Here is a 62,447-nt window from a genome sequence, read left to right on the forward strand (position 1 = left end):
TATGATAGTATGAGTATTATATCGACAAAATTTATATTTTGAGGTCTTTATGAAGAATATGGCTTTAGATATTATCTTTTCAATAGAACTAGGATAAGATGAAACAAAAATCTAGAACTTCAAGTTATGACTGCCTTGGTGATTAGAAATTTAGTAAGCACTGAATTTATTAGTGGTGATATTTGAATCTTTAGCTAAAGAGATGATCTCTTGGAAATCTTATGTCTTCATAAAGAGTTGTAGCTTATTCACTTAACTTTCGTTTGAGATAGGTTTGAAATCACTTGGATGAATACAACTCGGTTTGTCAGGTAGATATATGCTATCATGATATTTTGAGTTGTTAGGCATAAAAATAGATTTAAACTAGATTGTCTAAGTATGAATTTGGATTGTATGAGGTGAGTATTTTAGACCATGAAATTTCTTGCGGAGGAAGATCTACTTAAGTTGTGCTTAAGTGAGAGATACTTGAGTCAATTAGTAAAATCAGGAGTCTTGTTTGATAGTTTATATGAAAATTCAGTGAGTAATTTTTTTTTTTTTTTTTAACAACTGTTCATGGTTTAAACTGCTCTCACTATAAAAATTGCTTTTGCCTTCGTTTCTTTGGTTATTAAGATGTTTCAGTTCACTAGGTTGTTTCTTGCCTACCCTTGGAATCAACCGTAAGGATAATCTATATCAGGAATTCTTGAACCTGTGTATATTTTTAACTACCCAAATCATTTCGTTGCTTACTTCTTTGAATTACTTACTATTACCTTTGACTGAATTGACTAGAAAGGAGTTACATTAGTATGGGATAACAATTGAGGAAGTAGTTTTCAAACTCTTAAGGAAAGATTGACTAGTGTTAATATTACTAGATTTTAGTAAGATTATTGTGATATATAAATATGTCTCTGAAAATAGGTTTAGGAAGAATATTGTGGCAAGAAGAAAAGATAGTAGCTTATGTTTCTAAGAAATTGAAAATTCATGAGAGAAATTACCTTACCCATAACCTTGTTAGCGACTTTGTCATTTATATTAAGATTTGGAAACACTAACTATATGATTCTATGGTTGAGGTATTTAGTGATCATAAGAACCTTAAATATATTTTGACCAAAGGGGTTGAATACGAGATAAAAGAAATAGTTGAAATTTCTTAAGGAGTAAAATTTTGATCTTATTATTTGGCTAAAGCCATTGTGGTGATTGATGTTTTGAGGAAATCTTTATCTTTCATTATGATTAGAGAGATGAATCTTTTTGGCTTAAATTAGAAATTTAAGTTTGGATTATAAGGTTACTTCTAGTATTGTGAGATTAAGTATGAATAGCGAATGGATTGCTGAAGAAAATTATAGGAGCATAATTAGTTGATTTATTTTGGTAACAAGTTATAAGGCTATAGGTTAAGGTGATGGATATGATTATGACTTGGGTGAAGATGAAATGGTGAAACTTGAGAACTGATATGGATATCGAGTGTACATTATGCTTAGGTACCTGATCTTTAGAATTGATCATAGAAGAGTTTGAATTGGTTGTAGATAGAGTAGTAAAATTAGTGATCTGATATGTGTATCTAATGCTTAGGTGTTGATGTTGTGGCAAATATCTGGATTACAATGATAACCAAATTATTATTTTGATGATTTAAGGATTGAATTTGATTGCAGAATTTAGAAACTTATGCTTGATGTGTAAGATTACCATAGTAGCATTGAATTATTTATGTTGGAAGTAACTAATAGATGAGATTAGAGGAACTAGGAGTTAGATCCTTTATTAGTGACCCAAATAAGCAAGAGATTAGAAAGGACACAGTTGGATGTTTAGTTGTAAAACTTGAAAGGACATAAGAGTACTCTTAACATTTATTTAGGAGTTACTAAAATGTATCAGAGTGGCGCAAGGGAAGCGTGATGGTCTAATATGGAAAGCGAAGTAAAGAACTTGAATCAAGGTATGGAGAGTGAGTTTAAATTTGGAGTGGATGGAGTTTTGAGATTTAAGGATAAGTTGTGCATTCCTAGTGTGCTAGAATTTAATAAAGCAATCCTAGAAGAAGGTCATAAGAGTATCTTTAGTATCCATTCAGAAACTACTAAGATGTACCAAAATCTTAAGAAGATATTTTGTGACCTAAGATGAAGAGAGGAGTAAAGCAATTGTATATTTATGGCTAGCATACTAGAAGTTTTTAAGAATCTTGTAGCACTTAGATGCTCCATTTTGGAAGTAAGATGGTGAATAGATAGACCCTAGTGGAAGATTTGTCTAAGACGCTTAAGAAATTGATTTTGTTTGTGTTTAAGTGGATAAATTATCATATGCACATATTACTCCAGGTGTGCCGCTGAGGCCGCATACCCACGACTAACAAGGTGTACCTTTGGGTCACCCACGATATGCTAACGAGGTGTATGAACACCAATGATAGGTGTACCTTAGGGTCACCGACAATTGTATAGGTGTGCCTTCGGGTCACCAGTGATGAATTCTGCAACTTCCGTATGGCGCCACATGCATACATTAGTGAGTCAAGTCAAGAAAATCATTATACATAAGCATATATGTGAGATTGATTATATATGTGAATTATATTGCGTGTGTGTGTGCTATTTAACTTTTATTTCTATATCTGCAACTGAGTGAGGATAATTAGCATGAGGCTGAGGATGTTGGTGGTGAAGCTTATGCTTCTGTTTGGGTTTCGCTCTGATAGGATGTGACATCGGGATTAGCTAGACTAATTGTTAAATTATTATTATTTTTCTTTTGTAATTTTTATGTTATTTATGTTGAAAGTGTGTATTTTTGTCATATTATAATTTTACTAAAAGATTATAAGTTAATTCCTAACTAGGAGGCCCTGCCACCTTTACTGGGATTAATCTATAATCTTTATTTTATTATTTCTTGACAATTTGATACTTACAGTTGAAAATTATGAATGTGCATCTTTTACCCAATGATACTTGAGATAATTATTTTATATTAGACTAAGAAAGAATTTATATATAGATGGTTTATATCTATTGTAATTATGTTGGGGTAGAGGGTGTCACACAGAGAGAGAGAATCACACAATTTTCCTAAAAATCTCAAAACATGGTTTTCACGGCATCCTTAGATTCCCGTAACCAACTTCACAAGCAGTAAAATAAAAATAAAAAAAAAATAAAAGTTTCCGTCGTAGCCATCGTACCAAACAAAAAACCCCAAATCCCAATCAAAGCGAACGAAAACCTTAAGTTGTGGAGCAGTGCGGCGGGGCCGAGATAGGACTTAGGGTTCCACCAGTAGCTGGGGCAGGATCTCCTTCCCGGGCACCGGTGGCGGCGTCTTCTGCTTCAACCACGGCTCAATGCTCTTATACTGTCGACGCCGCGCTCTCCGCCGGAATCTTCGTGAGGCACACCAGGCCGTTGCACCCATAGATGTTCATCGCGTAGGACCCGCAGATCCCCTTGAGGCACGAGGGCCGGAACGTGAGGAGGCCCAGCATGAACGCCGTCGAGGAGGGGACCCTCTGCGGTGTTCTGTTGCGGTGTGTTGTGTTATTAGGGTATAGGGGAACTTGGGGGGGGGGGGGGGTTATGTCCAAAAAAAATTCAATTTGAAATTAAGTTTTTTTTTAAAAATTAGATAATACTTTTTAAATTAGTTAAGAAACATAACATATGGAAATCGAATTATCATATTCTTACATATACTTATCTATATGTGAGTAAAAATACAAAAAAAAAAAAATTTGAGAGGAAAAAAAATTATATCAAATATTCTTAATGATATTTATTTCAAATAGAGTTTTTTTTATTAAAAGAATCAAATAAAGTTTATTTAATTAGATTTGCCTATATTTTAGTAAAACAAAATTAAGTATTTTTCTTTTTACCTATTTGTATGTTTAAAGGGAATAAATAATTATGTATAGTAATCCAATATTAAATCAAAAGATAATAAAAATTATAACTAAAATCATAATAAATATTATGATATTAAATTTAGTATATATTAAAATTAATTAAATATTTGTATTTAAAAAATTGTTACAGATTTTAGATATATATTTTAAAGTTTTTATTTTATTAAATTAATTAAAAATTAATTATATTTTATCACTTTTTAATAAAGTAAGTGAATGATAATTAAATATTATAATTATTTTACAATAATTTAAAATAAAAAGATAATAAAATATGTTAACTTATGTTTCAAATAAAATGCTTTAAAATATTATAATCAAAAGAAATCCAATATTAAATCAAAAGATTATAAAAATTATAACTAAAATCATAATAAATATTTTGATATTAAATTTATTATATTTTAAAATTAATTAAATATTTGTATCAAATAAACTGATACAGATTTTAGATTTTGTTTACTATGTTTTATAATAAAAAGAAATTCAATATTAAATCAAAAGATTATAAAAAATTATAACTAAAATCATAATAAATATTCTGATACTAGATTTTTAAAATATATTTTAATTAAAAATATATTTTTGGTTAATATGATGGTTAAAAGTATTTTTTATAAATAATTATATTAAAAATAAATTTTAAAATCTTATAATGGTGTTTTTTAATAATGTTAACTTAAATATTTCCAAGATTTTAGAATAAATTAAAATGAAAAGATAATAAAATATGTTAATCTGTGTTGGGATTTTATTTCAACACGAAACTTTAAAATAAATGTGCGAATAAAAAAAACTCCGGTCTGTTTGATAGTGAAAAAAGTAAGGAAGCGCATTGTGATGTATTAAAAACTAATCAAAAAGAACAAGTAGGTGGTTTGTCCAATTAGTTATGGGGAAGACTTAAGATTTTCTCCACGTAAGTATGTGTGTGGATTCGAGCTCTACTGTCAGTAATTTTAGTCTTTTTAAACAAAGGAGGTGTAATTGTAATAAAAAGGAGGTGTATATATCATAAGTTAAATACTATGAACATCTTCGAGTAAATTAAAATCAAAAGATAATAATTTTTTTAAATTACTAAAAAATATTTCATTTTTTAATTGTTTCACAAATTCTTACTAATTTTTGTATAAATCAATTGCTTTTAAACAATGAAACTAACATGATTATATTAATTGAATTGAATGATTAAGTCTAACTTTTAAAATAATAATTGAAATAAAATAAGATTCATGAAAATAATTTTAAAATATATTAAGTAAATAATTTTTATATATAAAGACAAGGATTAAAATAATCAATGAAATTAATGTAATGTTCATTTATAAATATTTAAATAAATTATAAGTAGCAAGATATTATTTAATTGATGTTTAAAATAAAATATTTTATAATATCTGAATGAATTGATTTTTAAGATAAACTATTATATACATATTTAATTAATATAATTTTAATATATATATATATATATATGTATATTAGATATATTTTAAATATATGTTTTTATATTAAAAATTATTTTATCATTAATAAAAATATTTCAAAATATGGCTGTTGTTGAATCAGTTTTCCATGGTGGGATCATATTCATATATAATAATAGAATCATGTCTCTTTAAAGAAGCAATATCTACCTCAAAGTAGTACGAACATAATTGAAAATAGATGATATAACGTATTCTAAATAATTGATTTCATGTGTTATTAGTGTATATATTTATATATACATTTTTTATTTTATAATTTTTATTTATTAAACTAATGGAACATTAATTATATTTTATCAATTTTAGATTTGTTTGATAAATTTTTATTAATCCTTATATAAGCCAATTATTTTTAATTTGATCGAACTAGCATGTTTATATCAATTGAACTAGATGTTTAAGTCAATTTTAAAAATAATAATTAAAATAAAATAAGATTTATGAAAAGAAGTTTATTTACCTTAACAATATTGGAAAGAACAATAAATTATGTATTTTCATATTATCTAATAATATAATAAAACATTAAGCATGATAAAACACTACAAGAAATTTCAAGATTACAGACGGCCAAAATCCGTGGGTAATAAAAAAAATCCGTGGGAAACACTCAATTTCCGACGGATTACAGACGGACAAAAATCCGTCGGTAAATTGGTCGTCTGAAATATTTACCGACGGATTTTAATCCGTGGGTAACTTCCCACGGACTAAATCCGTGGGTAATTTCTCACGGACTGAATCCGTGGGTAATTTCCCACGGACTGAATCCGTGGGAAATTACCCACGGATTCAGTCCGTGGGAAATTACCCTGGATATCCCATGATACATTACCTACAGATTTAATCCGTGGGAAATTCTTTGGGTATTATTAAATTTTTTTTAAATAAATTAAAAATCATATTAATAATAATCCTGTTTAAAGATATTAAATGAATCATAATTATGTGAATTAAAACAAGTTTAATCATTCAGACAAAATAAAGTGTCATACATAAATAAAGTTTAAGGTTCAAATTTAAAAACAAAATGCAGTACAACCAATAGAATTATAACATAACATAATATATCTAATAATCTGAATATCCAGGTGAATGTTGTTGATGTTGGTCATTAGCTTGTTCATCCTCTGTTGGTTGCCGATTGTCTTGTTGTTGGTCTTGTTGGTGTCTGTTTGGTTGTTGCTGTTGAAGAGTAGTCTGCATAGTAGGTGGTAGGAATGGGAGTACAGCATTGAGAAATGTGTTGAACTGAGTCTGATACTGGGAGGTCAAGGATTGAATCTCAGTCTGATATTGGGAGCGCATCCGACGCATCTCTTCCTCATTAGCTAAAACTCGTTGCGTCAACTGAGAAATCTCTTGTGTATTCTGAGACTGACTTGAAGATGTCCCCACAAAGCTGCTATGTTCATTCTCATAAAGATCTCCCGTACCATAACGACGTCCCTTGTATTTTTTACCGATAGCTGCATTCCAACATTGACTCCTAAGTCTATCCTCCTCAACAGGGTCTAAAGGGGTGCATTCTGAGGTGCCAGCAGTGGATCCAACCTCAGATATAGCTTGAGAAAATCTAGCTTCAAAATCTTCCTATTATCATCATAAACAGTACGTAAAAATAGTGTAAACATTAATAAAATTAACGACCAATGAAATAAGTAACATAGACTCACATGTGTCCGCCTAGATCTTTCATCAACAAACTAACCAGTGTCTTTTCGTATATGAGTTTGCTGAAAGAGTTCATCATGGTGTACAGGTCGACCAAGCTCCTTTTCCTACAAATAAAAACATTATATAAATCAAAATTTAACATATAAAATTAAGCATTAGAAGAATGAAGACTAAAATATAAGCATACCATGCGAATGGCATGTTCATTCATGCTAATGGAGCCACATGTGTGCATACTTCCACCCTTTTCAGATGCTCTATTTTTTTGTGCTTGTGTACACTTTGTACGATATGTAGGTACATTCCAATGTTCTAATAAAGAGTTCCACACACGATCTCCAATCCAATCTGGTTTCTTATTTTTCTTTCGGGCATCCATAAACATCTCAGAAAGTCTATGAGAAGCTTTTGCATTGAAATTTTTTTTGATATTACTTTCATGCTCAGGACTCCATTTCACCATCCTCTATTAACAACCATATATATTAATTAATAACCAAAGAAACATCTCAGAAAATCTATGAGAATAAGCAAGTATTTAACAATAATATATATTTTCAATGACCAAATCAATCTATGAAAAATACTCTTATATGGTTTAATACAATTCAATACAATACAAATCAATCAGTCATTGCAACAATCCAATACAATTAATCAACAAACTCCTATAGAATTTATAATAGCTTATTTTTGTAAAAAGAACTCTAGAAGTTACATTTTTTTTATTAAATTAAATTTCTTATGATAATATTTATCTTTATTAAATTATCTATTAATAAACTAACAACATATATAACTTTTTGTTTTAATGTAATAGTAATACATATACAATCCAGTTTTAGTTTTTATTGAAGATATTAATATCATAACTTTATATTATAACTAGAAGTTAATTGTTATCTTTGAATATAAAGAATTGGAATATCAACACCTAAATCAACAAACAAACCCACATCTATATCAACAAACTAATACCTTAGATTTAAATAGACATATAAATTTATATTTCATAAATCTTTAATTTACCTTGAAACGTTGAAAGAAAATATCTTTATCAGCCTGGGGAATTTCTCCCCATGTGACCCAAGGTGAATGATATTGCTGCTTAATGGTCCGTGTGATAGCAGTTGATGCAGTCTTTGATGGGAGAAACCTAAACAAGATAAAGACATAAAATTTTAAACCTTAATAAACTTAAATTTACTTATAATTAAGAAATTAAGTAAATGTTAATTTATTCTTACCCATTACAAGTAGGTTTAATTAAAGGAAGATCATCAAGTGGCGGGTCTTCCTCATTTAAGTCTTCACTAGTAGGTGGTGGATTAACAATAGGTGTTCCTATAGCATTTGGGGATGGAGATGGTGTGGATGTCGCACCCGGGGATGGAGATGGTGTGGATGTCGCACCTGCGGATGGAGATGGTGTAGAACGAATAGCTATGGATGAGGATGACATACAACCAATGACTGGGAATGGGGATGGTCTAGATGCCACAACTGGGGATGGGATAGATGATGTGAAGTTGTCTCTACGTGACAATACTTTAATCTCATATCGCTTCTTCCCCTTCATTACCTGTTTCCCCTTATTCCCGCTAGGCGACGGTGGACGGGGAGGGTCACAACCTCCTGATGACATATCTATTCATTGAAAATTCTACTTTTGAACTCCCATCTAGTAAGTTGTACTTATGAACAATTAATTCTTGACATTTTGGTATTAAAGAATTGCTACCAGAATATTAAAATGGGTTGAGCTTATTAACCCATCATAAAATACAGTTTGGGCTAATAAAATCTAAGACTAAAATTATTTTGCTCCAACCTGACATAGTCCAGAAATTTATTATCCAGATGCAAGCTGCTTATGTAGGTGGGATCAACCTATTGGCCCAAAATTTTAAAAATAATTATATAATTATTTTATTTTAAAGATAGAAATTTCAGAGAATATAATTATTTTCCAACAGCTACGTACCAACCATTTTTAAAGAGAAATTCACCATGAATCATACAGGAATCCAAATGTCATTGCATGGAACAAAAAAAATCTGAAACTAAATTAATAAAATTTCATACCATTCAAACGAAGGCTACAAAAGAAATATATTGCCCCAACAATCTTCACAACATAGATCAGGTTAACTTGTATAGTTGTATTTATTTCACATTTTACCTATTTTCCATGCTTTGAAAACAATGATAGATACCCATTAGTTAGTAGAATAATTGGGTTGGTTAGAGTTACTTAGTCAGGGGCTGGGATAACTAAGGAAATAAGGCATGTTGCCTATAAATAAGAAAAGGGGCTGAAAGTCAGATTTTATCTTGTGATTTGAGAGGAAATTTATGTTGGTATGGGTCAGTCTAAGCCTCTCAATAATCCTGGAAATTATTTTATAATTTTTTATTACTAGAAACTTAGCTTCCTACAATTCTGATTCACTTTCTATCACACAAAGGGATCTTGCATGCAAGATTGTGAAACTCTTATAGTTTTCATATACTCATGCATGGTCAGTAGACTTGACTTGCAATTTGTAAGAGTTTACGTAATAACAATTAATGCTAAGAAAGCCTAATGACAGTATCCAAACAAAATATAATACCATAAACAGCTACCTTCAACAACTTGTACTCTTGCAGGCAAATCAAAGACTTGGAGCAGGATGTCCCCACCGAATTCCTCTTCCTTCTCCTTGCTTTCAAATGCTAATTGGAAAAAATAGATCTTTTTGTGTCAGTCCCCACCAATGTTTCTTATAATATAAATATATTATTGAATAAAAATTTAAAAAAAATACTAGCTTTTGCACAAAAAACTGACTCTGTTTTTATATCAGAATCAAACACGAATGCAGGAGAAGGATTTCTCATCACAAACTGACTCTGTACAAAGTTTTCTCATCATCCAAAAAGTTAGTTTTATTCCTTTTGAATAAAAGTCAACATGCCAGTTTGTAAGGATTTCTCCCTACAATTTTCTTTCTTCGTGTGTCCTATGGGGTTCCAAAGAGTCTAACTTCCAGACACCATATAATACTAGCTCAACATTAACATCTTTGTAATAACAATAATAATCTTATTCCACTAGGTCAAGATATATATCTGACGACCCGCACAAATCCACTTTCAATTAATCCCATGTCAAAAACTTTCATTCCATTAACCAGGTCCGTGTTAATAAATATAAAACCAGGAAAAGGCATGGATTAGAAAGCAAAATTCCAAAGTCGCCCAAAATAAACACAAAATATAGGTAAAATGAACATTATCTAATAAAAATTTTGCCACATCTCAAATGTTGTATCCTTCCTAACTCAAATCCCTGTTAGTTTAGAAAAATCTCAACTTCATTCGAAAGGGAAAATGTAAAATTTCTTAAGCTACAACAGAAAGCTAGATCTTTCAGCCAAAGAGAGACAGAGAAAGAGAAAGTGGAAGAGGTCTTATGAATGTATCTATCTCGCAAGGATGAATGAATGCTTAATAATGTTAAAGGCACACACGAAAATACAGTGTACTCACAAAATCAAAATGCAATAGCGAAGAAAGTGTACCAGAACGAAGAACGAAGAAGCTGAACCCTAACACCCCACCAGTGGTTCAGAACGAAGAAGCTGAACCCTAACTCCCACCACCAGTGGTTCAGAGTAGCGAAAGGGAGAAACTGTGCTTTGGTGGGAATGCTGAATCCTAATAAATTAACTCAAATTTTAAAATATATTTTAATTATTTTATAATAAATTAAAATAAAAATATAATAAAATATATTAACCAATATTTCAAATAAAATACATTAAAATATTATAATAAAAAAAAATCTAGCATTAAATCAAAAAATTATAAAAATTATAACTAAAATCATAATAAATATTATAATATTTATTTTATTATATATTAAAATTAAATATTTGTATAAAAAATGATAAAGATTTTAGACTTTATGTATTATATTTTATAATCAAAAGAAATCTAATATTAAATCAAAAATTATAAAAAATTATAACTAAAATATAATAAGTATTTAGATATGAAATTTATTATATATTAAAATTAATTAAATATTTTTTTCAAAGAAATTGATACAAATTTTAAATTTTATTTATTATGTTTTATAATAAAAAATTCCAAGATTAAATTAAAAGATTATAAAAATAATAACTAAAATCTTATAATGGTATTTTTTAATGATGTTAAATTAAATATTCTAATCATTTTAGTATAATTTAAACTGATAAATGTGTGAATAAAAAAAATCTCGTTAAAACGGTCACGTATTCTGTTTGATAGAGAAAAAAAATAAAGAAACGCATTGTGATATATTAAAAACTTATCAAAAACAACAAGTGGGTGGTTTGCCCAATTAATCAAGGGGAAAGACTTAAGACTTTCTCCACATAAGTATGTGTGTGGATTCGAGCTCTACTGTCAGCAATTTTAGCCTTTTTAAACGAATGAGGTGTAATTGTAATAAAAAAAAGGTGTATATATCATAAGTTAAATACTATGACCATCTTTAAGTAAATTAAAATCAAAAGATAATAATTTTTAAAAATTACTCAAAAAATATTTCATTTTATAATTATTTCACAAATTCTTACTAATTTTTGTATAAATCAATTGCTTTAAAAAAATCAAACTAACATGATTATATCAATTGAATTGAATGGTTTAAGTCTAACTTTTAAAATAATAATTGAAATAAAATAAAATTCATGAAAATAATTTTAAAATATATTAGGTAAATAATTTTTATATATAATAAAATTAAAGACAAGGATTAAAATAATCAATGGAGTGAATGTAATATTCATTTATAAATATTTAAATAAATTATAAGTAGCAAGGTATTATTTAATTGATGTTTAAAATAAAATATTTTATATTATCTAAATGAAATGATTTTTAATATAAACTGTTATATACATATTTAATTAATATAATTTTAAAATTTATATGTATATTAGATATATTTTAAATAAACAAATTTTATATTAAAATTTAATTTATAATTAAAAAAATAAAAATATTTCAAAATATGACTGTTGTTAAATCAGTTTCCTATGGTGAGATCATATTCATATATAATAATATTAAAAGTATATTGATCTACTGGTATTATGATTAATCTATTAGTTTCAAGCTCTTAAATTTGATTAAAAAATATTGTAACTAATTTTTTAAAATAAAAGGGTATAATGGTCAAAAAAAGTGGAGACAAAGATAGTTACTGAAAAGGGTATCCTCTTTATATATTAGTATGAATTTTTAAAATAAAAGGTATAATGCTAAAAAAAAGTAGAGACTAACATAATTACTGAAAAAGGGTATCCCCTTTATATGTTAGAATAGATATACAATTTCTTTTAAAATTTATTTTAATTTCTAATATATTATGAATGATATATTTTATTATTTATAATATTTAATATTACATTTCAATCTACTAATTGAATTTTAACATTAAATTTTTAAAGAAAAGTTACAATTGACTTAAACACTTAAAATATATTCTAATATACAACTTTTATCTGTACAGATGAATTTTAGGAACTTAAATTAATAAAAGAAATTAACAATTCAAAAATAATAATTTTATCTTTATAGTAAAAAATTTGAATTAATAAAATATTATGATCATATTGTAAAACTTTAACTTTAAAATAAAAATATATTATATTCATAAAAAAATTATTTAAAGAACTTAATTTCTTACATTAATAAATATAATTGACATAAATTATTTAGAAGAGAAGTCTTGTTTGATTAAATAATTATCTAATTAATTACAATTTTTTTACAATTAATTCATTTTTTTATTAATTCTTGTTAGATATTTTAAATGATTTAATTTTAATAATAAAGTATGTAATCTCACCATTTAAATAAAATTAACTATATATAATATTATATATATATATATATATATTTTTTTTTTATATATAGTAAATTATTATTTTATGCTATCATTTAATTATAAATTTTATATATATAATAGTTGGTATGAAAAATTAATTAGTATTATAAAATTTATTAATATTTAATAATTTAATTTATTAATCTTTTATGATAATATTTTTTAAGGTTACTAACGAATATTTTTTAATTTTCATTGAGATTGGAGATGGATAAAATATCATAATTTTCCCACGGAAATAATCCGTGGGTAAGACCGTCTGAAATATGCATCCTACTTTTCCCACGGACAAAATCCGTGGGTAATAGCATCTAAAATTTCAGACGGAACATATCCGTGGGAAATATCAGTCTGAAACATCAAAATTTTCCCACGGACTAAATCCGTCGGTAAGGTTATCTGAAATTTCAGACGGAACAAATCCGTGGGTAATATCCGTCGGTAATGTCATTTTACCCACGGATATTTATCCGTGGGAAATAATCCGTGGGTAATGAGTATTTTTCTTGTAGTGAAAGAGAAATAAATTTCTCAAGAGAAAAATAAATAAATTTTCTAGATAAACTATTATTTAAATTAGTCTAATTTTTTTAAAAAAAGATTCAATTAAAAAGATTATTATTTAATTTTCTTTTATAGCATTATGTTTCTCATTTTTTAATACATCATGATATATTAATTGTCCATTTTAAATTATATATTTTTTATTATTTAAAAAAAATAATTTTATTGGGAGGATAATGATTTTTATATTTGCTTTCAATTAAGAGAAAAATATTTTTGAATTTTTTTAAAAATTTCTATTTAGCGACCGATTTTAATTTGGTCGCTAAAATTATTATAAATAATAATTTTTTTATTTTTTTAGCGACCGATTTTAATTTGGTCGCTAAAATTATTATAAATAATAATATTTTTTATTTTTTTAGCAACCGATTTTAATTTGGTCGCTAAAGTTATTTTAAATAATAATATTTTTTATTTTTTTAGCTACCAAATTAAAATCGTTTGCTAAAAAAATAAAAATATTATTATTTATAATAATTTTAGCGACCAAATTAAAATCGGTCGCTAAAGTTATTATAAATAATAATATTTTTTTATTTTTTTAGCGACCGATTTTAATTTGGTCGCTAAAATTATTATAAATAATTTTTTTATTATTATTTTAGCGACCAAATTCAAATCAGTCGCTAAAAAAATAAAAAAATATTATTATTTATAATAATTTTAGCGACCATATTAAAATCGGTCGCTAAAGTTATTATAAATAATAATATATTTTTATTTTTTTAGCGACCGATTTTAATTTGGTCGCTAAAATTATTATAAATAATATTTTTTTAATTTTTTAGCGACCGATTTATAATTTGGTCGCTAAAATTATTATAAATAATAATATTTTATTCTTTTAGCGACCGAAATCGTTCCGTCGCTATTTTAACCAATAATTATTATTTTAGCGACCAATTTAGCGACCGTTTATTGGCCACTAAAAAAATCGGTCGCTAAATAAAATTTGCAACTAAATTAGATTCGGTCGCTAATTATGTCGCTATTAGCGACGAAAAAAAATCGGTCGCTAATTTCGGTGGCTAAATTGGTTTTTTTTTGTAGTGTGCTAGCCTCTCTAGAAAGCATGAAGGCAACCAAAGTCACCTTCTGTATCAAAGGACATCCCATAGCTTAGAATATCTTTTCAACTTCAAAAATCCAGTCAGTAGCTCCATCAGGATTATAACCCCCATGGAAGCTTGGTGGATTATTTCGCTGGAATCTCTCCAGCCAATCTACCTCTGGTTGTTGGTTCATATTACCAAGAGCTTGAGTCATCGCTTGCAAAGCATCAGCGATTGCACGGTCGTTCCTACCTCCTGCCATTACTTTTCTGATCACCAAAAAAGTTAACAATTATACTATAAGTAAACAATAAACTTAATCAATCATAAGACTAACATATCAACAAATTCCACAATCAATCATTCCATCAATTATCTACCAAACAAGCAAAGTAGACTCATAACTCACGGCCGATTGGATCGACCTGCTCCGATATCACTAAATGTGACACCCTTACTACCCCAACATATATATTGTAATAATAAAAACTTAAAAATAATTTTTTTAATTTCGGTAAAAGGGTTCACATGAGAATCTTAAAAATTATCCTTCAATAACCACAATAACAAAAATGAACCGCAAGAGTTTTCAAATTATTTTCAAAAATAACATTTACAATAAAAACCTATGTTCTAAAAAATCCTTTGCCCCGATGTCACAATATCAGAGCATCCCGACAATTCAACCGTTCGCATTCTAGATACCACTCGTAGCCAGATCTTCCTCACCTAAAATATCCACAAATCGCACGGTGAGAAAAGAAAGCATCTATATATATAGCACATAAGAAAACACAATATATTATCTCATTATAACCTAATATTCATAAATATTTCAACATATCGTATTTCAATCAATCATGCATCGTCATCACGTCATAATTCTCAATCACCCAAATCATCACAAATCTTGCACTTCACACTATGCCAAGGTCACGCTTGTGACACCCTCTACCCCAACATACATATACAATAATTATAAAAAATATAAAAAATTTTCATCATTAAAAATCAAATTTCCAGTCACGTAAGGGTAAAGAGTTCACATTCATAAACTTAATCCAAATAACATGCCGGTAAAATTACAAAGAAATAAAACTGAATTTTCTAAAATAATTTAATAAGAACATCTTAAACTAATTCTATCTATGTCCCGATGTCACATGTCCTATCAGAGCAAAACCCAACATAGAAGCCTAAGCTTCATCACCAACATCCTCAGCCTCACGCTGATGATCACCTGTATAACAGTCAAAACAGAACAACACGAGAAAAGGGAGTGAGAAACATCTCACTCTGACTCACAGTGTAGAAATATACGCCGAATAACCAAACACAAACAAAATAAGTATAACATAGATAAATTAATAATAACATCACACTCATCCAAGACATAAACCATCACTTTATCATATAACATTAAGAATGCATATGCATGGACACGGACTACATATTATTATGCATGTGGCGCCAGTAAAACATCACATGGCATATTGCCGCTAGCAATACACGAAGAGTAGTCTAGGAGTACATGCCGGGTCACACCCTCTGCGCACTCTCACTAGAAGGATATACTACTAGAGTCTCGTCGGGATAGCTAAGCCGCGCAAGATACATCCCATGCACACAATGGGCGAGACTGGGACTTCCAAACCGAGCTATCCACAAGGACTAATCCCCAAAGCTTTTACACTAGGGGGCCTTCTCTGGCGGTGTATTCCATATCGTACCCTTAAAACACTTATGCAAATGATGCATGTCATTCAAGACTCTATGCATTCTCATATCTCATTATCATTTCTCATTCCCATATCACATTATCATGTCTCATTATCACTTTTCACATCATCTCATCATATTCACATAGTCATCACTTTTCACATCATCTCATCATATTCACATAATCATCATTTTTCACATCATCTCATCATATTCATATACTGTCTACAGAGCACTCAAAATCATATCAAAACTGATCTATTTTCAAGATTATATACATATTTACACTCAGCAAATATCAAGAAACACAACAGAAAACTCAGAAGGTAAAACAGAAAACATTTAAAATTTGCCTCTTACAATTATCAATGCATTCCCTTAGGGTTTCCCATAGGAACCCATAGAAATCTCAATTCATACGATTAATTACATATAAGAAAATAATAGGCAAAACAGATACAATTGGGAAAAACCCATCATACATAAGCATACAAAAAATGCAACAAACACAGGATTGGGGGCCAATCCCACTACCCAGCATATAATCCCACACCCAGAGCGAGGTTTCTCACTCCCCCCTTACCTGGATGAGCAGAAGACGGATGGTCTTGGTGTGATCTAAGATCGTTCCTGAGTACTTTTCCTTAGAGCTCTTTGTTTCTCCTTTTTTTTTCTAACCCCTCAGAATGCAAACGAGGCAGATAGGGTTAACACTACCTGATTCCTTTCTTAAAATTAATCTATTGGGCTGGGTCAACCCAACCCATTTTCCTTCTCTTCTAACCCACTTCTCTTTCTCCTCAAAATAATTAAATAAATTAAATACATGTATATTATAAAATATTTTTCCTCTATAATAATAATATATTTCTTACCCAAAATATAATAATAAATTTCAATAACAAAAAATCATATAAAATCAACCTTCTCTTAAAACATATAAATATTTATTTAAAAATACTTATTTAATACGTACAAAATAATTGTCCAAAATAATATTTCTATATAATTATTAAAATAATTATGATCAAATACCATATAATAATAATAATAACAATAACCTTTTTGAAAACTGGGGTGTTACAACGCTACCCATTTAACAATCTCAGGCCGTGCTCACCCCTGATATAACACTGTGCCAAGGTCACGTTATCCCTATCCCAGGGCCGTGCTCACCCCTGACATGTTAACCAAGGTCACGATACCCATTTAATAATCTCAGGCCGTGCTCACCCCTGATATAACATTGTGCCAATGTCACGTTGTCCCTATCCCAGGACCATGCTCACCCCTGACATGTTAACCAAGGTCACGATACCCACGTAACAATCCAGAGCCGTGCTCACCCCTGATATAACACTGTGCCAAGGTCACGTTACCCCTAACCTAGGGTCGTGCTCACCCCTGACATGTTAACCAAGGTCACGATACTCACGTAACAATCTCGGGCCGTGCTCACCCCTGGTCATAGGTGTGAAGAACCACAATCACATCTCATTCACATTCCACATAACATCTCATAATTCAATTCCATACGCACATCTCAAGCAATTCACATCTAAGTCATCAATTTTTATCAAGTAATATAGCAATAATATTCATAAATTAATATAATAATCAATTTTAATAAAATCTTAACATAAACGATAAAATTCTCAATTATTCCAAAACCTAACTTACAGGCACTTTTCTACAGTTTCGTTCTTCCTCTCAGGTCATCATTCTTACAAATTAAATATGTATTTCTAATCCTCAACACATACAGAATCTAATGGGATCAATAATTTCTCAAACAGAAATATTCTAATTTTTCCAAAACCTAGCTTACAAGACACTTTTCTATAATTTCGTTCTCTCTCCCAGATCATCATTCTTACAAATTATTGGCATATTTATAACCCTCATCACATACAGAATCTAATGGGATCATCCATTCCTCAAACAGAAATCATCCAACTTTTCACAACCTAACTTACAGGCACTTTTCTATAATTTCGTTTTCTCTCCCAAAGCATCATTTTTACCAATTAATCATATATCCATGTTCCTAAATACATACATAATCAAATAAGACCAATAATTCTTCAAACAGAAATAATTATAAAATTAGGGTTCTTCCTCTACCCAATTTCCTCACGTAACTCTACATATAAATAATTCTTTTTTCCCCCGTACCTGGATAAGAAGAAGCTGAATCTAGATATGTAGAAGCTGAATCTACACTAGATCTGGTTGATCTCCCTCGCTGGGTTCCCTTCGGTCTGAAGCAGAAAGTAGATGAAAGAAGAGAGAGAGCAGAAGAAAAGAAATTAGAAATGAAAGGTGTGCTTTTTGGGAGTGGCAAACAGCTCTATATATAAGCATTCTGCGCCGGAACGGCCCGTTCCAAATCCGGAACGGCCCGTTCTGAACCCTTAAACCATGACTAAAAATCACATCCAGAACGGCCCGTTCCAAAACCAGAACGGCCTGTTCTGGTGTGCATTAATTACACCCAACGGCCATAATTTTGGGAACGTCCCGTTCCAAGCCCGTTCCCATTTAGGGTTAATGGCATATTTAATAGTCCGGAACGGCCCGTTCCATCTTGAGAACGGCCCGTTCTGGGCTATTAACTCACATTCAATTTGGTAGTTTGGAACGGCCCGTTCCAATTCCGGAACAGCCCGTTCCAAGCTACTAAATCACCCCTATCTCCTTTATAAAATTACCAAAATACCCTCAATTAAAATAAATAAATAAAAAGTGAAATAAAAACTGGGGTGTTACAAAAATAGAGAAGACGTATTAGTAAATGAACAAGATTATATTAATTCTCATATACTCACAATGAAAATAATAAAGAAGAAATATTAGTTAATAAACAAGATTTTGTTGATGGTCATACCAATAATGAAGACGCAAAAGAAATTGAGAAATTAGAAGTAACAACTAAAAATATATGCAATCCAAGTCAGTGGACAAATGTTAGTACAAGTTTAAGAGACTTATTAATAGAAAAAGATCCTATTAAAGCTAACATTCTTATAAGTGTTGCATCGGTCGAAAGAAATTTTTTAAAATTAAAATTAATTAAATTTTATTTATGATCAACAATATCTCAACAAAAATTAAATAGATTAGTTTTAATATCTATGAAAAAAGAAATAATAAAAAATTAATTATAATATAAACAATTTTACATCTCTAGAAGCTCATAAAATAAACTTCCAATAAAAAGTAATTTTATTTTTTTACCAAAATATATTATTATTAATTTTAAAAAGACCTCAATTTAAAATCTACTTTATGCCTAAAAATACATTGGGCGGTACCATACATAATGAAATGAGATACATCCTAAAAATATATTAGGCGGTACTATATATAATGAAGTGACGAGATACATGTTATCTTATTTGAATGATGAAAAGAAGGAAGTACTTTATTTAGTGATGAGCATAGTGAAGCATATACGATATACCCATATATAGTCACATTAATAATATGTCTAGTGCATGGGAGCAACGTGAGAAAAACTATCGAGAAAGTCTTCATCTAATTCTAGTGCGCTCATTGCATTTGGCGAAATGACCACTTCCAAATCTATGCTTCCCCCTCCCTCAGCTCCTGCAGATGATGTCAGTCTGCCATCATGGTTATTGTTATACCCAGTTAGAATTTTTACCCCTTTCCAGAGCCATAGATCATTCCCAAACGGATTGAACCTGGGCGAACTTGACACGGTCACGTCAAAGGAATCTGAGTAAGAACCAAAATGGAATATCTTCGGTTGTTGTAGCCAATGAAGAACCTCTTGTCGCACCACTTTGTCATTATGGTTTGCAACAGCGAGGTTCAACTTCCTTGCTGCCCATCCTAGATCGTGTTCAAGCAATTCCCCTGCCGTGCTATCTGCACTCACCATACTAAGTGCGTTTCCAAAGTACTCATTTGGCAAAGGTGGTTCCAATCTAGATCGATTATCTATGGCCAATTTGCAACTTGTTCTTTGATCACGTGGTAGGTGGCGCGCACGTGTTATGCATCTCCAAGCATGTGCTGATAAGGATTGTAATGAACTAATTTCAGTGGTTTTGGCCTCCCAATTGGCCCTTGCTTTTAGTTTTGCAATAAACTCTCCTGAAAAGTGGAAGATTCTCTCTCTAAACTCGGTTTCTTCAAATTTTCTCTTAAACTCATCCGTGTCTTTAAAAGGTAAATTGATAAATGGGCCGCAACCATCTGGAAACCACCGATCATGAATTGGAGGGCGTGAAATGGGAACATTATCTAAAGGCCCTCCGGCTCGAACTTGAGCACGAGCGACTTCAAACCATGCACTAATGAAATTAAAAAAAGCAACCCCATCACCTACGGCATGATTCATTGAACAACCTACGAAAAGACCATCCACTAGTTTGGTGACTTTAGCAGAAAATAGTGGCATGGTGTGACCATCATGGTTGGATACTTTGTGGTGATCAAATAATGATTGAACAATGGTGGAATTGTCAGCAGAGGTAAGAATGTCTGATACACTCATATCCAATGTTGCGTGGATCAACCTAACTCCAGGACTATTGCTACAATCAATGAAAATGGTAGTAGAAGGAGGGTCTTTGGTCTTTTGGGTGACAAAGCGGCCAACCAACGGATAGAAATGAGCGAGGGTAAGGGAAATGGACTGCTTGAAAAGGTTCAAGAAATTTTCGATGGCATTTTGATTAACAAGGCTAGTTTGCTGTAATAGTATGCCAGTCTGAATGTATTGCATGGCAAGCAAAACAATATCCCAAGCTGCTAAATTATATATCTGCCTTGATTCTTTAGCTGGGCTTGGTGGCTTGACAAAACATTCTGAAACAACTTGAACAACATGAGAACTCATCCTCCTAACACTCAAAAAAATAATTTTTGATAAGTTGGATATCTCTAAACTGGGAGATTTTTATGTGAACATGAATGAATATACATACTTAATATATAGTCAAAAGAATAATTTATTGATAAGTTGGATATCTGTAAACAGGGAGATTTTTATGTGAACATGAATGAATATAGATACTTAATATTTAGTCATCGATGGAAACATTAACTTTCACTAGTGAAAAATGAGTCTTTTACGTTATCTCTTTCTCATCAGACATAACAAAAACCGACATAAAAAAAATGCGGTGACATTTTTGTAATTTTTGTAAACTTTTTTACGTCGGATCCTACCGGGTCCGACGTAAAAAAAAGTAGCAAAAGTGAATAAAAAGAGTGCATGGGAGGCATTTTACAACTTTTTTACGTCGAATCTTGGTAATGTCCAACGTAAATTTACGTCGATTTTCACAAGTAACATAAATTTACGTCTCCCGCATTGACGTCAGACTTTTTTCTGACGTAAAAAACTTAAAATAACAGACGTAAATTACCTCTTTTGTACTAGTGTTTCAAATAGTCATTGATGACGTGTAACTCATTTAATGAGTCTAATTGTATTTAATAAAAAATTAAATTGTTCACATTAATTAATATTATTTATTACACGATTTTTATAATTTTGATATTTAGAAACCTGATATTTATTTTATGATTTTTATAATTAAATATTAATTTTGTGAGTTTTGATATTAGGTAGTAACATTACATATTTTTAAAAATAGAAATTTAGAATATACTTTATGAACAATAGTAATTAAAAGAAAAAACTTATAAATATACTACAAGAAATTTTGAAATTACAGACAACCAAAATCCGTGGATAATCCAAAAAATTCATGGGTAACACTTCATTTTTGACGGATTACAAACGGACAATAATCTGTCGGTAAATTACTCGTCTGAAATATTTACCGACGGATTATAATTCGTGGGTAACTTTCTGACAGAATTATTTACAGATAAAATTGGTGGGTATTGTTGATAATATTTTTAAAAAATTATTTCAAAATTATATTAAATAACACCCTTATTTAGTGCAACATCCCTCATATCTGACCTTTTAATAGCTCCACTTCGCGACACTTCATGCAACTTTTCGTTTGTCAGAAACCTTCACCAATCAAAGATTGACCCCACAAATCCCACAAATCAACACAAGACATCTTAGCGTGCCTTGTCGTCACCCACACATTTTTTGGAAAACTTCTCAGAAGGTCACCCATCCCTAAATTACTCCATGTCAAGTACGCTTAACTGTGAAGTTCTTATAAGCTACCAAATAGTAGATACATCTCATTGATATAAATAGTACAAATTAATTTCTTTAAGTCATCATCATCTATACAGTCTCATACTTGTACAATCTTTGGATCCCTCTCATACAAATTATAATATAATATAATACTATAATTTTTATGTAAATTAAAAAAATACTAATATTTTATTTTGTGTATTTCACAAGTTACATTTTTATTATATATAATTAAAATTTATAATAAATTATATACAAAAATAAATATTATGGTTAAATCAATAAATCATATTTAAAATTTATATAACTATATATTAAATTAAAATTAATAACTAATCAAAGAATAATTAACTTCTATATATAAAGCATAAATATCTTTCTTGTCCATAATGTTTTTAGAGACTTTTCTTTAACTAGAAGAAATTTATATATTTAAATTTTTTTTATCTAATTTAGTTTTTGTTTATCATTATTACATATAAATTAATTTTATTAATCTTAACATAAATTACTAATAAAAAATAATTATCCACGAATTTATCCGTCAATAATTACCCACAGATTTATCCGTCGGTAATTACCAAAGGATAAATCTGTGGGTAACTATCTAATTTAATTTTTATTTATCATAATTACTTATAAGTTAATTTTATTATTTTTAACATAAATTATTAATAAAAAATAATTATCCACGGATTTATCCGTCGGTAATTATACATTGATTTATCTAACGGTAATTATTCATGGGTAATTACGCACGGATACATTCGTAGGTAATATTAAAATATATTGATAGTAAAATATTATTTTATACTATCATTTAATTATAAATTTTATATATATATATATATATATATATAATAGTTGGTATGGTAAATTAATTGCATGAAAAAATTAGTTAAGTATTTAAGAATTCAATTTGTTAATCTTTTATCGTTAATTTTTTTAAAGTTATCGACGATTTTTTTTTCATTTTCTATGAACAATGTTTTAGATAGATAATCCATGAAAATATCTGTCAAAAACACCACAATTTCGCACAAAAAAATCTGTGAGTAACATCTTTATGATATTTCAAACAAAAAAAATCTATGGGTAATATCCGTGGAAAAAAGTCCGTCAATAATAAGATCTAATTTAATTTATTGTAATTAATTATAATGAACAAAGAATTTAATTCCTCATTAACAATTTTTTTGGGCAAACTAATGTATCCTTCAACAAAAAATTAAAGACTAGTTCTTCTAAGTAGTGAGATCCATTTAAAGGGTTGACCTTTTTCAACAAATATTTTTTCACACACACAGGAATCTAATATTTTACAACATGCTTAAGAGAAAAACTTATCTACTAAATATATCACATATTGTTAGAATGTCACGCTTATTATAATTATTAACGGAGACTTAAACTTATAAAAGTCAAGATGTAATCAAATTTAATAAAATTAATTATATCTAATGAAAAATGTAACACTCCAATTTTCATAAATTATATTAAGGTATTTTAGAGATTATTTTGATATTTAAATGTATTTTATAAATATTGTAGACACCTAATTTCGTCCAAGGCATACAATCAAGGGAATGGACTTCTATTATCAAGGAAAAGAGTTCCCAAAACATGGAAATAACACGATATGACATCAGAAGGCCCAAAACCCAATAAGGGTGATTTAGTAGCTCAGAACAGGCTGTTCTCAAAACGAAACGGGTCATTCCCAAAATAGATCGGGTTGTTCCCCAAACTGGAACAGGACGTTCCAAATCACCAAAAAGGTCTAACACTACAAGAAAAAGTCAAATTTCCCACGGATCAAATTTCCGACGGAATTTCCCATGGATTTTTACATGAAGGAATTTCTGACGGATTTAAATCCGTGGGAAATTTCCGACGGAATTTCCCACGGATATATATCGGTCTGAAATTTCTGACGGAATTTCCCACGGATTTAAATCCGTCTAAAATTTTTGACGAAGTTTCCCATGGATTAAAATCCGTCTGAAATTTCTGACGGAGTTTCCCACATCTGAAATTATTAAATAAAATTTAAGCCAATTATTTTTCAAATGCAACCAATCCTAATCGCATCAATACACACAACAATGCACTATATAATATTTTCATTATTATATGGGTGTTTTCAAAATATAAATAAGATAAATATAAATCAAAGTGTGTGAGGTATGACTTATATTACCTATATATAATTATATGTTTAGGTTATTATAAATTATAAACTAATTAGCGTAAATGTGTTTTTTGTTACTTATCTTGAAAAATACCAACACATGACGTTCAAATTTAAGAATAACACATCTTTTCTTTAATTTTTAAAAATCACTCATCTCTTTGAAAATAACGTTATTAATTAAATAAGGGAAAAAAAAGTTAAATTATGTTCTGCAAATCATATATATGTATCTATCATTTATTTCTAAATTACATCCAATACTATGTCATTTTGATGAAAACTTTCATTGATCTTCAATTTTGAAAATAAGATTTTTTTCAATTCATTTTTAAAATTATTACTTAAATTTAATATATTTTTTTAAATCACAGTAAGCATGATATTTAAAATAAATTTCAAAAAAGTTGAAATAATGAAATAAGAGATCAAATCTCATTTAATTATTGATATTTGTATTAGTAAATTATTTTCTCTTAATAGTATATAAAAAGTATTATCTTATATAAGTAGTTGTATTATCTTACTTTTTATTTTATAAATATAATTTGGATTATTCATTTTATAATTAAATTAAATTTTTTAAATTTTTTATGAGTTTACATTCTAAGAATGTATTGAAATTCCTCAATATTTGATTATTAGATAGCAACAACATGGATATTCTGATTATTAGACATTATGTTATAATTCTACTACTGATCGTACTATATGTTATTTTTAAATTTGAACTCCTAAACTTTATTTGTTATGTATGACATTTTATTTTGAATGAATGAACTTGTTTTGATTTACATAATTATGATTGATTTAATATCTTTAAATAGGATAATTATTTAATAAAATTTTGAATTTAAAAATTTCACAGAATTTCCCACGGATTTTCCACGGATTTATCCGTGGGTAATTTCCCACGGACAAATCCGTGGGAAATTACCCACGAACAAGTCCGTGGGAAATTACCCACGGATTAGTCCGTGGGAAATTACCCACGGATAAATCCGTGGGAAATTCTGTGAAAAATTATTTTTTTAAAATTCAAAATTGAGGAGTTTCAATACATTCTTAGAATGTAAACTCATAAAAAATTTAAAAAAATTAATTTAATTATAAAATGAATAATCCAAATTATATTTATAAAATAAAAAGTAAGATAAAATTAAAGAGATTAAAATTATAAAATTTTAATAATGCTATAAAACATTAAAAAAGAAAAGAATTAATAAATAATAGAAATAAAAAATTATTTAAATTACAATATAGAAATTCAAAAATTTAAGACAAAAATATACTTAAAAAATAATTCAAATTAAAATATGGAAATTCAAATATTTTAAGTGAAAAGACAAAAATATACTTAAAAAATTATTAAAATTAAATTATTTAAATATATAATCATATTATTACAAATAAAAATAGAATATATAAAATAAAAATCAGTTAAGGGTATGATTATCTATTACTTTTTAGACAAAATTAGTTACAAGATGACGTATAACTTTATATTAAATGTGAATTTTGTAAATTCAACCGTTAAATTAAAAATATTTTACTCTTAAATTATATATACAAAATGTTATATTAATCGAAGATGATTTCTTATAAAACAAAATTAAATCTGTTGAAAAGTTTATATTTTCGATGAAAATTTTTTTGTAGGAAAAGCTATATTATTGATGAAATATTTCAGACAAATTTATATTTGTCGAAAATGTAAGAACTGGTTTTAAATTGGATATGAAAATATTATGATATTATTAGATAAGATTTTAAGTCAGTATTTTATTAATAGTTGATAATTAAAAAATAAAACAAGGATAAATACATTTTTTGAATTTTATATGTTTGATTTAAGATAACTTATAAAATAACTCTTTGGTAAAGTTATTCCGCTCAGTAACTCATGACGTGTGTTGAATTTTATCGATCTAATTAATTGTTAAATTAAAAGTTACTAACTTTTACTAATAATTAATATAAAAAATTAATTAGTTTTGGAATAAATTATTTGTGAATTAACAATATAATTGAAACATTAATTATTTTAAATTATTTAACTAAAATCTTATTGACAATTTACTATATGATCTTAATATTTTTGTATAATTAATATATGGTTTTACTATATGATCTTAATATTTTTGTATAACTAATATATGATTTTAAATTTGATATGAGAATATTATATATAATTAGATAAGATTTTAAGTTAGTATTTTATTAATAGTTGATAATTAGAAGAAAAAACAACAACAAGGATAAATACATTTTTTGAATTTTATGTTTGATTTAAGGTAAATAAATATATTAAATTAATTAATAATTTATTTAAAATATTAAAATTTAATTTATAAGTATGTATTAAATAAATATTTATAATTTTTTAAATTATATTATCATTATAAATTATAAAATTAAATAATTTAAATTATAATTTTAAATAAAAATAAGTAGACAATTATAAAAGTAAGTACATATAAATAAATAATAATTAAATATATTATTATTATTATTAATTATTATTATTTGTAATATAAAATTATTATATATTATTATTATAGTACAAATATGAGATTGTATATTTGAAGATGACTTAAATGAATTAATTTGTACAAGTTATACTGACAACACACATATACATTTCGGTAGCTTACTCATAAGAACAAATATAAAACACACTAAACAATGAAATATCGTGAAATAGAACCCTTGAGAGGCCAAATATGAGGGTTGTTACATTAATAAATTTATTAAAATTAAAAAAAATTATAATTTTCGGGTAATTTCCCACGGATTTATCCAATATTAAATTATAAGATAATAAAAATTATAAGCTTTTGTATTATATATATATATATATATATATATATATTACTTTCCCAAGAATACTAAGAAATCAAGTTGGTATAACGGTATGGCTGTTGGCTCATAACCCCCATAACCAAGGATCGAATCCTGGCTTTGTAATTTTAGTTAAAAAATGCGAAAAAATTTAGCTACCGAAATTTAATCGATCGCTAAAAAATTCAAATGTTCAGTATTAGCGACCGAATTAAATTCGGTCGCAATTGTTTGATAATTATTTTCAAAATTCAAAATTGGTCGCTAATTCCGTCGCAAACTATATTTTTATGAAACACAAGTAAATAGCGACCGATTTAGCGACCGATTTTCTCGCTACCACTCTAATCCGTCGCTAATTCGGTCGCAAAATAGCGACTGACAAATTTCAGTCGCTAAATCGGTCGCTAAACAGCGACTGATAAATTTCGGTCGCTAAATCTGTCGCTATTTTGTATTTTTCTTGTAGTGATTTATAAATATAAAATTTTGAATATATTATTATATTATAACTAATATTTGTGATAAATAAATATTTTTTATTGTATAAATTTGTAATGAATTTCTATTGTGTAATCATATTATTTTAACTATTGATATTTTTTAAGAAATATTTAAGTTTAATTTATGAATAACAAATATAATATATTAAACACAATTTTAAAAATTGAATCGAATTGGTTGGTCAAACCTGTGAGACCCCTATTTCCTTTTTCGTTCCCTTTTCTCTCCCTCACTTTCACTTATACTCTTTATGTTTCCATTCTCTCTTTTCCTTATTCTCTCAAATTTCATGCTCTCTAGCTGAAGAGGTAGTTACCTAGAGGTTGAACTTCTCAAACGCAAGCCTTGTGAAGCTAGCCGGAAGACGGATTCCTTCTCCTTATCTTCTCTTTCGTTCTCCTCTTCGTTCAAGCTTCTTAGTCTTCCCAGAGCTCGGATTCTCGCATCGAGGTAAGGGAAGTTAGTTTTGGTTGTGATTGATTGTTGGGAGTGAGCTAGAAACTCACATGATGGCTGATTGTTGCGGATTGATGGCTGAGATTGATGAAAATGAATTTTTTCCGGGGTTTTGATGAAAATTCAGGGATTTTCTTTGTTTGATGTTGCATGTGTAAAAAGCTGGGATTTTTGAGCTGTTGGATGAAAACGTGGAGTTTTGAACCGATTGCATGTGTTTGGATAACTTGATTTGTGCAGGTTTGATGAAATTTTCGCAGTAGGTAAGGGTTCCTATTTGAATTTGCGCTGGGCGCAGTTCTTCGCGCCGAGCGTGATTTGAAATGGGAAATCCCTGGGTGAATCGCGTCGGGCGTGGGGAGAACCACGCCGGGCCCAATAGACCTCTGTAGGTCTCTGGTTGAGAATTACGCCGGGCGCGCTTTTAATGCGCCGGACGTGAATTTGATTTTCATAATTTGACTTTATAGTCTTCATGAAAGTTGTAGCCTTGGATGTTAGTTTTCCAATGGCGCTGGAATCACCCAAAAAGGAGTTTTAAACTCTAGATATGGCTGTTTTAGTGAAGAGGGGTCAAGCTGCTAGCTTTGTTTATAGCTGTTGCGGTTTTTATCATTTTTAACAAGGTAGATGAAAGAACTTGGACTTGGTGTCTTCATGAGAGTTGTAGGAAATCTTCTTATCTTTCTTATGAGATAAGGATGAGCATGGTAGAAGTAGTATAACTCCTGATGTGCTATTTTCTGTGAAGGTTGCCATTTCGCATTTAGTGATTTGGTTAAGTTGAGAGTTGTTATAGGTGCTTAGGCTAATTGGTGTTGTGTGGGTGGGTAAGTTGACAAGATAGATGAGTTGTAAACAAGATGGTTGGGTCGTATTATGTGTTGATCATGTTGTTTTAAGCTGTTAATGATGAATGTTGTTGAGCTGAGCGATGATATTGATGTGCTGCGCTAACCGCGGACCTTGTCGCGCTGGGCGTGAGACTCCTTGGGAGTCTCTGCCTCGAGGGCGCTGGGCGCAATTTGGTTTGCGCTGGGCGCGAGACCAAGGGAGGTCTCTGCCTTACCTGCGCTGGGCGCGGGTTGAGGCACGCCAGGCGTGTGAGACTCCTTGGAGTCTCTGCCTGGCCTGCGCTGGGTGCAATTAGGTATTGCGCCAGGCGCGAGAGAGTTTTGGACTCTCTGGCTAAGTCTCGCTGGGTACAGGCACGCTTGCGCCGGGCGCGTTGGCCCCTGGAGCCCTCTGGTTGTGCCACGCCAGGCGTGACCATGAGTGCGCCGGGTGCGTATGAGGATGTGAAGTTATATGCTGAATTTGATGATAATATTGTTTTATGCTGAATGTTGTTTATGCTGATTAATGCTGCTAATGTCGTGTGATGAAAAGTTGTGTTATGCTATATGTTGTTAATGATGTAACGCTGAGTTGTGCTGTGTGATGCTAATGCTGAACTTTATTGTTTGAGTCAAGCTGAATCATATGCTGATAGTTGTTGAATTATGCTGTAATTGCTGAGCTGAGATGTAATTGATAAATATGTTGTGCTGACTAGATGTAAATGCTGAAAAATGATGTTAAGCCGTAATAGATGTATATCGCTGTGCTGAGCTGGGCTGTTATTGATGATTTTAAATGCTGATTTATAATATGGTTGTACTCTAGAATGATGAGCTGAGTTGTGAGTAGTATGCTGTGTTGAATACTACTTAGCTGTGTTGTATGTTGATTTTGCTGTGCTGTGCTGTGAGCTGTTTTGCTGTGCTGTTTATTGCTGAGCTGTATGATGTGTTTAGCCACTATTGTGGTGCTGTTATAGCCGCTATGTCGGTGCTGTTAGCCACTATTGTGGTGCTGTTATAGCCGCTATGTCGGTGCTGTCAGCCACTATTGTGGTGCTGTTATAGCTGCTATGTCGGTGCTGTTAGCCACTATTGTGATGATGTTATAGTCGCTATGTCGATGTTGTTACCCACTATTGTAGTACTGTTATAGCCGCTGAGCGGTGCTGATATTGCTGAATTTGCTGTGGTGTAGTATAAGCTGTACGGGTGTGCTGATAGTTGTAGATGCTTTTATTTTCATATTTATGTATGTATGTCGATTTCTTTACACTAGCTTATCCTTTGTTGTCTCCATGATGTTTGGACTGCAATGATCATACTATGTATGGGAGCAGAGCAGGGTTAGGTTGGTGCTGCTGAGGAGAGTCAGTAGCTAGCAGATGAAGTTTATTTCTGTTGATGTATTTAGCTACTTGGTTAGCAATTGATGGATGTATTTTGTTTTGTACACTCTAACTCTTGTCGGATTGGGGACCTTGTATATATATATATATATATATATATATATATATATATATATAGATCCTATATTTATATACTCGTTCTCTTCTGCCTGGTGTTTCCGGTGTGCTGTGTTGTGCGTGTAGTGACCAGCCGAGTCGTTACAAAACTGATTTGATCGAGAACTGGTTCTCAATCGGTTCTATTGATTTTTAAAATCGTTTGGCAATGAACTGATAGAACTGGTCCAAAATTAGTAAAAAATTGATTGAATTAGTTTAATTAATTTTTTATTTTTAAATTTTAATTTAAAATATCTTTAATAAAAATACATATTAAAAAATTATAAATTTGAATAACTTATTTTTAATACTTGTCATATAAATATAATTTAATGATTTATGTTAGTTTTATTTTTTAATATCTTTATTTTTTTTTACGATTTATATTATATTAATTTGATACTCTTTATTCTAAATGTAAACTTGTTATTATTATTATTAATAAATATTGTTATATTTTATTAAAATTTAGATATAAATATTATATTATATTTTTTTAAAACTTAAATATTATATCTCATTAAATGTTGAATATTTATAAATACTCTAAAATCATTTTCTTTATAGAAAAATAGCCACTAGTACTATTCAGATGCGCGTGGAAATTAGGTTGTTCGTCAAAACTTAAACTTTATATTAATAGTAAGTTTAATTAAGTTTATGTTACTTGATTATATTTAACAAACAATTAAATTTTACATTAATGATACTTATTACATAAATATTATTTTTTTAATCTATGGACATGATTCACGCAATATCCTAAAGTGTTGATAATCAAGAATTGATCTACACTCATAGAGTGTGACTTCCACCGGCTAAGAATTATTTTTTAACATAGATGGGAACATAAATATTAATTTAACACTTCTTATAAATGTTTTTGGAGACTTAAACTCTTTAATGAATTCATTTGATTAAACTTAAAAATAAGTGTTTTAGTTTTTTTTAAAATTAATTCTCTAAGGAGACGTTTGGTACACAAAATATTTTTATTTTTATGGAAATCTTGATTTTTCATATTTGATAACTATTTAAAAACATCTTAGAAATATAATTTTTTGGAGATCATTTTTATCTTATTTTTCACACAAATATTTTCGTAGAGGGTAAGAATCCATTTCTTGAGTTAGGAGAAAAGTTTAATGCATATAAAAATATCACAATATCATTTTCAAAACATAAAGTCTCTCCCTTTCTCTCTCCTATTTCTATTTCTATTTCTATTTCTCTCTCTTTCTCTCCCTATCTCACTCTCACTCTCACTCCACCTCTCTCTCTCCCTCTCTATAATATATATATATATTATAGATCGAAACTTTAACTTCCCAATAGTCATTGATTGGATGTATTTAAATTTAATAGATTTAATTATCTTTAATTATAAATTAATTTGTTTACATTAATGTTATTTATTGTACATTTTTTTATAATTAAAATATTATTTGTTGGTAGAACGGCACCAATTGAAAATTTAACTTAACAATATTCATCAATTGAATGTAGTTAAATTTAATAGATTTAATTGTATTTAATAAAAAGTTAAAAATTTTACATTAATGTTATTTATTTATACATTTTAAATAATTAAATATTACTTGTTTGTGTAATGGTGTCACCAACACTACAAGAAAATTGCAAATTATCGATGAAATATTTTCAACAAATTTATATTTGTAAAAAATATAATAATTTTTTTACGAAAATTGACAATCATATATTAAAAGAGATCAATAAAATTTTAAATATTTATCTATATATATATATATATATATATTGGAAGAATCAAATGACTTACAAAATAACTCCAACTGTTAAATTAAAAGTTATTAAACTTCAATAATAATTAATATAGAAAAAATTGATTATCTTTGGAATAAATTATTTTCTAACAATATAGTTGAAAAATTAATTATTTTAAATTATTTAACTAGAATATTATTGATAATTTACTATATAATCTTGATATTTTTGTATAACTAATATCTGGTTTTAAATTTGATATGAAAATATTATGATATAATTAGATAAAATTTTAAATTAGTATTTTAATAATGGTTGATAATTAGAAAATAAAACAAGAATAAATACATTTTTTTTAATTTTATATCTTAGATTTAAGATAAATAAATATATTAAGTTAATTAATAATTTATTTAAAATGTTAAAATTTAATTTATAAGTATGTAATTGTAAACACCAATTTTATTCCACTAACCTTTCTACTAGTTTCTTTCTCAAAATTTCCAAATCAATGATTCAAGAACGAGTAATTTACAAACTAAATTTTAACTCAAATAAAATATATACTATAATAATAAAAGAGAATCAAAAAAAGACAAGGGAAGAAGGAAACAATATCTTCCTCTGTATCAAAAATCCATACTGTAACAGCCCAATTTTCAATGGGCCTTGGGCCCAATTCGTTGCCCGGAACGGGCCGTTTCAAAAGTGAAACGGGCCGTTCCGGAATAAAGAATTTTTCTAAAAATCGTAGTTGAGAACGGGCCGTTCCGGTTGGAGAACGGGCAGTTCTGGTTTGGAGAACGGGCCGCTCTGGAATTGGAACGGGCCGTTCTACTGGGATTGAGAACGGGTCGTTCCGGTTTTGGAACGGGCCGTTCCAGTTGAGATTTTTTGCGTGGTTCTGGAGGGTCCAGAACGGCCGTTCCACTTTTGGAATGGGTCGTTCCGGGTTAGTGAGGCAGATTCCTATAAATAGGGGGCTTCACTTCTCATTTTTCACACACCTCTCATTCTCATTCTTTCTTCTCTTCTGTTCTCTCTTCTTTCCCTCTCCTTCTTTCTGAAGACCAAGAGGAATCTAGAGAAGGAGGTTCTACCCTAGTTTTAGTTCCGGTCCCTGTTTAAGGAAAAGAGGAGGAAGTTCTGCCCTAGTTCCTATTTATCCAGGTACGGGAAAAAAAAGAATTATTTATATGTAGAGTTACATGAGGGAATTGAGTAGAGGAAGAACCCTAATTTTATAATTATTTCTGTTTGGAGAATTCTTGGTTTTAAGTGATTCTATATGAATTTAGGATTATGAATATATGATTTATTTGTAAAAATGATGCTCTGGGAGAGAGCGAAATTGTAGAAAAGTGTCTGTAAGCTAGGTTTTGGGGAAAATTGGAATATTTCTGTTTGAGAAATTGATTATCCTAGTAGATTCTGTATGTGTTGAGGATTAGAAATACATATTTAATTTGTAAGAATGATGATCTAAGAGGGAGAACGAAATTGTAGAAAAGTGCTTGTGAGTTGGGTTTTGGAATAATTGGAGATTTTATCGTTTGTATTAAAATTATATTAAATTGCTAATTTATTGATTATTATTACATTTATGAATGTTATATTAAATTGATAATTCTATTGATTTAATATTGTATTAAACTGGGGAATTAACTGAGTTTTATATTATTGTTATAATGAGTATTCATGGTGAATTGCGTGAGGATGTGTAAACCCTTATTTTGTTAGACTTATTTGTTGAGTATGTGATATGAAATTGTGTATGTGATATGAAATCGTGATATGAGATGAGATGTTGTATGGACATGATTAAGGTTGTGATTGTGATGTGTTTGTGGTTCCTCACATTCATGCTTCAGGGACGAGCGTACTCCTGAGTGATCAGGGATGATACGAACCCTAGGTAGGTGATGCTTCAGGGACGAGCGTACTCCTGAATGATCAGGGATGATACGAACCCTGGGTAGGTGATGCTTCAGGGACGAGCGTACTCCTGAATGATCAGGGATGATACGAACCCTGGGTAGGTGATGCTTCAGGGACGAGCGTACTCCTAGATGATCAGGGATGATATACGAACCCTGGTATGGTGTGGGTTGAGTGAGGCAATTAACCCGTATCACTTGTGTCAGATGTGGCGAGGTCTTGGCATAGTGTTAATTGTAAGATTGGCTTGAATTATGGACGTGAAAATGATATTGTTAAACGTAAAATGGTGTGATGGTGATGGATTGATAAATTATGATACATGCTTATATATATGAATTATGATGAGATTTCATTATGATGTGGTGGTATGTACTTTGCATATAGATATTTCCTTTTCTCACCGTATAAATTGTGGATGTTTTAGGTGAGGAAGATCCGGCTACGAGTAGAATGCCAACAGTTGAATTGTGGGTATGCTCTGATATTGTGACATCGGGACAGAAGATTTTTAGGACATAGATTTGATATGGATTTGGAATTGTAAATATGATTTTGAAAACAATTTGTAAACTTTCAAGTTTTATTTTCAATTATTATGTTGGTTATTGGTAAATGAATATGAAGGTTTTATGTGAACCCTTTTACCAACGTTAAAAACTTTATTCTTTAGTTTATTTATATGATTAATATTTATATGTGTTGGGGTAGTAAGGGTGTCACATTTAGTGGTATCAGAGCAGGTCGATCCAATTGGCCGTGAGTTATGAGTTTACTATGCTTGTTTGGTAGATGAATGATGGAATATGTTTTGCTTTATGATGAGGATAATGATGATGATGATGATGTTTCCCTTGTGTTGTTAGTGTTGTGCTTACACTTATATTATTTTCTCATAGTTTGGCTGAAAGACATGATATAGCTTAGTTGATGCTATTCATAATTGCTTATTTTTTTTTATACTTCTTGCTTATGTAAGAAGTAGTGGTTGAGTGGTATCGCTCGTGTTGCGAGCATATGTGCTAGTAGTAGTGGACGAAGCCTTGTGCTAACCAACTAGAACTATTAGAACCTTGAATGTGGGCGAGACATTGATTTGTCGAGTGTATTAAGAGTTTACGATTTGTAGAGTTTCTGAAAGCTATAGTTCTAGTGATTGAATCTAAGAGGTTATGTGTTGAGCATTAGAGCTTTGAGTGTTCTTGATGAAAGGTCAAAGTTTTGGTGATTTCCTTAAGTTTTAGTGCTTGCATATTAACCTAGTTAGGGGTTAGGTTGCATGGGGATTTTACTTCAGATGTAAGTCTTTTGTGTGGAATATGTGAGTTGTTTTGGTTTAGGATTGTAGTAGAAAGCTTGAATATGAAGTTGAGGAGTGAGTTTGGAATGGTTGAGGTATTTTGTGGGATGTTAGTACACTATTGTTGTATGGTGTAGGGAATATTTTCGTTGCAGTCTTGTTGTGCCAATATCAGTACCGTATTGACAGATTTAGATTTTATGGTCTTCACAAAAGTTGTAGCCTTGGACGTTATCTTTCCAATGGAACTAGAATTAGGTAAAACGGAGGTCTAGAACTCCAGTTATAGCTACTTTAGTGATCAAAGGTCTAGCTGTAAGCGCCAAATATATCTGCTGAGGTTTTTAAAATTTTTAGCTAAGAAGATGATCTTGGAATCTTATGTCTTCATAAGAGTTGTATCTTATTTTCTTAACTTTCTTTTGAGATAGGTTTGAGATCATTTGGATGAGTATAACTCTCTGAGTGTCAATTGCTTTTACAGTTGTTGGAGGTAGGTATATGTTGTCATGATGTTTTGAGTTGTTAGGCATAGCAAGGATAAAAATAGATTTGGATATGATGTTTTGAGGTTTTGTCATTGAGAGGTTGTTTAAGGTGATATGATGTCATGTGGTAAGATTGATTCATGCTTTATGGTGTAAGCGATGATTGATTCGTATATGCTTAGGGATGGTATATATGAAGGTTTAAAATAGGTATTCTAATATGATTTGATATGCATGTATGTTGATATGAGGATAGATGACTTTATGGATCAATTAGTGGATGTTTGTGTTTTAATGAGATTGACCTTAGGATGTGATATCATCATATTAAGAGTTAAGTGTGAAGATATATCCAAGATAAATTTAGGATATATTATCTAAGTATGATTTTTGACTGTATGAGATGAGTGTTCTAGGTCTTGTAATTTCTTGCGGAGGTATAACGTAGATCTATCTAAGATAGAAGTTGTGCTTAAGTGAGAGATACATGAGTCTATTAGCGAGGTTATGAGTTTCTTGGATTAGCTCATTGTTGTTGGATATTTGTTGAGTAACTTTCTAAGATAGCGTTACCTTTGAACAGATTGAGTAAGAAGAGTGTTATTTTGTGTGAGATAGTAAGTGTGAGAGTAGTTTCCAAATTCTTAAGGAAAGATCGACTAGTGCGCTAGTATGAGCATTGGCCGATCTTAGTAAGCCTTTTGTGGTATGGGTTGATGTTTCTAAGATAGGTTGGGACAGAGTGTTGATGCAAGAAGAAACAATAGTAGCTTATGCTTCTAGGAAATTGAAAATTCATGAGAGGAATTACCTTACCCATAACCTTGAGTTAGCGATTTTGTCGTTTATACTAAGATTTGGAGACACTAACTATATGATTCTAAGCTTGAGGTATTTAGTGATCATAAGAACCTTAAACATCTTTTGACCAAAGGAGTTAAATATGAGATAAAAGAGATAGTTGGAATTTCTTAAGGAATAAGATTTTGATCTTATTTACTATTTTGGCTAAAGCCATTGGGGTGATCGATGTTTTGTGTAGGAAACCTTTATATTTATCTTCCCTTATGATTAGAGAGATGAATCCTTTTGGCTCAAATTAGAGATTTAAGTTTGGCTTATAAGGTTACTCTTAGTAGTGTGAGACTAAGTATGACTTGAGTAACGAATGGATTGTTGAAGGAAATTGGAGAAGCATAATTTTGGTGACAAGATATGAGGCTATAGGATAAGAGTTTGACTTGGGTGTAGATGGAGGGGTGAAATTAGAGATCTGATATGTATACCTAGTGAACTTATGCTTAGGTGCTTAATCTTTAGAGATGATCATAGAAGTAAAACCAATATTGTGGCAGATGCCTTGATTATGATGACCTCTAGTATATCATTTTGATGATTTAAGGGTTGGATTTGATTGGAGAATTTAGAGACTTATGCTTTGTGTGTGAGATTATCCTTAGGAGCATTGAATTGATTATGTTGAAAGTGACTAGTGAATTAGTGGATGAGATTAGAGAAGCCTAGGAGTTAGAGCCTTTCTTAAAGAATCAAGTGGAAAAGATTGGTAGAAGTGTAGATAACTTTTCGGAGTAGAATCGATATTGTTTTGAGGTGCAATAACAAATTTGGGTGCTTAGTAACCTTCAATTAAGAAAGATGATTTTAGAGGAAGGACATTCATTTAGGAGCTACTGAGATGTATCGGGACCTTAGGAGGATGTATCAGAGTGGTTCAGCAGAAGCATGGTGACCTAAGGTGAAGAGAGGAGTAGAGAAATTGTATGCTCGTGTTTAGTATGCAAGGAGTCTGTTGGAATTTTGTAGCACTTAGACGTCCCATTTTGGAACTGTAATGGTGAGTGGATAGACCTTAATTGTAGGTTTGTCTGAGACACTTAAGAGATCGATTCTATTTGTGTTTTAGTGGATAGACTCGCCAAGTCTACTCGTTTTACCTTTAGATATTCTTTGGTGAAATTCATAGAGTTGTACATCAATAAGGTAGTAAGGTTGCATAAGAATTAGAAAGTAAGAAGCGAGGAGTCTACCATTGTAAAATTTCGGGGACGAAATTTCTTAAAGGAGGGGAGTATTGTAACAGCCCAATTTTCAATGGGCCTTGGGCCCAATTCGTTGCCCGGAACGGGCCGTTTCAAAAGTGAAACGGGCCGTTCCGGAATAAAGAATTTGCCTAAAAATCGTAGTTGAGAACGGGTCGTTCTGGTTGGAGAACGTGCCGTTCTGATTGGAGAACGGGCCGTTCTGGAATTAGAACGGGCCGTTCTGCTGGGATTGAGAACGGGTCGTTCCGGTTTTGGAACGGGCCGTTCCAGTTGAGATTTTTTGCGTGGTTCTGGAGGGTCCAGAACGACCGTTCCACTTTTGGAACGGGCTGTTCCGGATTAGTGAGGCAGATTCCTATAAATAGGGGGCTTCACTTCTCATTTTTCACACACCTCTCATTCTCATTCTTTCTTCTCTTCTGTTCTCTCTTCTTTCCCTCTCCTTCTTTCTGAAGACCTAGAGGAATCTAGAGAAGGAGGTTCTACCCTAGTTTTAGTTCCGATCCCTGTTTAAGGAAAAGAGGAGGAGGTTCTGCCCTAGTTCCTATTTATCCAGGTACGGGAAAAAAAAGAATTATTTATATGTAGAGTTACATGAGGGAATTGAGTAGAGGAAGAACCCTAATTTTATAATTATTTCTGTTTGGAGAATTCTTGGTTTTAAGTGATTCTATATGAATTTAGGATTATGAATATATGATTTATTTGTAAAAATGATGCTCTGGGAGAGAGAGCAAAATTGTAAAAAAGTGCCTGTAAGCTAGGTTTTGGGAAAAATTAGAATATTTCTGTTTGAGAAATTGATTATCCTAGTAGATTCTGTATGTGTTGAGGATTAGAAATACATATTTAATTTGTAAGAATGATGATCTAAGAGGGAGAACGAAATTGTAGAAAAGTGCTTGTGAGTTGGGTTTTGGAATAATTGGAGATTTTATCGTTTGTATTAAAATTATATTAAATTGCTAATTTATTGATTATATTACATTTATGAATGTTATATTAAATTGATAATTCTATTGATTTAATATTGTATTAAACTGGGGAATTAACTGAGTTTTATATTATTGTTATAATGAGTATTCATGGTGAATTGCGTGAGGATGTGTAAACCCTTATTTTGTTAGACTTATCTGTTGAGTATGTGATATGAAATTGTGTATGTGATATGAAATCGTGATATGAGATGAGATGTTGTATGGACATGATTAAGGTTGTGATTGTGATGTTTTTGTTGTTCCTCACATTCATGCTTCAGGGACGAGCGTACTCCTGAGTGATCAGGGATGATACGAACCCTGGGTAGGTGATGCTTCAGGGACGAGCGTACTCCTGAATGATCAGGGATGATACGAACCATGGGTAGGTGATGCTTTAGGGACGAGCGTACTCCTAAATGATCAGAGATGATACGAACCCTGGGTAGGTGATGCTTCAGGGACGAGCATACTCCTAGATGATCAGGGATGATACGAACCCTGGTATGGTGTGGGTTGAGTGAGGCAATTAACCCGTATCACTTGTGTCAGATGTGGCGAGGTCTTGGCATAGTGTTAATTGTAAGATTGGCTTGAATTATGGACGTGAAAATGATATTGTTAAACGTAAAATGGTGTGGATGGTGATGGATTGATAAATTATGATACATGCTTATATATATGAATTATGATGAGATTTCATTATGATGTGGTGGTATGTACTTTGCATATAGATATTTCCTTTTCTCATCGTATAAATTGTGGATGGTTTAGGTGAGGAAGATCCGGCTACGAGTAGAATGCCAACAGTTGAATTGTGGGTATGCTCTGATATTGTGACATCGGGGCAGAGAATTTTTAGGACATAGATTTGATATGGATTTGGAATTGTAAATATGATTTTGAAAACAATTTGTAAACTTTCAAGTTTTATTTTCAATTATTATGTTGGTTATTGATAAATGAATATGAAGGTTTTATGTGAACCCTTTTACCAACGTTAAAAACTTTATTCTTTAGTTTATTTATATGATTAATATTTATATGTGTTGGGGTAGTAAGGGTGTCACACATACCATCCTACACTTTTATGTTGCACTTAAATCTCCTCCAACAAGCTTGTTGAGCTTCTGTCATAGCCACCAACAGATCCCTAAGATCACGCTTCTACCATATATGATTCCAAAAGCATGAACTTGAAACTACTTGCCAAAGAAGGATTAAACGATAGTGAGTCTATAGATATTGTAACATAACTTGAAGAAAGAGGATTTTTCAAAAAAAAAAAAAAACAACAAGGAAGCAAGAATAATATCCGGTGATCAAGGGTAAGTAAGCTCAAGCAAGAAGCAAGCAGAACGTGAAAGCAGAATAAGAAGTACAGGCAACATGCAATCAAATTTGGGTATCAATATTCTATCTAATCTTGTTCTGTATATGATCATTTTCCCTTTTTTGAAAATAATATGTATGCAAATCAATATTTAATCACATTGTAAATCAATCCTTTCCCCTTTAAATCAAATGAAACCCTCAGCCAAGGGTTTTCTACCCAACAAGTAAAAACCCAGTCACAATAGAAAAGGAGATGAAAACAAAATAAAAAGGGGCGTGTGAACAATACCAGGGGAACGTGACTGGAGCGTGGTTCCCATGAAGGTCGCCGTGCGCCGCCGTCGGAGACGATTTTTGGTGGTGGCGATGCCCTCCTTTATCTTCTCCCTCTCACCCTTGTTGTGCGTCTCTACAACAAGTCACAACACGGACAAACCATCACGAACGCCACCGTGCACCATCGTCGGAAATGATTTTCGGTGGCGACAACAACCCTCTACCTTTCTTCGTTTCTCTCTTTAGCCATCTTCTCCTTCTCCTTTGTACGACTGACTAGCCACCTTAGCCATGCCGACACCATAGCAACGATCTACCACGTCGTCGACGTTTGTGGAGGAAGGCTGCGTGTAAAACCCTAGCAAAGCGTCTCCCCCATTCCTCTCAGATCCCCTTCTTTTCTATTTTTAGGGTTTCAGTGAAATGGTCAAGTGTCATCTAATTTCCCTTTTTTCTTTACATTTTGGGCCAAGCATATGGGCTAAGCCCATTCAACAAACAATTAATTTTTTTTAAAAGAAAGTAATCAGACCCTTCATATCATATTTACTTTTTCTTTCTTTTTCTTTTTCTTTGTTAGTAATAATATATTTTACTAAAATAATATATTTTATAATTATAATTATAATAATATTACATATATATATATATATATAATAATTAGTATAAGTAATATATATATATATATATATATATATATATATTAGGTTCTTACGTAATTTTAATATGTTTAGTATGTTTAGATAATAATAATTATATTATAATAATACAAATTATTATTATATTATAATTTTTGATCGATATAAATCTGTTGAAAAATTTTATATTTCTAATGAAAAAATTTTGTAAAAAAAAGTATATTACTGATGGAATATTTTCAACAAATTTATATTTGTCAAAAATATAAGAATTTTTGACGAAAATTGACAATCATATATTAAAAAAGATCAATAAAATTTTAAATATCTATATCTATATATATATATTCTAATGAATACATATATATATATATATAGAGAGAGAGAGAGAGAGAGGAGAATGAGGAATTAAATGACTTACAAAGTAACTCTTGGTAAAGTTACTTCGCTTAATAACTCATGGTGTATGTTGAATTTCATCGATCCAACTGTTAAATTAAAAGTTAATAAATTTTACTAATAATTAATATAGAAAAAATTGATTAGCTTTGGAATAAATTATTTACTAACAATATAATTGAAAAATTAATTATTTTAAATTATTTAACTATAATCTTATTGATAATTTACTATATATCTTAATATTTTTGTATAACTAATATCTGGTTTGAAATTTGATATGAAAATATTATGATATGATTATATAAGATTTTAAATTAGTATTTTAATAATGGTTGATAATTAGAAAATAAAATAAGGATAAATTCATTTTTTGAATTTTATATATTAGATTTAAGATAAATAAATATATTAAGTTAATTAATAATTTATTTAAAATGTTGAAATTTAATTTATAAGTATGTAATAAATAAATATTTATAATTTTATAAATTATATTATCATTATCAATTATAAAATATAATATTTTAAAATATATAAATTATTATTTAAACTTTTAAATTTATAATAAATAATTGAAGTTGTATCATAATATTAATTTTAAATAGAAATGAGTAGATTGTTAATTATAAAAGTAAGTATATATACAAATAAAGATTAATTAAATATAATATAATTATTATTATTGGTAATATAAATATTATATATGTTATTATATTTTTATAACAGTCCGAACACACTGGAATGAGAGAGATCTAGAGATAGTACAAGTCTGATATTGTATAGTTGAGGATGACTTAAATGAATTAATTTGTACTACCTATATTAATAACATGCATATACTTTTTGATAGCTTATTTTATTATAACTCCACAGTTAAGCGTGCTTGACTTGGAGTAATATAGGAATGTATGACCATTTGGGAAGTTTTCCAAAAATTTTGCAAGTAAGGACAAAGCATGTTGAAAAGTGAAGTGTTGTATAATAGAACCCTTGAGAGACCAAATATGAAGGGTGTTACATTAATAAATTTATTAAAATTAAACAAATTTTTTTTGACAGAATCACATAAAAATTTTCAAACAATTTTCGACAAATATATTCATCGGTAATTTTTGGCGGATATATCCATAAGAAATTTCTAACGGATAATTACCAACATATATATCCATTGGAAATTTTCGACGAATTAAATTATTTCTGACGGATTTTTTTTTTACGCCCATTTTTCTGACGGATGCAAATCCGTAAAAAATTCTTTATTTTCGACAGATATTCCTTTTTATCAACGAGTTATGTTTTTCGAAAATTTGCATTTTTCTTATAGTGCAATGCTATTGTTATTGTCGCTATTACCATCATTGTTATTGTTACACACTGTTGATGATTATAGTGGTGATAGTGATAACAACAATAGTAATGATAACAATGGTTGTAGTAGTTAGGCTATTACTACCGCCGTCATCATCGTCGTTCCCGGAACGACAATGGTGACGATAGTCGCGAAATAATTATCACCACCACCATCGTCATCATTATCATTGTTGTTGTTATTACCACCATTATCGTTGGAGAGAGTGACAATGGTGGTGATGGGGACAATGACAATTGTGGTGGCAGCGACGATGTTTATAATTTATAGTTGTGAAAGAGATAATAGTAATATTCTTGCAAGGGTATCTATAATTGAGTTTTAATATTAACCATTAGTTGCTTTTATCTATAATCTAAAGGCTATGATTTACTCCTCCCATCTCTCATATTAAAACATGCTCTCATTGAATACCACCTCTCTCTCTCTCTCTCTCTCTCTATATATATATATATATATATATAAAAGTTATGCAATTGAAAATTTAACTTTTTAATAATTATTGATTATATATAGGAGTGACAATGAATCAAACTAATTAAGAAATAGTTTAAAACTCAATTAAAATATTTAAATTATTGAATTTGGTTCATGAATCAAATAAGCTGAGTTTGAGCTAAAATGAAAATTGATAAATAAATGAGTCAAATTTAAGTTGTATATAGTTTAACTTGTTTGGTTCATGACTATTAAAATTTGAAAAAACTTTCAAAACATTATTATAAGCTAATAATAATGTAACAAGTGCACACTTTAGGATTTCATGATTATAGATTAAGTTTTTTGTTATTTTGTACATGGTGGATTATGTTTCGACTATAAGTTTGTTAGCATTATTAAAGTCATCGCATTAGAAATATTATCTATTTTGATGTTCATTAGGTATTGTCTACTCCTCCCTTAATATATATAAGTGGGATTTTAAGATTTTTTTTATAACTTCTTATCTATTTAAATTTGTATTTATTAAATTTATTTTTGATTAAATTTTGATATTTTAAATATCAATAATTAAAAGTAATATTATGCCAAAATATAAATTATTTATAATAAATTTAAAATAAAATTTATATATTTAAAATCACTTATTTATACAAATTTAAATCATTCTCTATATATAAATTTCGATATGAATCTCGTGCGAGAACATTTTTAGGAGCTTCTTTGATGAGAATATTTTTATATGTATTTCTATATTAAAAGATTTTTTAGGATTTTTTTAACTTCTTATTTAGGGATGACAATAGGGCCCCATGGGGCGGGTAATAGTAAACCTGTGCCCGCCCTGCTAGATAAAAATTGACCCCATACTCACCCCATATCCGCGCGGGTATCCATGAATTTCTTCAATACCCACGGATATCCATGGATATTTATAAATTTTTTAAGAAATTAAAAAAATTATGTTGCAAATAATTTTAAGTTTATATTTAATGTCATTGAAATATTAAAAAAATTCAATTTTAATTTTGTTAAAATAATAATAAAAAAAGAAAGATACTCAATAACTTAAAATACATCAATTTCAGAAGTAAGTGAAAGTCTCATATTACATAGCTACAATAATTCAATCTCAAAATTCCAAATGAAAGTAAACAACTTAAAATACATAAATCTTATTGGTCCAATCAAAGATAGAAAATTAATCAAATTACATCCAACATAATTCTATAACATGCTTAACACATGTTGGTAACTTCATCAACCTCACTTTTGTAAGAAAATAAGATGAGAGAATGTAGTTTTAGGGTTATGTGGTACAAGGATAATTAGGATATTTAAGAAATATTATTAAACAGGTATCCGCGGGTATGGATATCATCCTACCCGCCCCCGTCCCGTTTATAAACGTGTAAAAATTTATCCGTTCCCATTATCCGCGGGTACCCAATTAGTCTATCTATTTATTATCCGTAGCGGATTTTACCCGTAGATACCCGCGGGTGCGGGTATTTTTGCCATCCCTATTCTTATCCATTTCAATTTGTATCTATTGTATTTATTTCTACTTAAATTTTAGTATTTTAAAGTAATTTATTCATAATTAAAAATAATCTTTCATAATATAAATTATTGATCAGAATTTTATAATACAATTTATATGTTCGAAATTGCTTATTTATACAAATTTAAAGTTGTTAGTCCCTTAGCCTCGTATAACTTAAGAGGGGGGGGGGTGAATTAAGTTTTCTAAATTTTCCTCTTATAAAAACTTTTCCAATTACTTTCTTATCACTTTATTTACTTAGACAAATTAGCATGTAAAGAATGATGATGAAGAACAACTCAAACACAATTAAATAACAAATAAATAAAAGTGTAGGGAAGAAGAATTGCAAACTTGATTTTATACTGGTTCGGCCAATCCTGCCTACATCCAGTCCTCAAGTCTCCCACTTGAGAATTCCACTACTCTTGTAAACCTTACAAGAAAATCAATCCTCCAACACCTCGGAACTCCCTTTTCTTGTGTTGAGATTCAAACACCAACAAGGAGAAAAACCCTTTCTCCTTTACAGATCCAATGATCTATTAAGTAATACATAATGACTCTCTTGAAGACTGGATATTACACTTTCATGATATTTGATGAACTCTTTAGAGATTTTGCAAATGATTTTGGCCAAGTGATTTGTAAAGATAATTTTTCACAATTGAGTTCGTCACCTTTCTCTGAAAAATTATAGGTATTTATAGACAATTGTATCTTGAGTTATGTCTTTTCATGAAGAGTTGTAACTCTCTATAATTTTTCAGAAAATAGACTCTGGTAATCGATTACAGTCTTGGTAATCGATTACAACGGTTTAAGTTCAAAATGTTTGAAACGTTGTATAGTTCAAATTCGAATTTTGAAATTTCTCTTCTGGTAATCGATTACAGTCAGTGGTAATCGATTACCAGAGAGCATTTTAACATTTTGAAAGGTTTTCTTTCTCTGGTAATCGATTACAGCAAGTGGTAATCGATTACCAGAAACATGTCACTTGTTTTGGCTTATGAAAACCTAAGATATAAAGAGCTTCTATTTTCCAGTTAAAAATATTTTTATTTAATCTTTTGAATACTCTTTTTGCTTTCTTTTCAAACAATTTATTCTTATATTCAAAAGTATTAAGTTTAGGTTTTCTTGAAATTCTTATTTTAATGGCCAAGTCAAATTTGCAAATTCTAAAAGTTCATTTTACATACTAAGCTAAGCAGTCAAGACTTATCTAGTTATTACTTGAGATCTTGCTTCTTGATCAGCTTGCTTTAACTTGACCTTTATTTTCTTCAATGCTTTGGCATCATCAAAACTTTGTGCATATTTTCTTCCACAAAAGTCACCCTATATTTACGAATGTGAATAGTTATTTTGGGAAAAATCTTTTTTAGAAACTTATATTTAACGAATGTGTTTTTAGAAAATTTTTATTTAATGAGAGGATTTTTAGGAATTTTTTTTAATTTATCAATTTTATTTTGTATTTATTATATTTATTTCTAATAAAATATCAATATTAAAAATTAATAATTAAAAGTAGTTTTGTGTCATAATATAAGTTATTTATCATAATCTAAAGTATAATTTATGTGTTCAAAATTACTTATTTATACAAATTTTAAATATAGTATAATTTATATATTTAAATATAATACTTATTTATATATAAATCATTATAATTTTTAGTTATATATAATAAATATTTCGAGGGTGTATTGGTTTAGAATTTCATAGGATTTTAAAAGACTTTTTTTTAGTAAAAGAGTCTGTTGGTATTCGATCAGGGTTTTATGTTACTTAAAAACAATCTAGTGGTATTCAATCTGAATTTTCAAGGTTTTTTAAAGAGTCCACTAAAATCCATTGGTATTTATTTGAGACTTTTTACAACTTAATAAAAACAATTCATTGGTATTCAAAAAAATATGGATTTTAAAGGATTGTTGTATTATAGGGGTTTTGAAGGACTTTTTAGTAGTATCTATAAATACCAAATTTATAAAACAATCTTATCTAAACCCATCAGATTTTGGAGGATTGTTTGAAGTGACTTTTCAAGTGCTTCAAGAATTTCCAAGTAAGTTTTTCATCTTTTTTTTTTGCTATGCTCATGTCTTCTCCATTTTTTTCTCTTGCTAATAATATTGTACTACTGCTCATATTTAATATTGTACTACTATTCACATTTCATTCCCTTATTTTGTGAAACTTCTATATGTAAATGGTAGTGTCATTAACTTGTTTTATTTTTCTTTTTGTTCTCTTTAATTGAGTTGCTCTATTTTGCTCTATTTTGCTCTATTTAGTTGAGATTGTTCCTTAGTTATATAACACAGAAAATACTTAAAATTTCAACTTTTAAGTAGTAATTTTTTTAATAACACGCGTCAAGAAAAGGGAAAGGTGAAAGTTAAAATTGATATCATGATCCCTATAATCAATAATAGATCTTTAAGACCTTGTAATTAATTTAGATTTATTAGAACAAAAAAGAAAAAGAATATATATATATATATATATATATATATATATATATATATATAAGATGAATTTGTGTTAAGATTTCTGCGAGTAGAATGAGATAAGAATGCATCTTAGTTGGGGGAAGAACCCTCTCAACAATGAAATTGCAATCTCTCTCTCTCTCTTGAATTTGTTATTTTTATCTTTTCCCTTTTATAACTCAACAATTATTTTATTTAATTTTTTTACTATGAATTTTATTTTTTTAATTTTTATATTGTTAAATTAGGATTTTTTATATTTTAAAAAAGAAAATTAACATAAAACATTGCAGTATCTTAGAATTCAATATTAAAAATATTTCTTCACGAGTGAATAATTGAAAAAAATTATAAAAAAAATATTTTGTACCTGTAACAAATTTCATATATATATTTTTTCTCCTAGTTGATGTTTGTAAATTTCTACTTCAGTACCAATATAAAATGAAGGGACATGTTTAGTTATTAGAGAGTAGGATAGTTATCCCACTATTTTTTAATCATTTATAAATTTATAAATAAAATATTTTAAATCACAAATTATAAAAATTTAAAATGTTGTGTAGAATAATTTTTAACATGTGCAACACTACATAACTTTCTTCGTAAAGAATAATGGCATTCTGATGAATTTTCAATTGGAGTGGTGAACGAACTTTCATCTTCAACATTACCGATTAATGAAAATCATAATTTTGAGCCTATTATTAAAATCTAGGAGTAAGAGCGAAAAGATATTAATGCTTGGAGGACTATTATAGCTATGGATATGTGAGTGAACGCTATTTAGAAGGATATGATATTACGGAGAATTATTATTATTATTTATCTAGACATTGTTATTTTTTTTATTATTTTTATATTTGACTCTTTTTAAATTTGAATGTGTGAAAAAAAAATCTTAAACTCTTATCGTATGTAAAAGATCTACGAAATTCTACAAAGTTCACAAAGTCCCGCAAAATTCATTAAAATCTTAACTTAAAAGTCTTGTAGAATTCATTAAAATCTTGATTGAAAATCTTGCGGAATCCTACAAAGTCTTAAAAGTCATGAAAATCCTACAAAGTCTTTTAAAATCCACAAGACTTTTTCCAATTAAAAAAAATCCTTTAAAATCCTAATCCAATACACTTTCTTTAGTATATGCCGTACACAAACTAAAATACTAGTTGTATTTAATGAAAAACCTAAATTGCTTACATTATTGTTATTTATTATACATCTTTTATAACTAAATATTATTTTTAGAAATTGATATTTTTCTTATTCCTCAAAATTACAATAATGACACTAAAATTCAAACCTAAAATCATGTGCATTCTACCTCAATCCCACACTATTAGACCAACCTAGCTATTCTTAAAATAAATACTTAAACTAATAAATAATTAAATTTTGTCAAATTTTTGTATTAGATAGTAACATTAAGTATTAAATTACTACTTATTAGGGATGGAAAATAAACTCGTACCCGTGGGTAATACCCGAACCCGTCCTGACTTTGACGGGGAATACCCGCTTTGACCAGGTACGGGTACGGGTATGGGTAAAACCCGATAAAAAAAATCGGGTACGGGTACGGGGTCGGGTATATACTTACCCGCCCCGTCCCCGTCCCCGTCCCCATCCCCGTCCCCGGTTAAATACCCATCCCCGTTTAATTATTTTAAAAAAATTAACATTTTAAATATTATTGTAAAATCTAAACGTCACGATGAGCAAGCAAACACTTAGGTTAGTGTTTCAATTTTTCAAATCTGATTCGCAGTCCAGACAACAACCCCTTTCCGCTTCTCTCTCTTACTCTTCACATTCACATTCACCTTCTCCCATTTCACCCCATCCGCCACCGCCGTCACCGCCGCACCCGACGCTCCCGGCGACATCGACTTCATCCGAGCAAGCTGCAACACCACGCTATACCCGGACCTCAGCCTCTCACGCTTCGCCGCCGCGGTGCACCGTAGCCACGCTAACCTCGCCCGCTTGGCCGTCGCCGTCTCCCTCTCCAAGGCCCACGGCGCCACCGCCTACCGCACCAGCCAGTCAGCCACGGAGCCACCGCACCAGCCCTTTTTTTACGGGTACGGGTACGGATATACCCGATACCCGACTGGGACGGGGATGGGACAAAATTTACATACCCAACGGGTATGGGTTTCAGTCGCGGGGACGGGGACGAGTATCATGAAACCCGTACCCGCCCCGCCCCGTTGCCATCCCTACTACTTATGCTCCATCTTTTAATATATATATATATTTCACGAACAATAATAATTAAAAATAACATCTTATGAAAATGTCGTTAAGTTTAAAATAATTACCATTATGTTTTATCATAAATTAAAATATAATTTATATATTTAAAATATTATTTATTCAAATTTTAATTTAATTTAAACATTTTAACATAATATTATATGTATAATTTATTTTAAATTTTAGTTATATATAATAAAAATTTAATCATACATTAGACATACGTAAAATACTGGTTAATGTTAATTTCAAGAAGTAATGAAGAAAATGTTCATCGATATAGATTAGTCGCAGTGTATGTTTTTACTCAAAAAAGAAACCTCTAGATTTTGAATCCCTTTGAATAGTATTAAAATATTATTTTAATCGACGGGAATATAATAGTTAAATCCTCTGAATAGTATTAAAATATTAAATTATAATTAGTAGAGACAAAATGACTAATTATATTAAATTTTTTAATAATCTTAAATGTTTGTTCATTTTCGGTATAACGCCTTTTACTTCTCTTAGCTAATATAACTAATAAAAAGAATTCGTAATTTAATTTAACTAAAACGGTAGAGGGAATAAACATCTATCCATTATTTGTAGAGATTTCACATTTAAAACTAGTCAAATAAAATAAAACATTTGAAATTAGTAATTTAAAATTAAAAAAAAATCAAAATCAATATTAAAACACCAACAATAAATTATAACTCGATATTATGAAGATCAGTTTTTTTGCCAAATTAAATATAAAAAAAATTAAAATAAATTATTTTGACCACAAGATTAGGGTCAGGTGTTGCAACCACCTGTGACGTCGCCATTATGAGACAAAAATAATGAACAAGTTGTCATAAGATGAGACATTTTCAAAACTCATCACATAGTAGGAAACCTTCAAATATCGTCACTGTAATGACGCGCTATGGTCCATACACTAAACGACACAACAACTAACTTAATATCATATATTAGAATAAGTACAATATTACATACAACAATCCTGTATATGTAAATATATATGCACAACTAAGTTACCAGTCAAACAACTATAACTATCTACACATATCTATCACCAACAGGCAATCATCAAAACCATCCAGCTCCTATGCCACTATATGGCCTCCACTGCAATACTCCAGCCCTATCCCAGTCATACTCCCATACCACGTAAGCAGTCCAAACCACATGAAAACACGCAAATGTAAGCTAGGAAAAAGAAACAACATATATATATATAACCTAGGAACATCACAACATCATCACATCTTTGACAACACAACAACAAAGCATCACAACATACAACACAAATCAACATAGTCCAACTTTTAATTAACACAACAACACATTTCATTACAGTTCAATGTAGCACATTAACAACACAATCATCTCAACACATCATATGCTCAACAAAGCAACTATATGTATCGTCACGCATTTCAAATAGAAGATCTCCTACAACACAGAGTGAGCAGTTTAAGTAGCTTGATCCTACCGAATCGAAAATGCAGTGTGATCTTTTTGGACTTGTTAGATCAACAACAAATTGAATATAAATCCACAACACAATAACATAATTTCTCAAATGTCACCACTTAAACAAGGAACTATAGTACTAATGTCAGCAACACATCTTTCTGAATTTTCCAATTTTTTATATATATATATGCTTCATGAAGGTAATCATTGCAAATTCTTGAGCTTCTCTCATAAGCTTGCTTCATCTTTCCTCCTTGTAGAGACAAGTATTCGTTGGTACATTAAATGAAAACATTAAATACATTTCACTAAATTGACACTTCTTATCTAATCAAGGAGGCTACTTATCACCCTTAAGGTACAAATATAGGAGAAAATGTTGTATGTGTCAGTTAGTAATGACTTTATTTGAGACTTCACACACTTTGAGATATTTGCTTGTCCTTTCTACGACGAAAAACATATCTTTGTTCCTTTTTAAGGTTCAAGTACCTAAGAATTTTTTATTCCTACTATTTGTTAAGGAATAACATAGACAAATATTATTTGGTTATCAAACATCATAAATGATATATATTCAATGCATTTGTCTTAGACATATGTAGTGATTCGTTTGAGAGACTACACGTCATCACAATCAACCGTGTATTTAAATTCGTCTTACTATGTGATTTGAAAAACATTTTAACAAAAATTGTGGAGAAAAGAGTGACACTAGAAGAGGGGTTGAATATTGTCAATCAAAAACTCAACACTTTTCAAACAATGAAATAATATAAAAGACCTTACAAGTGTAGACGAATAGTCAAGAGAAAAGAACACAAGATATTTTTATACTGGTTCATCTTGACCATCGAGACTATGTCCAGTTCTTGATCAACTTAATCAAGTTTCACTATCTTTTACAAAGATACAAGTATTTTTTCACAAATCACTTCTAGCTCAACTTAAGTATTCTTTGAAAATTGCTCTTTTCAAACAACTACCAAAGTATTCTTTGAATAACGAAACCTCTCTAGACTTCAACAATAAAGTATTCTTTAACAATAAAGCCTCTTCAAGCTTCAACAAACAATTACTTTTACAAATAAGCCTCTTCAAGCTTCAAGCAATAACACAAAGTTAAAGCTACGAAATCACGTGTTGTTTCATCTTATTATCAAGATTTGATACAATCAATTAAGTACAGAGCTTTTTTTACAGAAAGAGTGAATATACAATTTTTACAATGATTGTTGTCTCTTATTTTTAGATCTTCAAGCTTTTTTATATAGGTATTTCATGAATATGACCGTTGCAAATCCTTGACTATTTCTCACAAGCTTGTTTGGATTGTCTTCATCTTCCTTCCTTGTGAGAAGAAGTGTTTGTTCGTGCGTTAATTGTGAGCATTAATGTGTATCACCAATATGTCACTTCTTATTTGATCAAGGAGACTAGTTATCACCTTTTTGATATCGAATAGAAGGAATTATTGTACGAGTACCGAAGAAGCTTTTTATTCTTTCAATATGTTAAGGAATGTCCTATATAAATATTATTTGGCTATTATTAAATGCATTGGTCTTATAAACGAAGTAATTCATCTGAGAGACTATATGTCATTATAAGCAATTGTCTATATTAATTCATCTTATAGTATGATTTGAAAAATCTTTCTCTAAAAAACGTTTATGTTTATTATCATTAAAATTTATACCCTGAGGGATCCAATATCTTCTTTTGATTTAACAAAAATGTATAGGTTTGTTAACATTAGAACTTATGTTATAAGGAATTCAAGATCATCTTTGATCTAACAATTGTGTAATGGTTTGTTATTTGTCATATCAATTTAGAATAAATGTTGTAATGGATGTGGTCTATTAGTTAGATACTATCTTTGTTCTCTATCAAAAAGGAAAAAAAAACATATTTTTGTCTCATTAAAAATATTCTTTCTAAAATATGTTTTCTTTAATGCATGACATTTTAGTTATACTACTTTTAGCATTTATAACAAGGATAATTTAGAAAAAAAAATATTATAAAATTAGTAAAATTTAATGTAGATAAAACTTATTTTTCACAAATACATACACACGTATATTAAATTATATTTAGGTTAAAATACTTTTAATCCCTATAATTTTATTAACTTTACCTTTTGATTCATGTAATTTAAAATAAACATTTTTAGTTCTTATACTTGCATTTTTTTTACCCTTTTTGGTTTCTACTATCAATTTATTTGTAATATTTTTGTATGAGTAACATGAGTTTATTAAATCCATATGATTTTGGTTTTGTGATCAATAATGTGTCACATAATGGGCAAAATAAATGAACAATATAAATAATTTTATAAACAATCAATATTTATTATGATTAATCCAAATGGATAATCAATTTGTTGATAACTATATAATAAATCATTAGGTAACAAATTAATGTCAAAAAAATCAAACACATTATTGTCACATAAATTTAATAAACTCATGTTACTCATATGAAAACAGTATTGTAAAGAAATTAAGGATAGAGACTAAAAAGAATTTTTAAAAAAAATGTAAGTATAGAGATTAAAAAATAAAGTAAATAAAATTATAAAAAGAAAAAAAGTATTTTAATCTTATATTTATTTATATCAATTCATGTGACTCAATTAGTATTAATTTGCTCACACAATACCTCTACCGTGTTAATCACAAGTCTGAATTATAAAACATTGATTCCACAACTTCCCAAAATGCTGAAAAATTGAGTTTCCCTTAAAGCTAAAAGGAAAAAAAAAAAAAAAAAAAAAAAACCCTAACAGGCAAACACCACTTCTTTATAGTAAAGAACTTATGCAAGTAGATAAGCTCTCAAAATTCTTTCTAACATATATTCAAACAGACAAAAAGAAATTTAGAAACATGAGTGATAGAGTGTAAGTGTAAAAACTAAGGTGTGAAGGATAAACTAGATTAAAACTAATGCTTTGTAAACCAAGTGCAACATCTTAGACTATGTTTGGATAGAAATTGAGGACCTGCTTTTAGAAATTTCTGTGCATATTCCTGAATTTTAAGACATCAAACAAAACGGAAGAATTTGCCACCAAGAGTAAAAGTACTTTTTAGCTCCTCGAACACGCTTCCAAACATACCCTTAAAAGTTATATAACTTCGTGCCATGCCATACAAGTTATTTCACCAGTATTAAATGGTAAAAGAAATAGGGAAAAAAGAAAAAATAAATCTGTCACACAGTAGGGCAATAATTAAGCCATTTTTTTCCTCTTTGTTACCAATGAAATAACTTCATCATCAGAGTCATTATCATCCTCATCCCCAGAACTTTGATCCTTTGATTTTCGCTTCTTGGACTACTTTGATGTGGAATTCATTGTCTTCCTTTTAACACAAGGGACAGGGGAGGTATGGCTTTTTTCTTCACTGTGACAAACCTAGTGCTGCTGCTCTTCACAGCAGCTACAGACTTAACTGGAGAAGAGAGCTTCTCCAGACCTTTCTTTTGCTTCTTCTCATATACTTTCATTGCCACATCTTTAGGAAGCAAGCCCGATTCCATCAACCTGAAATTACATTCAGTAATGGAAAATAAATAATCTGCTGTTTTTTATTAACTATGGGAGGTTTGTTTTATTGCTTAAAGATATCTACAGAGCAGACAAATTGTCTTGTTAAAAAAGGGTTTGCTTTTGATCTATGACTAACGTAAAATTCAATAGTAAGCATCACTTGTTGCATTAACTAAGGTTTATCACTACATTTTTCATGAGTTTTAGAATACGATATTAGAGCAACAACCATATGATTGTTCTGATGCTCGCAACAGTGATAAAAGGTTTGATGCAAAAACTGATGGAAAATCTACACTTTAATCACAAAAAATGGCAGCAAAACAAGTAAATTGCAAATTCAATATAGTCGGCAAATTGCAAGTAAATTGCTTTATGGAAAAGGTTTGAGAAAGATGTTTGTCTTGAATTAAATTTAAATCAACTAGTATAAAACACACCATTTCCACTCCGCATCCCACCAGTCTTTTTTTGTTTTCAAATCGAGAATCAAAGTTTGTCCATCACATTCACATTCACACGAGGGAAAAGAGAGGGGAAAAAAACTAAATCTTCAAATAAAATGGCTTCTGGATTAAGAGCATTCTATAACCTGCACAAAGTCCACTTGATTGGAAAGGATTTAATGTCCCTAACACCAATGCTGCATATTATAGGGCATTTAGCTTACTGAGACCGTAGATAAATTTAACATTTTGGAAGGTTGCAAAAACCATTTCATATTCCAAAGCAGGGTTGTGGCAAAGAATCTTAAATTAAAAGCACGCTAACTGTTCTTCCATCTCGATGCTCATTATTTACTCAAATGCATGCACAAATAGGTAATTCATTATAAACTTCTCTATAAGCACTTCTATAAACTAACCAAGTGCAAAGAAGAAAAAAAAAAAACATTAACAAAACAGTATCAGCACCCTTGATGAATCATATTCTCATTCCTTCCTTCCCAATGTAAGTTCCTGAATGAAAAACTTACCAGATTTGTGACATTTCGGTACTGGGAACTTGGTTGTGTAAACTCTCGTAGAAGATCCTGAGTGGGTCTTTCTGAGAAATAGCAAAAGTTACAGAGCGATTAATCAAAACTTAAAATGACCAAAAAAAGAAAAAAGAAAAAACAAGAACGAAGAGAAGCATTGGCATACCTTCTCAGGTGGATCTCGTTTCTGGCCTGGTAAATCATACACCTTCTTTTCTCTCTTCGTTTTGTCTCCCTCCTTCTTTTCTTCATCCTTTATCTTCTTCCTTTTCTTCACTTACTTCAACCCCCAACCCAAACACACAAAAAACACGTTCCACGCCATATAAAAGTAATAAAAATGGAAAAGTCACTTACTTTAGAAAACAGAAGAGCAAGCGAGGAGAACCTTGGAGTTGGAGGTCCTTTTGGCGAGGGGGAATGTCGTCGTCGTCGGTGTCATTATGTTTAGGTTCCTTCTTAACGGATTGGGGCTCTTCTTTCTTAACTTTTGCGACCTTAGAGTTGGAGTTTGTGACCTTTTTGGAAACGGAACTCTTGTTGTTGGATTCCACCTCTTTCTTCACTGGCTTCGAATCCTCCGAAGGCATTTCTCAGGAAAATCGATTTCAATATGCAATGTTGGGAAAGGAGGGAACTGGAGAGTCTGCAAAATGAATACAACTCCGCGGTTTCACCAACAAACAAATTTGGGGTTTTGAATTCCAATTCTCCGCTGTTTAAATGTGTTCAGCTATTTAAAACATCAAAATTGGGCCCGGCCCAAAAATGTGGTGTAAGGAATAATAATACAAGACTGACTGATGGATGAATCATAGAATCAATAATACCCCTCATTATACACTTTTTTTTTCTTTCTAAAATACCATTAATAAATTTTTATTTTCAAATTTCTTGACTTTACAGACTTTTTTTCTCTTATCTTTAACATCTAATTTTTTTTTCAAAAACTGATAAGAAAGTAAGCTTGTTTATTTACCAACTATATTTGATCTGTATGTAATATAAATTTTAGGCTAAATTTTATAAATCATCAAAACCTCAGTAGTCTATTCTTATCAAAATGTTGGATGATGCTACTGTAAGATGTTCTGGAAATATTATTGGGGTCATGTTCAATTACACCTAGGATGGGAAAATGATGATGTAGTATGAGAATAATTGTATGCTAACTTCTGACACTCACCTTATAAAAGAAACCAATCTAACAAATTTTGTATGAGTATTTCTTGGTATGTAAAAGGATTTTGGTACAGCAAGCCATGTAGATGAAAAGATGCTTTCAAGGTTTTGACAAGAATAAGGATATTTTATAAATTATAACAGCGGACTGTTTATGCTATTCTATTCAGTAGTGCCTCTTTGGCCACACATTTATTATGACTGACTTATGAGATAGGATTTATTTTTTGGCTTCTTGTTTGTGCCTTGGTCATGCAATAAGTGAAATCCTATAGTCATGTGCAGTGTACTGGACTTCTTTGTAGCATTTTCTAATTTTGCTTCTGTTCCTTTCCATTTTCCCCTGCTCCTCTCTCTAGTGTGAACAGTGACGATGCATAACAGTGAATCTGATAAAGGGATGACCAACTTCCTACAAAAGCCTTTGAAGTCCTTGAATGCAGGTGTCTAATGTGACGATGCAGAGTATATAATGCATGTTAGCTTGGGAACGAGATGGTTATTCTAGTTTGTTTTGGACAGTAGTTTATGTGCCCAAACCTATATCTGTCATTTTGTCTATCATAAAGAATGTATGGATAAGCCATCCTACATTACAAATAGTAATCAATTTAGATGTAAATTGTTTCATTTCTTTCCCATTACAAATAGTAATCAATTTAGATGTAAATAATCAGCTCAATAATAATTGGAATTAGAAACCATTACAGCCACTTATATCTTACTCTTAGGCCTCAAACAGATGATCCGAGTGATTCAAGTTGCAAATATGTAACAATTATTTCTGCTACGCGGGACAAAAACAGCAAGTATCTGGAAAAGGAACACAAAATAACTGCATTAATCGTCTGCATAAAACCCACGAAGGTTCTCACCAAAATTCAAAGCAAGTAGACGAGTGTATCCATATGCATGAAGGGAAACAACATTACAACACCAAAAACTAACCAATTCAACAGTCAAGAGAATCAATCTCAAAAAAGAGAGTGAGAAAGAAATGGTTGAACACACAAACACAAACATATATATACCATCACCACAGCCTAGCTTGACAGTTGACACCCTTGAAAGGTGTGTGAGTACGCAAAATAATGCAAAATAAGAGTATATGTCAAACACATAATTGAAACTTTATGTTTATAAATATGTGTTTGACATATACTCTTATATCTCATTATATTTTCACTTTAGACTTTGAAATATGTTGAGAAACAAACCGCCATTAAACACTTATTTTTTTGTAGTAACCTAATTCACACAATGGAAAAAAGCAACAATTCCTCTATAGCATGCATCGGTTGAATCAACACCCTCGATATTAATATTTCCATGTTTCAGCTTGTTTTAGACAAGTAAATGAATATTGTATTGACACTAAAAAGATACCTCAAAGATCTTCATGAGGAAAGTCTTGATTGATTTGCTTTTGTCAATCACAGTCTCAATGCTTACTTCCAGACGACCAATTTGTTTAGGATCAATCCCATACTTCTCAAGAAGGGAAGAAACTACTGTCAAATTGAAAATGATAGAGTTAGTTCTCAACATTAAAATGTGTTGAGAATGCAATAAAGAAGGAACCAGGATCATCATAAGGATCCTCCAGAATGTATGTGTGCTTGATTCTATTCAAGTAATTCAAGAAGATTAATACATTGTATTCACCTCAAAAAAACAAATATGAAAACATCATTTCCGACCAACATTTTGTAGCACAGAACAATGAGTACAAACCTTATATTTTTATATGGTCTTCCCTTCTCATCCACATAAGCCTCATTTATTCTAGTTAGAGTCTCAAATCCTTCAGCTACCTCACCAAAAACCTGTAAAAATGAACGAATCTCAGAAAACAAATTAACTTCCATGGTATAAAAGTCACATGTGAGTAAATAAATAAAGTAGCATTTCCAAATCGATGTCTGATAGAATTAGCCATTAGGTAATACTTCATGCTTTTTAAATAACCATTAACTAGAAAAAAGCACTGAATATTTAAATGCTTTCCATCATCACATGCACACCCCTACTTGCAACACAAAGCAAAGGAAACAGGTCCAGAACACCTTGCTAAGCAACAATAACAAAGTGGGTAACAGGGGGACTCTGACCAACATAATTTGGAATAAATAAACCGCCAAGAAATTCATATTTTTTTTGTAGTGCATTCAGATAGAAAATCCTTGATTACAATGGCAAATGGAAATGGTGATAGAGACAAAGATAAAAATAAAGTAATATAAAAACAACATCAGGTTGGGAGTAACAATATTTTATGATGATGAAATTCGTGACATCTTTCTTGGAATATACTTTTTTTACTTATTTTATAATAAATATATATGAACATTAATTTACAATACTAAAGTTAAAACATGGATAAGATTATTCACATTCGCACTTTAATTAATATAAACCTTAATAAAAAAAGAAGAGGTATAATTACAAAAAAAAAAAAAAAATTGCACTCAAACGACCATTACAAAAATTTTAAAATATTAACATGAGTTCATAAAATCATAAATATTAATAATCAATATCATTGTCTAAGTTTTGCAACTATCATAACAAAACCCATAAACTAGTAAATAGAAGTTTAAGTGTTGTCATCCACAACCTCAATATGCTCAAAGTTATGCTCACACATGTTAGGACACATAAAAGAAAGTTAGATAACTAACCAAGAACACATCATAACACAATTCAATACACACAAATCAAGATGCTTGATACATAAACTCTTATATTCTTAATTTTATATGCATATAATACCAACAACTCTTAACACAATGCGCATATGAGATAGTTTAGAAATACATTAGATCACACAAATTCCCCTCAATGGGTGATTAAACATCCATTCTCACTAGCACAAAGATCCATCAGGAGCCCGTTGGAATTTTATAGTTATGCATGATTGTAACTCATCCATCATACATGTTGATAAAATGTTTTCCACTATAAAATCCATTGGACCAAGGTAGAAGACTATAGAGACTCTCCCACATAGATTCACAACCAATACATCAATGTGTGGTCTCTTCACATAATACAATCAAATAAATGGCACATGGCTAGGAAACATCTATACTTAAAGCTTGCTAAACTAAGTATAGACTTTTCGAATTACTAGTCATAGTTTGGATTTTCACACTATTAAGCATATCTTAGACTTAATTCTTGGCACATAATTAACATAATAACACAAGCAACTCTTCACACAACATATTAATCACATAACTTTTACACACATATAGCTTAATTGCACAAAACAACTCATAACACAACATCCTTAACACTCCTCTCATTTATATATCACAATTACTTTCCAAACACTCACATAATAACTCACATAACTCTTTAAAGTATAGGATCGATTCAAATCAAGTTTTCTTGACCTATGAAAAACACAAGATTGACTTGACTCAAATTCGTGACCTGTGAAAAAAATACAAGATTGACTTAACTCGAATTTTTTTGACCTGTGAATGAATACAAGATCGAATCGACTCATATTTTCTCGACTTGTGAAAAAATACAAGATGAACTCGAATTTCTTGACTCGTGAAAAAGCACAACATCACTCAACTCAGGTTTTGTTGACTTGTGAAAAAAAATAAATGACTGCCTCAACTTGAGTTTTCATACCTATGAAAAAAAATGCAGGATCAACTTAACTCAGATTTCCTAACCTACGAAAAAATAAAAGATTAACTTGACTTGATTTTTCTTAACTTGTGAAAGAATACAAGATCAACTTGAGTAAAATTTTCCAACTTGTGATAAAATACAAGATCGACTTGACTTAAATTTTGTCAACTTGTGAGAAAAATAAGATCGACTTGACTCATATTTTCTTGTCACGTGAAAAATATAAGATTATCTTGAAGTGAATTCTCCCAATCTGGGATAAGATGCAAGATTGACTTAACTTAGACTTTGTGATCTATGAAGTCATATAATTGTCTCGACTTGTATTTTTTGCATAACAAATACCACAATCTTCTTTTGGATGAATACTTTGTTAAATATCAATTGCACCCTCTTAGGTCTTAGGCGATCTACCTCTTAGGCTTGAGGTCTGTAACGACCGGCCTAGGCCGTCACATCAGCAACTAATATGAAAACTAAAATAAAATAATATATAATTAAGAAAAGAGAGCAAAGGCCAGTTATACTAGAGTGTAAATATAAAATGACATATAAATTATTTTCATCAAATAAAACATAATTTTATAAAAGGGTCATTATCAGTAGGGTTATACAGTCATCCAAAAAAATAAAGAATGTACAACATCATGAAAATATCAAAAGGGATACCCTAGGTGCTGGTCAAGCTCTAAGTCTAGTCACTTTTCAAAGCAGCTACCAAAAGACTCATTGTCATCCCAAACACACCACTTGGCAAGTGAACCAAGTTTCGAAGTAGTATTCAAATATCGTCCTCAGGGATTTGAGTGTTTAGTAATTCTTGCTCTAATGATTCAAATGAGAATTTTGTTATAATTGCAAATGAGTGAAAACAAATTAGAACAACACAATAAAATAAACGTAGTAAGAACAATGATTAAGAGACAAGGATCGGTCCAGAAGAACTTGTTAACTCATAGATCTTCTTAAAATACATGCGATTCTAATTCCATTATTTCCACGTTCATTAAGTAATCCAACAAGATTCCTCAAGGTTGAATCCTAAAGTCATTAAGCTCAAAACATGATTCCTCTATGTTTTGAGTTTAACACTTCGCATTAAGAACAATGACTTGAACAATGTGACTAACCAAATCAAGTCTATTCCTAGAACAAGAAATGATTAGGTGCAAGATTCAGTTCGGGTTTTCAAAAACGTTTTCCAACTGGATTCAAAAACCAAAAATCATACAACGGGTGATCAAGCCGATATAAGCATTAAGAGAAGAATCAATGCACAAATAATGAGATCAAAATGCATATATTTAAGAAGAAGAAGAGTTAGTAGTTACATCCAACCAATCCTTAAGAAGTTTAGCCACACATGGCCATTACAGGATCAAAGAGTGAAAAGAAGAAATTACAAAGTAAAGGATGAAGAAATGGAGTTGATCCGTTCCCAAAGGATTCAGCTTCCAAAT

General features: G+C 30.0%; 2 protein-coding genes and 1 pseudogene across 4 annotated transcripts; all 3 read right to left on the reverse strand.

Moving 5' to 3' along the window:
* Positions 1-6,296: 6,296 nt before the first annotated feature.
* LOC114916631 (uncharacterized) lies at positions 6,297-11,192 on the reverse strand. Its single transcript, XM_083073937.1, has 6 exons — positions 10,659-11,192; positions 8,340-9,810; positions 8,122-8,248; positions 7,280-7,558; positions 7,092-7,196; positions 6,297-7,008 (listed from the first exon to the last, which is right to left on the reverse strand). The coding sequence occupies exons 2-5, from the start codon at positions 8,735-8,737 to the stop codon at positions 7,122-7,124; spliced, it is 879 nt and encodes a 292-aa protein (XP_082930063.1). The 5' UTR covers positions 8,738-9,810; positions 10,659-11,192; the 3' UTR covers positions 6,297-7,008; positions 7,092-7,121.
* An 8,529-nt stretch (positions 11,193-19,721) lies between these two features.
* LOC109810175 (putative acetyltransferase At3g50280) lies at positions 19,722-41,402 on the reverse strand. 2 transcript variants are annotated; one of them, XM_083073939.1, is made up of 3 exons: positions 40,992-41,402; positions 40,444-40,569; positions 19,722-21,195 (listed from the first exon to the last, which is right to left on the reverse strand). In XM_083073939.1, the coding sequence occupies exon 3, from the start codon at positions 21,110-21,112 to the stop codon at positions 19,847-19,849; it is 1,266 nt and encodes a 421-aa protein (XP_082930065.1). In that variant the 5' UTR covers positions 21,113-21,195; positions 40,444-40,569; positions 40,992-41,402; the 3' UTR covers positions 19,722-19,846. The 2 variants fall into 2 exon arrangements, with proteins under 2 accessions (XP_082930065.1, XP_082930064.1); XM_083073938.1 differs by having other exon boundaries at positions 19,722-21,230.
* A 13,291-nt stretch (positions 41,403-54,693) lies between these two features.
* On the reverse strand, positions 54,694-56,744 carry LOC109810203 (uncharacterized; annotated as a pseudogene). The gene is made up of 4 exons (XR_014433451.1): positions 56,543-56,744; positions 56,321-56,430; positions 56,152-56,222; positions 54,694-55,169 (listed from the first exon to the last, which is right to left on the reverse strand). The product of XR_014433451.1 is annotated as an uncharacterized LOC109810203 (transcript).
* Positions 56,745-62,447: the final 5,703 nt, after the last annotated feature.

The sequence above is a fragment of the Cajanus cajan genome, chromosome 4 (genome assembly GCF_000230855.2).
Source record: "Cajanus cajan strain Asha chromosome 4, NIPB_CcT2T_4, whole genome shotgun sequence".
Taxonomy (NCBI): domain Eukaryota; kingdom Viridiplantae; phylum Streptophyta; class Magnoliopsida; order Fabales; family Fabaceae; genus Cajanus; species Cajanus cajan.

What these genes read in the sequence shown, in the direction of transcription:
- LOC114916631 (XM_083073937.1), bottom strand. Translation starts at nt 8,737, where the DNA reads ATGTCATCAGGAGGTTGTGACCCTCCCCGTCCACCGTCGCCTAGCGGG. An exon ending in ATTAAACCTACTTGTAATGG is followed by an intron (nt 8,249 to 8,339) that starts GTAAGAATAAAT and finishes TATCTTGTTTAG; the next exon opens with GTTTCTCCCATCAAAGACTG. An exon ending in TTTTCTTTCAACGTTTCAAG is followed by an intron (nt 7,559 to 8,121) that starts GTAAATTAAAGA and finishes GGTTGTTAATAG; the next exon opens with AGGATGGTGAAATGGAGTCC.
- LOC109810175 (XM_083073938.1), bottom strand. Translation starts at nt 21,226, where the DNA reads ATGAGTTCTCATGTTGTTCAAGTTGTTTCAGAATGTTTTGTCAAGCCA.